Source organism: Citrus clementina, unplaced genomic scaffold, assembly GCF_000493195.1.
Source record: "Citrus clementina cultivar Clemenules unplaced genomic scaffold, Citrus_clementina_v1.0 scaffold_9, whole genome shotgun sequence".
Classification (NCBI taxonomy): domain Eukaryota; kingdom Viridiplantae; phylum Streptophyta; class Magnoliopsida; order Sapindales; family Rutaceae; genus Citrus; species Citrus x clementina.
The window spans coordinates 17,692,144-17,745,123 of record NW_006261964.1 but is presented as its reverse complement, the minus strand read 5'-3'; the positions used below and the strand labels follow the sequence as shown (position 1 = coordinate 17,745,123).

Below are 52,980 nucleotides of genomic sequence, written 5' to 3'. Positions count from 1 at the left end.
GGACGAGGGCATTCCAGGGCGGAAGACACATTTTTTGACAAACTTCAAAAAGATGAAATATTTTTTAAAATTACTCGACGGGGTGACAAATCGTTAAATTTTACCCTTAATATTAACGGACGAAGGGCAAAATTGGAATAAATGATACAAGGAATTAAAAAATAATAAACCATCTCTAAAACTTATGCCATGACATCAGTCTACTACAAACATTATTTTAAAGCTATGACGTTACATTTTCAGCGTTTATGGGAAGCTTGAGAAGAAATGTACCGTGGAGGGAAAACCTACATAACTTCCCGCCATTTGCTAAGCATCCTAACTACCTCTGACAACACCACAACCATTGTTATCTTCTCTTTTTCTTATCTCCAGTAGAGAAACAAGAGATATTTTAGCTCAAGCCCACACAAAAATCTAAAGAAAAATGACAAAATCCAAAGGTTTACAAAGTGTTTCAGGTAAGTGCTTCTTGTTTATCAATTTGAATGGTGATGTTTCCCTTTATGATGATATGCATATGTTGGGATGTCCCTATTTAGTTGTCTATACATGTGGGTTTGAATGTTTGATGTGTTGTGATTATTGAATAAGTGTTAGCCATCTTCTATTTTAGAACTCATACCCTAATATTGTGTTATTTGTTGAACATTTTGTCCATGTGTGATATTCAAAGAAGATATGTTTGCAGGAAGTAAAGCTCTGTTTTTTATTGTTCGTAACTTGTATTCATGGTTTCCTATGTTGTATTAGCTCTTTATTTTAGTTGATTAGGTTCGTTAACTTTACTAGAATCGAATGCATGTCAATTTTTTTGTTGTATTGATTAAACTAGCTAGGAAAAAGATTAAAACAATGTTTTGAATAGATGAAAATGGTTGATAATTCTACACGTATTTATGTTCGATTCATGGGTGCTAAATATAAGATTGGTCTTGTTGATCCTGATACAATGAGTATAATTGCGCTTATTAATGAAGTGACAAGTAGGGCCTGTAATAGGCATATTAAGGGCGATGAAAAATATGAATTGACTATTACTCATTCTTGGAATGGTGAGGTTGTAAACATTTGCAATGACTATGACTTTTTTTCACAATGGGCTATGCCTAATAACCGTGGCTTCCTCAAGCTACATTTCCACCTTGATATAAAAGATACAAAGGGAGATTCAATGAAAATATTATTGTTCCCCAGTTAACCATCCTCATAAAAAAACCTCATTCAAACCCTTATTTTGACATCACATGACATTATGCAAAAACTTGTCCCTTTCTCGAATCTAGTTATAGAATAATCAAGTCCTATGCTCAAGCGATTTTAATTCACATGCCTCAATCTTTAGCATTAGTTTAAATGTATAGAGTTCACAATCAACAGCCCACAACACACTTTGATAAATTTGTCCTTTCCTTTCCAGCTTTGCGATGTGGGTTTAAGATATGATATAGACCATTTATAAGCATATATGAGTGTTATTTGAAGGGTCCATTCAAGTGGGTTTTGTTATCTACTGTTACGCTTGATGGTAATAATAGTATTCATCTACTTGCTATTAGTGTTTATGGAACAGAGAGTAATAGCACATGGACATGGTTTCTTGGTCAGTTGAGAGAAATTTTGTGTGACTCAAGGCAACTACCTTTCATGTGTGACAGACAGAAGGGCATACAAAATGCACTAGCCACTGAATTTCCAACAACTCATGTTAGATTGTATGCTAGGCATATTTTTGCCAATGTGAAAGTTAAGCACACAAAATTTTTTTTTTGAGGCACACTTTTGTGCTGCATCGAGGGCATCTAATACGAGAGATTTTGATGCTGCAATGGAGAGACTTAAGAGTGTTGATTCAGATGCTTTCAATACTATTAGAAAGATTAATCATAAGTTTTGGTCTAGACATGCTTTTAATAAGACTTGCAAATAAGATCATTGCACAAACAACATGATAGGGAGTTTTAATGCCTGACTAGGAGTGCAAAGAAAGTTGTCATTAATAATAATTATGGAATTTATTAGAATGAAAATCATGAAAAGGCTAGTTAGCAGAAGAAGAAAAGCTCAATTATGGCACTGTAACATTACTAAAGTAATTTACAAGAAAATGGATGAGAACTTGCAAAAAGGTAGAAGGCTTTTATTATTGCAAGCAAGTGAGACATTGTTTGAAATATATGATAAGCAAAGGACTTACATTGTTGACCTCCAAAAGAAAGAGTACAGCTGTGGGTTATGGGCAGTGAGTGGATTCCCTTGTGAATATGTCATGCCATGTATCAATTGCAATAAACTTAGGCAAGAAAACTTTGTTTCAGATTATTTCAAGATAGAAAAATATATTCAGTCCTATAGTGGTATGATTCATCCAATTCCATACAAAGACTTTATTGAAATTCTAGTTATGTAACCCAAGAGGGGGGTGAATTGGGATTCTAAAAATTATTCAATTCTAAAGAAAAACTCAATGCAAATCTAAAAACAAATTTAAAGCAATAACAAATAAATTTACCACAATATAAAAAGATAAGGGAAGAGAGATTCAAACACGGAGATTTTTAAGTGGTTCGGCTAACCTCGCCTACGTCCACGCCTCCAAGCTTTCCAGACTTAAGGATTCCACTAAGAAAGCCTTCAAGACTTCAAATGCTTACACTTGACTTCTAAGGTGTCAATAAACCTTTACAACAAGAGATTATCCACAATCTCTTAACCCATATGTATCCCAACACTTACAATCACTCAATTTAATTTTAAAGAATGTTACAAAATAAATCTCTCTCACACAATGTGTTTGATTACAAATGAAGATTCAAAGTGTGAGTAAATGAGATGAATACAAGAATTTAAAGCTCAATGAATGTTGTATGCTCAAGACTGTGCTCAATAATAATTGTTGGAATCATTAAAGTTTGAATTTGATTGAGATTATTTATAGTTGGAGCTGAAAACTAGTCGTTATTGACTTTTTGCTCATTGTCGAATCGTTGTTAACTAGATATCGGATCGCCGTTTGACTGATCAATATGACCGTTGGGCTGAATTCTCAAATTGTCGGATCGTCGTTAGTGTCCAGTGACTAATCTTCAATTCTGTTAGATGTCGGCGAGCCGTTATCAAGATGTCGGATCGCCGTTTTCTACAGTGACTGCTACAGTGAACTATTTTTATAAAATTATAGTTTGGCCCTAAAACTTTATAAAACTATACTATGACCCAAAACTTTATAAAACTTGTCAAATAAGTCCATTTTCAGGATTTTAAGCAATACTTGTTAGAGCATCTCCAAAATACTCTATAAATTTTACTCTTCAAATACCTATTTGCTTACCTATGTGGCAAATAGAAGGGTGAAAAAATACGATATTCTCTAAAAGACTCTTCAAATAAAAATAACTTAATATTATTTTAATCATATAATTAGTTTTTTAAAGGAAAAGTCAATAGCAATTAAAACACTTCTCTCTCTTTCTTCAATAAAAAAAATAAAATATAAATTAAAGAGAGAGAAATTAATTCTCCAAATTTGAAGAGAGAGAATCAATTCTTGTTTGAAAAATCTTAATTGGAGTGTCTTTTGGAGCTTTAAATATTGATGTGCCTCTTTTGGTGATGCTCTTATTATCAAAATTCTCAAAGCTTTTTCAATTGAAACCATTAACATGAGAATAACCAAAAACATTTTCATAGAATATAAAGCCTTTATAAAGTGAGAATGATGATTTAAAAGTATAAGAAAACTATTTTGAGCTTTTAAAAGATTAATCAATCTTAATCAAGTTTGTTATCATCAAAATCAACAATAAAGAAATATTTATGTTAACATTTATGGCCTGAAGTGCAAGGTGATGAGATTCTGCCTCCATTGGTTAAAAGACAACCTAGGTGGCCAAAGCTTACTAAAAGAAGAGAGGTTGATGAAGGAGATACCATCCCAAAAAAGGAGATACAAGTTGTTGTGCAAAGTTTGGACATAACAAGAGGGCTTGTCTAGTAAATCCAACAAATCAGAGCAAGACTACAAGACAATATAAGGTAATGCAATTATTTTTAAAAGTTTGGAAACTTGTTATAGCTTGCAATGAATTAATTATATGTTTTTATTGAATGAAACTTGTGTTTTTAGAAGCATTTGAAGGAACTAGAACCAGCAGCAAGAAATAAGTCCTCTGAACATGATAGTAGAAGTTGTTTATAAGTATTCCAAGTTATAATTAATGTGTTGTGTATTAAATTACATGTGTGCTTTCATTTTCCGCCTCCCATTTGTAGTTCCTTCCACTAGAAGCCACCCAAGTCATAACACAGTCAACAAAAATTGTGTTCACGTTATTGTAAACAATTTTGCACTGAAATATTAACTATGCAACCCAAGAGGGGGTGAATTGGGATTTTAAAAATTAAGTTAAGCAAACCGCACAACAATTTAATCTAATGTCTTAATGGAATCAAAAATAATAAATTCAATAAAGCACAATAATAAGAGAGTAAGGGAAGAGAAAACAAACACAATGATTTTTACGTAGTTCGGCAATCCCCGCCAACGTCCACACCTCCAAGCTCACCCGGCTTGAGGATTTCACTATCCAATCCTCCCAAGGCTTCAAATACTTACAATTGACTTTCAAGGTGTCAATTAACCTTTACACCAAGATATTATCCCCAATCTCTTAACCCAAGTGTATCCTAACACTTACAATCACTCAAAACAAATATTACAAATGTGTTTTTCCCTCACACAAAATATATGATTACAAATTTATACTCAATGTGTGAATAAATTAATCAAGAATGAATTTAAAGCTCAATGAATGTTGTATTCTCGATCACAAGCTCAATGATAATGTTGTGATCCACCCTTATTTGAATTTGATTGAATTTATTTATAGTTGGAGCTGAAAACTAGCCGTTATTGACTTTCTATTCGAAGTCGGGTTGCTGTTAACTCAAAGTCGAATTGCCGTTTTGACTGGACCAAGTTACCGTTGGACATAATTTCAAATTGTCGGGTCGTCGTTTTCAAGGTATCGAATCGTCGTTAGTGTCCAGAGACTACTCTTCAATTCTACTCGATGTCGGATAGCCGTTACCAAGATGTCGGTTAGCTATTTGCTATAGTGAATGCTACAGTGAACTATTTTCTAAAATTATTTTTTTGCCCCAAAACTTTCAATAATAAAATTATGGCCCAAAACTTTATGAAACTTTTCAAACAAGTCCATTTTCGTAATTTCAAGTAATGCTTTCAATTAGACCATAAACTTGAAAAACAACAAATTTTATAAAATTATTTTTATTAAATATAAAACCTTTATAATATGAAGATAATAATTTATTTAAAAAGCATGAAAAATAACTTGAAATTTTAAAAGGTTAATCATTCTTAATTTTGTTTGTTATCATCAAAATCAATATTATGGATACATAAATGTTAACATGCACAACTCCCAAGAACAAGAGCAAAGAATCAAGTAAAGTACCCACAAATCTAATGCATGTGGGTCAAAGTCAAAACGAAGCTGGATTGGGGTGCAAGGAAAAAAGGCTTTGACTAGAATGAGGTTGACAACAAAGGAGAAAGGGAAAGCTCATGTTTTCCTGCTGAGGGGTTTAGTGTACTTAAATCATACTTACATTTATTTAGACTTCAAGTGATGATGAAAATAACTTATATGTTTGAAATTTTAAACTTCATGTGCAGTGATCAACTTCAATGCAATATCTCCATTGGCAGCAAAGTATATACTATATAGTGGAAGTCATTATATGTTAAACTTCTTCCACAATACCACAAAATATAAAAAATGATAGAGATTCACATGCCACCTCTACAACTTTTGAATTGTTTTTTGTTTAATCTGAAATATGTTAACTCATTAATGCTTAGACAATATCATGGATTGTTTACTTGATGTGGATTGTAGACTGATTAGGGAAGATCATGTATTAGTTTGCAAGGCCATGGTATTTGTGCCATCTTGAAAGTGGTTGGATTTAGAATTAGATAGACACGTGACAGATAGACCAACACTAGTTTTTTGTTATTTTTTATTTTTTAGGAGATAGAATAGTTTGTTGCTGTCATAGTGTGATGAAATCTATATAGACAATTACTATGTAACCTCTATTTATGAATGAAATGTATGTTTTAAACCAACAACTTCTAGAACTACTTATTTTGTATTTTTGATTTTACATTTCACTTTGTCATTAATACTTACATTATAGCCTTAACTATTTACATAATAGATAAATATGCATACACAAGCAAAGAAGGTTAACAATTTCATACATGATTGGACACCATGCATATTTGTTTCCATTCTACTCATCCTCTCCAAAATTTCATCACCAATATGTTCATTCATATATGACCTTAGCAGATTAGTTTACATACTTCTTATTCTCTCTAGAATTTCATCATTTATTTGTTTATCAATATAGGACCTTGCCCTTGTACCCTCTCTAATTAGCCTCCTCTTTGCATTGCATGGTGTCCACCATTAAAATCACATTTTTTAGGTTTCTCGCCACATTTGTAATATAGTTGTTTTGGATTAGTTGTTGATTTTGATGATTTTATTGCTGTCTTTATGCAACAAAAGCATATTTTGTTGGGAAATTGTAATATCCCCCCTTCCCATTAACTTCATCATTGTTTGAGGTAGTCTTTAACTTACTTGAATAGTTTGAGGTAGATGTTATGGTATGATAGGGAGTTTGGTTATTGGTGCTAAATTTTGAATATGTGTGTTTATGCTTAAAATGGTTGTGGAGATATGTGTTTGTGCTTGAAATGGCTATGAAGGTGTGTTTGTATTGAGCAAGGCTTGTTGAGGATGATGATATGGGGGATTTGTCATTTATAAAGCATTTCATTTTAGATGCAACAGTCGACATTATAATGGCTCTTTCTATGCCCTTAATGGTCTTTTCATAAGCTAGTAAACTTGTAAATATTTTAGCAATAAAGGACATTTCTAAAAATACAATATTACCTTTTGGACTGAATAGTCTTTTTAATCTAGGGTATCGTTGTAAATAAATTAACATTTAAGGACATTTTCATTATCGTAACCTCAGAACGTAACTTGAGAACAAGCTTCCATAGGCAAAAATGTAATTTCATAACAAACTATCAATTTTCATTAATACTAATGACAAAACTTAACAGTTTGTCACCCTATTGAGTATTTTTAAAAAATGTTTCACCTTTTTTAAGTTTGTTAAAAAATGTGTCACCCACGGGTAATTAATCCATAATAAATAAATTAAAAGATAAAAAAAAATATAGATGCCCACATATTTCCAAAATGCGAATGGGTCATTTACAGCCCTCCAAATTCATTCATTCATTTTTCTTTTAATTATAATCAAATATTCATTATTGTGACAACTTTACAAATGTTGAGAGAAAAAGTGATGTCATCATTGATTGAAGAGAAAAGATCAAGTAATCACCAAAAAATAAATTTTTAGTTATATTTTATTCCAAATGTATGCCATTCAACCATTTATTTCTTTATTTTTATCTTTATCTTTTCTCTTTTCACAAGAGCTTTGTCTTTAAATTTGTCATGTAGTGTATTAGAGTTCGTGTTTCATTAGCTTTTAATTTATCACTTACTTTAATAATTTTAGGGATCTTTAATTAAAAATTAGTCTAAAAATATATGTAGTAATAAAATCTCCTACTTTAATAAAGTTAAGATTAAAGTAAGGAACAATTTAAAAGATAAAAATATACACTCTAAAACAATGTATCAATATTTATGTTTTTTGAGTAAATTTCATCCAACCTCCTATTAGAGCATCACCAAAAGGCTCTTCAAATAAGATTTTATTACTTATTTAAAGAGACACATCAATATTTAAAACTCCAAAAGACACTCCAATTAAGATTCTTCAAATAAGAATTAATTCTCTCTCTTCAAATTTGGAGAGTTAATTTCTCCCTCTTCAATTTATATTTTATTACTTTTCATTAAAAAAAGAGAGAGAAGTGTTTTAATTGTTATTGACTTTTTCTTTAAAAAACTAATTATATGATTAAAATAATATTAACTTATTTCTATTTAAAGAGTCTTTTGGAGAATATCGTATTTTTTTCATCTTTTTATTTGCCACATAGGTAAGCAAATATGTATTTGATGAGTAAAATTTATAGAGGATTTTGGAGATACTTTTAGACTGACATGATTCAATTTACCCCCTAAAGTCTGTTATCTCTTCATTAGTTTTATCCGTCAAAAGGGTAAAATTAGATTTTTACATTTATCTTGAGGTCAACTAAATAATAAAAGTCAATTCTCTATTTTTTACCATTCATTCATACCCGAGTGTTTCGATAAAGTAAAGAATGCACCTAAATACTTTAATAAATTTCACTTTACACCTAAATAACTTATTACTTTAAAATTGATTTTTTTTGTTTTATTTTTACGATATACAAAATCATTTGAATGGTTCACAGCAGCAGTACAGAAAAAGAAGCAAGAAGCAAAAGAATAAAGAAGAAGCATGAAAAGAAGACGAACGATTAAAAAAAAAAAGTAAGATGCTGAAAAAAAAGAGTAGGAGACGAAGAATAAAAGAAAAAAAAAGGAAAAATTAAGAAAAAGAAAAAGAAATTGAACTATTACATTTTTTAAATTTAAAATTTAAAATATTATCAATTTTTATTTTTAATGTTTTAATCAAAAGTAGAAAATTTTTTCTTTAATGCTCGGCTATTTTAACAGCCCAACACAATAAAATTATTCTTTTAATTCTCCCAAATCTAATTTCCATTCAAATCTTTAATGGTGTGTTTACTTGTGGGTTTGGGGAATGAGAATGAAAGAATGTGAGTGAAACTTATGTTTACTTGATAAAATGTAATTTAAAAATGAGAATAAAATATATGCATTCCATACAATTTGGGAATAAGAAATGAAATCTCATTCCTATGGAGATTTGGGAATGAAAATGTGAGAATAGAAATGAAACATATATTTACTTTTCTATTCTTCTAATTTTTTCATATTTCCTAAATTATCCTTGTTCAAATCAAAAATAATTTATTATTTTAAATGTCATTAATAATAATAATTATTATTATTAAATTTTATTGAGTTTATTATTTTAGTTATTATTATTAATTATTATTATTATTATTATTATGATAAAAATAATAATTAATAAAAATAATTAATTTATCATTAATAATATTATTATTATGATTATTAATAAAAATAAAAATAATAATTAATAATAATTAAAATAATAACATTTTATCAACCTCTTTAATTTGTTCTATCAGTGGATTCATAGTTCATAAATCTTTTTGCAAGTCTAATCAGAAATCAAAAACACATTTCAAAAATTAAAGATTCCTTTCAAAGTCTAACAAAAATATAATATGTTGTCACAACATTCTAAAAAACAACTCAAATCAATGAACTTAAACCCTAGTTCTCAAATTAAAACATCAATTAAAAATAACAAATAAAAAAAGAAAGAAACGAAAAACAAAGGAAAGCTTTTTTTGTTTAACTTGGAATTTTTTTTTCAAAAACCCTAGCCACCACGCCGTTACCACTCCCATCGGGTTTTTTTATTTAAATATCCCCAATTTATCTTTAAATATCAAATTTATACCCTATTACATGCATATATCTCATGAAAATAGGAAAAGTCAAAAATAACCTTAAAAAACCAAGAATTCACACCTTTCTTCCTCTCACAGCTTCTCTCTTTCAGGCTTCTCTCACCATTCTCTTCTTCTTCCTCTCACAGCTTCTCTCTTTTGGGCTTCTCTCATCATTCTCTTCTTCTTCCTCTCACGACTTTTCTTTTTCGGGCTTGTGCACACACTATTTCATAGAATGCAGGGATTTAAGACTCCATTTAAGTTATGAGTGATTGAAGAATCAGTGCAGGAGAGAAGTTGAGTACGAAGTCAAGTAAGTCGAGAACTTAGTCGAGTAAGAATTGGAAATAAGTAAGTTGAATATATGGTCCAGTAAGAAGTCGAGTAAGCATATTAAATGAGTCGAGTAAGAAGTGAAGACAATTGAATAAGTCGAGTATCTAGTCGAGTACGGAGTCGGGTATGAAGTCTGGTAAGTTGAGCATTCAGTGGAGTAAGAAGTGAATGCAATTAAATAAGTCGAGTATCTAGTCAAGTATGAAGTCGGATATGGAGTCTGGTAAGTTGAGCATTCAGTCGAGTAAGAAGTCAAGGCAATTGAATAAGTCAAATATTTAGTCGAGTACGAAGTCAGGTATGAAGTCTGGTAAGTTAAACATTCAATTGAGTAAAAAGTGAAGGCAATTGAATAAGTCGAGTACGAAGTCGGGTATGGAGTTTGGTAAGTTGAGCATTCAGTCGAATAAGAAGTGAAGACAATTGAATAAGTCGAGTATTTAGTTGTGTACGAAGTCGGGTATGAAGTTTGATAAGTTGAGCATTCAGTCGAGCAAGAAGTGAAGGTAATTGAATAAGTCGAGTATCTAGTCAAGTATGAAGTCGGGTATGAAGTCTAGTAAGTTGAGCATTCAGTCGAGTAAGAAATGAAGGCAATTGAATAAGTCGAGTACGAAGTCGGGTATGAAGTCTGGTAAGTTGAGCATTCAGCCGAGTAAGAAGTGAATGCAATTGAATAAATTGAGTATGTAGTCGAGTACGAAGTTGGGTATAAAATCTAGTAAGTTGAGCATTCAGTTAAGTAAGAAGTGAAAACAATTGAATAAGTCAAATATTTAGTTGAATAAGAAGTTGAGTAAATAAATTGAATGAGTCGAGTATTAATTTTTTGTTGGTATTTTATTGGGGTTATTTTTGTACTTTTTTTATTTTTTTTGAAGGATGTATTTGTAAAGTTATAAATTTTAATAGATGGAGTTATATTTTGGGTATTTCGAGGAAAATGAGGTACATCCCACGCAATTCCCTCACTCGCATCTCCCACGACGGCAATTCCACAGTCCTTTCCACAGTCCTTTCCACCATCAGACAACTTGCTAGCAATAGTTGGCCAAAATCCAACCTTTTTCTGCCTTGATTCGCCCTACTTCTAGCGCTGGAAATTCTACGCAAGAATTGAAGTTTCATTCCATTTTATTCCAAAGCCGGCCATTTGGCGTTGAGTTTAATCAAGATCAGACTGTAATCTTTGCAATGGCTCCTCTCAAAGTTCTCATGGTAATGATAAACCAATCAATTGACGTTTTCCATCCTTTTTTTCATTTGGTTTTTGCTCTCTTTCCTGCTGTTTTTGAATCGTTTAATTTAACAGGTTGCCGAGAAGCCTAGCATAGCTCTCTCAATCGCTACAGTCCTCTCTGGTGGCAAAGTACTTAATCTGCCCTTTATTATACTTTTACATTTTCGCATACCTAGCTTCTTGTGATATCAGATAATTCATATTTTATTTACAGATCCCTAATTTGTGCTCAAGATGAGTTGAATAAGAATCTTGGACTATATATTCCCCTATAGTTTAACAATTTTCTTGTTATTGTGGCATTTTTAGTTTTACTTACTTTCTAATACTGTTGTTCACATTAACTATTTGCCTAAATGTTACAGCTATATACCAGAAAAGCAAGTACAGAGGTTCATGAGTTTGATGGGATGTTTCTTGGGTCTCATGCTTATATCAAAGTCACATCAGTTGTTGGACATGTTTTCAGGTCATTTCTGGCTTCTTTCGCTTGAATTATTCTTCTGTTTTGCCTGTGCTTAAATGTTTGCCCCTTTATTAAGTCAATGTAATTTGTTTTGTCCCTTATCGAAAATAAATTTCAAGAATCTGTCATTCTTGAACACTAGATTTAACTTAATATCACCAACTAGAAATAATTAATGGATCAGTGACACTTATCTCAGTTCTCCATTGATCTTTGGGTATAAGAGATTGTTTCTCTGAATATTTTACCTTTAAGTCTTTCTAGGAGTCGGAAGGAAATAGTTATGCATATTGTATAATTAAACCTAGCCCTGAAGGAATTTATGTTTGTGTTTTGTTCTGTTGTTAATAGTTCTTTTGTCATATAAGGAAGATATTTTTTTTTTCCATAGCAAGAAAAGTATCAAAATATTCTTGAGTATGAAAAATTGTATGGGAGATGTTTGTGTTTCGTTCTGTTGTTATTCATTCTTTTGTTGTATAAGGAAGATATTTTTTTTCCATAGCTAGAAAAGTATGAAAATATTCTTGAGTGTAAAAAATTGTATGGGAGATGTTGTGGCTATAGGACAACTTCTTGATATATTTTAATTTTCTTGTTGATATTTTCTAAAATTTTTAAGGCTTCTATCTGTTGAAGCTGGTAATCATGATCTTGCTGGAGTTTTGCCAAATTTTTGGGGGATATTATGATACATAAAACTCCATTTTTTTTAATGAACAAGAAACATAGCTATTGATTTGATACCTTTGTTATTAACAGCTTTACCTGCTGATACTGGTCGAGGAACTATTAATCCTAAAAGTTTTAACTATTTAAGCTCTAAGGATACACAAAGTGACAACCATGACAACAAAATACAAACAGAGGTTGAAATGATTTAATTTGTACAATGGGGAGATAGCAGCTCTCGAATAGGCCTTTGTTGGAACTGATGGTGACTTTATTTCTTGCTCTCCCTGCTACATTGCATTTATAAACTTTCATTTATTAGTCATTTCAATCTCTCTTCTGATACTGCATTGAATGTGGCCAAGATCCCTGCAACGTAGTCCTATGTATTTGTCCCAAAAATTTCCCAGTTTTTTGGAGGACTGTATGTCTCTCAGTTAGAGCCACAACTACTTTTCATCACAAAAATGGGAAATATTTTGATTACTAGCTTTATTGATATCCTTTTGAACATAACATTATTCTTGGCACCTGAAACTGCTTCTCCTCCAGCAAGTATAACTATTATTCTTGGTATATGATCCTGATACTTTATAATTGCTTTAAATTGGCCTTGTAATTTTGCTCTTTAAATTAAAAAAATTAAAGGTTAGCTCTTCTGTGCTTGAACTTTGTAATGTTTACAGATTAGATTTTCCGCCAGCATATCAAGATTGGAATGCCAGTAATCCTCTGGATCTTTTTCAAGCTCCAGTTCATAAGGCAGAATCAAACCCAAAGGTATAGCTTTTCTTTTGTTGTTGCCAATCAGCTATATATAGATTCTTTCTTGTCATCCAAAATTGAAGTTCTTATAGTGATGATAGTAGGTCTATTACATTGTTACACGTACTTTATGATAACATTATGTAAAACTATGTGTGTGCATTTATGTAACTTTGGGATTACAGTATCTTGGTGTATTGATCAATAACTTGTTCGAAATTCTTGCTTCAGTGTCTATCTTGTGCCGTTCTTTGGGGCTTTTCTGTTCCCTTTTGGTGGTGGGTAAACATTCTTCCCTATAGAGTTTTTGCAGCTTTTTTGCCTTTGGAGCTTGTTTTCCTTCCTTTTGCTTTGGCTTTTCTCTTGGGAAAGTCTGTATTAGTTACATATGCTTCTTCTGTTTCTGAGCAAAAGAAAAAGATCATTTTCTTAATTTTTGTTCTTTGCAATGAGAAAACAATTGTCAAATCAGCATATGAAAGATATTATGGTCATTGGAGAAAATGCTGGTCTGCATAACTTTAGTTGGAAGTCAATTTATAGGTAAAGTGCTTTTGATTATAGAAACCACGCGTGTATTGTTTGTTATGATGTTTACAATAATTTAGGCTCAGTTTATTTATTTTTCCTTGAACAATCTGATCATTTGTCCTGGTATTAGGTTCATATTTGTAGGCATTTAAACCAAGAAGCTCGTGGTTGTGGTCATTTGGTGTTATGGTTGGATTGTGATCGTGAAGGAGAAAATATATGTTTTGAAGGTATGGTTTTTATTTTTATTTTTCTTTTAATTACTTTATACGTTGGTTTAAGTTGCTATATATGTGCTTACTTTATCCTGCACAGTTACTTTTGCTTTATAAATTGAATCTTTGAGCAAAAAAGAAGACCATCTTTAGGGTTAAGATGTTAAGAGTGCTTTATCTTGTGCATTGTGATTGAGAGGGTTCTGCTTTTATCTTTCATTCTTGTTTTGATATAGGGCAACTAAATCCCAATTTTCATGCTAAATACTTGAATATTTTTACATGAATGTGTTGGAGTAGTTTCCAGATATCTGAAATTTAACTGTTGCAACAGCTTAAACTGAAAGAATCTGAAAACTACTGATGCTACCAGTACAGTTTCTTTTCTGACTCTACTTAAAAATAAATATTTTTTTGGAAAATAATCTAAAGAGGCACAATTCTTATTACTAATTTTAACAAATATGATTCCCATATTGTTGTTCAAGTATCTATGAGCAGGTTTGATATTTGCTTCAAATTTTTAATTTTGAATTCAAATCAATGGCTGCTGAAAATATTGTGATATATTGCAACCTTGTCTTGCCTAGCATTCAATAGTGGCCATAGCATTCTTTATGAGGTCTGATCTTGGAAAAAAGTTTTTCATTGTTTGGTGGCCATCAATTATTCAAAATTGATATTAATCATTTATGCAGTCATTGAGTGCACTGGCTTTCAAGTTAATGATGCTAGAAGAAAGGTTCATCGTGCAAGATTTTCTTCTGTTACTGAGAAAGACATTTTGAAGGCTATGGGTAACCTTGTTGAACCTAACAGAAATGAGGCACTGGCTGTAGATGCTCGGCAGGAGATAGATTTGAAAGTTGGTGTTGCATTTACACGATTTCAAACTACCTATTTCCAGGGAAAATATGGGAATCTTGACTCCAGATTTATCTCGTTGGTTTTCTCCTCTCTCTTTCTAATATGTTTTCATTAGTAACATTTCATTTTAGACTGTTTGTGCTATTTTAATCATCAAATTGAGGTAACATGGGTAACATGTCTCTAATTAAGGTTTTTTTAGGTGGAATGATTGTGCTGATGCAAGTGGTAGCTATGACTAGTAGTTGGATGCAAAATCTAGAATAAAAATTGTATTCTTAGATTCTTTGCTAACCTCCATTGGAGTGGCAGTAAATGATGGAAAAACCAAGATAATTGTGGATTAGTGGTGACGTCATTTGTTTAATCTCCTGCCTCCCAAAAACAAAGGAAAAAGAGGTCAGTTACATGCTCATTGACGATAATATTTTTTTAACCTGGGACAAGTAGAACTGTTTGGATAGTTAGAACCACATGGACTATCTGGACTGTCAACTGATCTAGTACTTTCCAATTGAAATAGCCTCTTTTTAACTTCTCATTTTCCTTAATTTGTGGTTTGAGTATTTTTAAAGTATTAGTTATTTAAACAGGGTGGTCAAACAAGTTAATTGCTTGGATTGGTTAGGGCCTGAAGAAACTGCTTGTGTTTGAGGAACAACCTATATTCCTTTTTTGTGAGTTTTCTCCTTTGACTCATCAACGCTAGCACTCAGGGTCTTTTGCATTCAGCATTTCATCATTCTGTTTTATTTGAGTCAAGTACAGTTAATGAGTTTTAATTGTTTGGCTAATGCAAAAGCATCAATACAAACAGAACCACGATATCATTAGATATGGATTTTGGCTTAGGAAAAATGATATGCAGTTATTGAGGCTCATGTTTTATTTTTGCAGTGCAACCATATATATATATATATATATATATATATATTTTACTTGGAATTATCATTGAAATCAGCTTAACAACATTGTACAACTATTTGGCACTGTTTGAACCACTGGACTACGACTTGGCTCCTTTAACATGTCGGTGAATGACTTTGGTTTCAGAAACCTTTCCCCATCTGAATTAGTTTAAGATATTGTTTTCAGTAACCTTTCCCTCTATCTGATACCAGACAACCAGGCTGTTTTTCAATTTTGCAACTTCAAGTATGTTGAAGCTGCTTTTGGGTTTTGGGATATTTTTATCTTTGCAGTTTCTAAGTGTTTTGTTTATATTGGGACTTCTCGTCCTTATTTTGTGGATTTGTAGTCCTCCTAATCCTTGTACATATTTCTTATAGTTTTATTTAATCTTTTGTTTCTTAGCCAAAAAAAAAAGTATGTTGAAGCTGCTTAACTAAGCTTTAAAGTAGCTTACATTACTCTAGATTGTGTATAACAGCTCTCTAATTTTAAGGAATTCCAATTTTATCATGTTTTGTTTTATAGAAAAAGAGACTTGTAACTGGAACCACTTTATTTCTCTTGCTACACTCTAGACATCAAGTTCCGAGTTTTGTATTTAGGGAACAAGAAAAAAACTACATAATAACTTTCACATACTCATTCCGACTGCCAAGCTTCCAAAACTAGAATGAAACGAAGTCTCCCTCTGAGAGTGCTGGGCTCTTTTAGGCAATTACAGTTGCAGAGGATCAAAATTTATTGCAATATTCTGCTGATTTTGTCCCTGATGAATCTACAAATACGTCAGCCTTTTTGGAACTTTGATAATCTTAACTCATTGTGAGACTTCTCCCTTTTATTCAGTAATGCTCTTTATCTTTTACCCCTGCCCCCTTCTTCTTTTTTTTTTTTTAAGAAATCGGAAATGCCCATATAGTTTGTGCAGTCTTTACCAGATCTCTTATAGGCCTTTTGCTACAGTGTTATTTTCGTGTGGCTAGAAGGAAATCTTTTTGGAGCTCTTCTGCATCTAATTGTATATCCTCAGTGTTTTTGGGGTTCATGGACTGCTTGTTCCCCTTTTGTATATTTCCCTTTCTCTCAATTCATTTCCCCTTTTTTTGTTATGCACCCCAAATTAAACTAATCCTCCTCCAAGTTTGGTGTGAGTGGGATCTGAACCCTTTGACCTCTTGCTTGGCCAACCCAATTGGGCCGTTCCCTAGGGGACCCTTTCTTTAAATACATTTGCTTTTGCATTTTTGTCAAAAAAGTCTGATATGACCCTTATGTTTCAGTTACATCCCTCAAGTTATGATACACCTTATTGTGTTTATATGATTTTACCATTTTACATATGCTAGAGCTTAAGTGTTTGTTTGCTTTGGCTGATGTACGAAGCAAATTCATTTTCTTGATATTAAGATGCTCTTGTCAAGGTTTTTAGGTTGTTTGGTTGCATTTGATAAAGAGTTTATGGAGAATAATTTTTCTTTTCCATCCACTTGTAGAAGATTCAGAGTCTTGAATAAGCATTTCTATACCCCCCCCCTCTTTTGAAATATTGAAGTATCCAAAATAACCTTAATATCTTTTTATGAATTATATAATACCTTGTCGATTTAGAGTCTTTGTAGGCTCTTTTATTGCTTTTCTGAAATATTTAAAGTATCAAGAATAATGTTATACTAATTACAAATTACATCAAGCCTTTCTCATAACAATACTTATATTGCTTTATAAGGCTTATTTTGAAGATAGTTCATATATTTTTTTTTGAAATGAAAAATGATAAAAACAGCTAGTCCTCAAAAGTTTTTTTCTCTCTCCCTCTCTCTTGCTCGATTGTAAACAATAATGATCATGACAAAAGCTGTATATGGACAAGCAGTACCTAGAGCCTAACATTATCTATCTATAAGCATAAGGTTTCGGGTCTAGTATTTACTTGACATGGTATTATAGCTAGTTTAACCAAATGGTCCTGTATTGAATCCTCCCATGTTATTACTTACAATATAGCAAGTTCAGTTTTTAGTGTTGGCATGTTTGTGGCTGTAGTTACATTGATTCTTATGTAAGTGTGCATGCTGGGAGGCATTCTAGGGAATATTACTGTTAAGTTTAAGGTTTTAGGCTATAATTTTTATTTTATTTTATTATTTTTTGTGATAAGAAAGTGAGAATTTTATTAATGATGAAGAACATTACAGGAAGCTGACCAGCTGTCCATTGAGAGGGCAAAGCAATGAAAACTATTCTGTGCTCTAAAAATGTATACGACACTAACTTCCTGTAAATATCATGTTATTTTCTGATTTGATTGGGGTATAACGTATTCTTCCACGCGAAGTGTTTGCTCAGCAGCATCTTTGTCCGCATTGTAAGGGAAAATTTTATGCTTTTTAAACTTTTCTTTGTGATCTAAAGGTTGCTTATTTCTTCAAGCGATCAAATTGAGGCAGCATTTATATTTAGTGATGCAGACGTTTGTTTGTTCTACGGTTTTTTCTTTTATATATAATTTATGCTTGCATGTAATTATTTGTCAGCTTGTCTCTCTAATATATTCTGTGCTTTAAGGTAATTTGTTTATCCATCATTTCCATCTTGGTTTCCCCTTAATAGATGCTTGGAAACTATGGGTTAGTTTCATATCTACTTATGCACATGCATTGTGTTCATTAGATTTTAATTTGATATAATTTCGTTAAAAGACCTTTAGGTTTATGGCATGAGTGCCGTCGTTGTCCATTTTCCTCTAGCAACCATTTTTTTATGCTCACTTCTTTCTTGTTTCAGTTATGGACCTTGTCAAACTCCTACCCTTGGGTTTTGTGTACAGCGCTATTTGCAAATTACTTCTTTTAAGCCAGAAAAGTTTTGGACTCTGCACCCTTACTTAGTACAGAATGGCTATGAACTTAAACTAGAATGGGAACGTCAAAAGTTGTTTGATTTTGATGTGAGGCTTCTTTACTTTATATTTGCAGTTCTATCTCATTTCATGCTTTCCCATACAAGGTACTACATCTTATTCTGTCATGTTACAGGTTGCTACGATGTTTCAGAAGTTGGTTATGCAGGATGGAATCTTAGAAGTAATTGACATATCAGAAAAGCAGGAAAGCAAAGTTCGTCCTTGTGGTCTTAACACAGTGAATCTTCTAAAGGTCAGAATAACCCCGGGGTTGTTATACCGTTCTTGTTTATATAAAATCTGCCAGAGATTGTTCTTTCTTGAACACTTGAACAATCTAAAGTTTTCTCTCCCATGACAATAGCAGGTTATGGGTAGGAAAAATGGTGCTTGGCTTGTCTAATACTTCAATTTTCTTTTCTTTGATAAAGTCTGATACTTACATACATATAAGAGAAACGTCCAGCAAGGGAAAGGAAATTTTTGTGGACTACTAGATGTGATCTAAGAAGCTTTTGTAGTTTGTTGCTGCTAGATGGATAGTTTCTTGTGAATGAAGCATTTATGTTGAAGTTGCAATGTGAGGTATTCATATTTGTGCCTATGGTATATAGTAGAAAAGAAGAAGATAACTAGATTGTTCACTGGCCCTATGTAGGTAGGGATGTCAATTTTATCTCTGGGATCCAATCTGAATGGGTATCTGCAATAAATGGGTTTATATTTTACTGTTTTAATTGATGCGGTAGGGGTACGGGTAGGAATTTATCCTCCATTTAATTAACAGGTTTACGTTTGGTAAAATGTTTCATTATCTGCATAGGTTCCCAATTTGATCACTTTTGAGTATGAAAGCAAATTTTTTTATGTTTATATTTGTACTACATTCAATATAATTTGAACCTAAGAAATTGTTTTCAATTGATCAATTAAACCAATTAAGCTAACATGCTTTTACATATTTTAATGCAGTAAAAATTTATGATATATTATATAATAATTACTATAAGCTAATAAATTTTAAAAAAAAAATTAATTTTAGGAAAGAAACCATAAGAAGTAAAATATTGATTCTTTGGAAAAATAAACACTTATAGTTTGCACAGTTATTTTATGACAGGGTTTTTAAAGAGAATTTTTCTTCATTCTCTCATAATGTGTTATGTGAAAGTTAGAGCCTAACATTATATAGATAGTTTATGAATACAGTTTCTGTTAATTTTTAAATATATTTATGCATGTGATTTAAATAATGTAAAATATTTACATTTATTTGGTTGAGTTGGTGATATATTTTGTGTGCGTTAGACATTATAAATGATGTGTAAATTTATACAACAGATTTTGGAGATACGAGTTGTGAGAATTACCTGCATAATCCGTTAAATACTCGTCACCTAACGGGTATTTAACCGGTTTGGTATTACTAAAATTTAAAGCGTAATTAACGAGTATGGATATCCAAAAAGTTAGCGGATAGGGGTTTGTAAAGACTACTATCTATTTGAATCTGCCCTGTTAACATTTCTACATGTAGGATTTGGAGGTAGTATGAGTTATTGGCTAGAGTTATTTGGATGTCGTTGTATTTGGAGGATGGAATTGGGAGGCAATACATTGGCATTGTCCTATGGAAGTCAAAGTTGTTATGAAACCCAAATACATTCATTGTTACCATCTTTCGGTTGGTAGGTGTGTCAGTGTGATGATATGTTCTCCCTATGATCTTTCATTGTAAATTGGTGTAGAGTGTATACAACGTCTATATAAGATACAAGTGAGATATTAGTATGCATTGTTTGTCTCCTCAAGTTTGATGATTCCTTCATTGTTCAAGTTAAAAAACACAAAAAATTGAAGTTTCTGAGCTTTCTATCGTAACAAATTGTTGATCAGTAACAAAAATGTGAGAAACTTAATGCCTCTAGGCCCAATTAGACAGTGAAGCCTCCCTAGTGCTCATATGGGGAATTGGATCTTTTTGAGATTTTATAAGCCTTTAGAGTATGGCTAACATTCCTTTTTTGTTTGGATATTTTTATTGCTTCTTTTTGGCAAAGTCCATAATACGTGGAGCATTTAGTCATTTGGATTTCGATGTCTATCATGATGACCCTAAAGTATAAGGTATGATAAGGCTCCATCTAAATAGAGCAGGATCTACGGGGTTTGTGTTAAGTTATACAAGGTTATTATGATAGAGTTTAAGTTCATGGATGGAGAAAGAACTTACAACACAACAAGAACTTAGAACACGACAAATGTCAGTTAAATTGTGGGAAAATCCAGATTTGTAGACACTGCTGTCATCCCGGATTCTTGTTGATGGTAGATGAGTATTGTCAGTGCTTTCTTGTTCAAAAATATTGTCGTATATTGTTCCAACTAAGAATAATTTTGTTAGTATCTTCTTACTGGATCTAAAAGGAATGTATCTAAATCCCTTTTTTTAACACTAAAGAGAACTAGTTTATAACAAATTACTAATGAAGTGGATCAGATGTGCACACAGGAAATCAAAAAACCGGGTTATATTTTTGCGGTTTGTACAAAAGCACCAAGATCTTGTACTCTGTTAAACAGGATTTGGACACCTCGTTCACTTTTTGTACATTTTTTCCTTATTATGACAAGTTTCTTTGTTTCCTATCACAACCAAAAAATGAAAAAAGAGAAATTATAAAAGAATTTGGAACGGATAGATTTCATCTCTTTCTAGGTTATAATATGTCCATTTCAATTTATCTTAAAAGAAACAAGCCTACTCCCAAAGTGAAATAATTTTTTTCTTTTGGTCATGTGGATATTCTGAATTTTCACAAAGTACTGTAGTTAACAACAAATATTAGGAGCTTGTTTTTTAAATAGCATCACTAACATATCATAATGAATGTAGATCATTATCTGATTGTTAGAGTTACAAGCTTCTTTACCAGTGATGTGATATCTTCAGTTGACCTTTCTATATTATCTTACTACATTCAGGTTGCTTCAAGTGCATTAGGGTATGGACCTCAAATGGCTATGCAGTTAGCTGAGCGCTTGTATACTCAAGGATTCATCAGGTTTTCCCTATATCTTCTCCCTTTACTATTTTTTTTTTTTATCTGTGGTAAATTGATTAGTATATTTAGTCACCACTGAGTGTAGATTCTGTGTTTATAATCACAAGGTTCAACTTTATTGAATTGAAATTGAAGTGTTGTTAAATCTGGACATTCGGTGACTGAAAGCCTCTCTTACTTGTAAATTCTTATGCTGTTTTTGGGGCTAGTTAAAAAAGAAAGAGATATCTTCGAATTCAGCAATTATAGAAGCCCATAGGGAAGCCAGAACTTCACTTTGTCCTATAGGTGCCAGGATCCTCCCCCAACTTCATTATCAAGATTCTCTGGCTTCTTTCATTCCACAAGACCGAAATAATAGCCAAGATTGCACAATCCCATAGAACCCTTACCTTTCCTCTCCCTTGTAAAGCAAGAAAATCTTGCTAATAAGAGGCAATAACAAGATATCTTGGTATTATTTGGGAAGCCTCTGTATCCTAGGAGGGAATGCATTCTTAGTGAGCTGTGTTGGTCTTGGTTTTTGGGCTAATTTTTATCTACTTAGTTTTTTGAGTGTTTTGTTTATGATGGCCCATCATTGATGGGACTTCTCGTCCTTGTTTTTGTGGATTTGTAGTCCCACCAATTCTTGTACATATCTCATATTCCTGGTACATATCTCAAATAGTTCCGTTTCTTAGCAAAAACGAGGTAAAGTTGTTTACCAAATGTAGGTAATTTTTTTTTTTCAAGCAATGTGATTAAGTAGGTAGATATACGACCATGCTTCTATGCCTTCTCCTTTTTTTTTTCCTGGTCATGTATCCAACACCGTGTCTTAGAAGAACAAGGCTTTTAATAATTTTGCATATGTATTTGTTTGTTATAGTTTGTCTGACCAAAGTCACGCTTGGTCATGGCTATTTTAAACTAGAGGGGTACTATGATGAAAGACTAGTCATATCGTTGCTAGTCCCAGATTAAAATCCACGTAACCGGAATTGCTTTTTATGTATCATTTGCTTCAACAAGAAATCATAAATAATTTGTGGCTAACGATATAATACTTAAATTCATGTTAATGCTTTCTAATTATAATTTTTTTCCCTTAAAAAAAAAGATTATTATTTTTCTAATTTTCGCCAAAGGATAACCTAGTTGGATTAACTCTTGCAATGGAAGCAAGAGGTGATGGTTTAAGTCCATGAGAATACCTTTTTTGGGGTTAGGGAGTAGTGGGATGCTGTAAGTACAAAAATTAAAATAAAATTATAATTTTAGGTTATTATTATTTGACTGCTTTAAGAATTACAAGAAACATCAAATGGCTACAAGAAGTATTAATATCTACCATTTTACGATTATATCTTTACAAAACCTATCAATTTACTACATTGCTGTTAGCACCATTAGTTGACCAGTTAGTTACTAGTAAAATACTGAATTTGCCCTTTAATGAAATTTTTATCACAAGAAGGAATAACATACAAAGCAATACAATGTTATAAATTCAAAATATAAACTAACGGAAAAATAATCCTTAACAGTCTTATGGATTTAATATTTGACACCTAATTTTTGTACTTTTCTTTCAAGGATAAAATTGGTATGGTTAATTACCTACTCAACTAATGGAGGTAACGGAGATTTAGTGAAATGAAAGTTTTAAAAAAATATAGTAGTAAAATAATAGACGTCAATACCTTTTGTAGTCATTTGATGTTTTGCAATTCCCGAAGTAGTCAAACTATAATAACATTATAATTGTTGTAATTATTTTTAATTTGAGCTCTTAAAGCCCTGCCATTCAAGGCATTGGGCCATCAGATGTCAATAATTTATTGGACAAAAGCTGCATAATTTTTGTAATTCCTGAAGTAGTCAAACTATAATAACATTATAATTTTTGTAATTATTTTTAATTTGAGCACTTGAAAGCCTGCAATCCAAGGCATTGGGCCATCAGATGTCAATAATTTGTTATGAAAGACATTAAATGCAGATGAATATGCTGTTTGACCTTGGATTGAGAAGAATTGCCAATCCCTAAGCTGCCTCTGTTTATGTTCTTTCTCTTTGTTTTCTCTCTTTTCAAAATTTCGTTTGAAATTATGGAAAGAATTGAGAAGATGATGAGAGACTTTCTTTGGAAAAGGTTATGAAAATGGCAATGGATCTCATCTTATGAAGTGGGATAAAGTTGCAAAGGCCTAAAACTAGAGGCACTTTAGGAACTGGCAATGCAGAAAAGAAAAATAGAGCTTTCTTAGCAAACTGGCTTTGGAGGTTTCCCTTGGAGAGGACCTCTCTTTCACACTCGGTTATCGCAGCAAGTATGGAATTCATCCAAATGGACAGGATGCAAACATGGTTAGAAATGGGTCCAATAGAATCCCCTCGAAAGCTATATCTAAAGAGTACCCCACTTTTCTTAGTTTTGTTGCCTATGAAGTGGGTAATGGGAAGGCTATTCGTTTTTGGGAGGATAATTGGTGGGATGATGGTTTGTTGTGTGAGAATTCCCCCACTTGTACAGGTTATGCCTTTCTAGAAATATCTCAAATTTCTCTAGCATGGCTTTCTCTCCACCCTTTATGAATTGGAATTGGAAGTTCAATTTTAAAAGAAATTTGAATGATAGAGAGGGTAAAGAACTTGCAACGCTAATGTCAAGTATTGAAAATCTCAATATTGATGAATTGGAGGAAGACAAGAGGAAATGGAAGTCGGAAGCCTCTGGACAATATACTTGCAATCCCTATTTTGAGAAGTTGTGCAACGATGATTCTGCTGGAGAGTTTCTACCCTTCAAAATGATTTGGAAGGCTAGCATCCCACCTAAAATTCAAGTCTTCTTGTGGGCCTTGGCACAAGGAAAATTAAATTCTGGAGAAGTGATGCAAGAAAGCTTCCTAATTTTTGTCTCTCTCCTTGGTGTGTGATGTGTAAGAGAAGTGCAGAAACTTCAAATCATCTTTTTCTTCAAAGAAGCTAATTTTTTGTCAGTCATTCCGGGTTCTTGCGATTCTCTTCTTATAGAGAATCTTTTGCTTTTGGTAGAGGAAAAAAGGCTTAAAACTCTTTGGAAATGTACAGAGGCAGCACTGTTTTGGGTATTATGGGAGAAAAGAAATGTTCACATTTTTAGGGGAAAAGTGTAGATAATGCTGAAAAACTATGGGATAGAGTTCGTTTTCTTGCTTTACTTTGGGCTTCAGTTTCTAAGGGGTTTCAACATTCATCATTTTTCTTCATAAATCTAAACTGGGATGGGGTTTTGAGATAGGGAGTTATAACTAATTCTAATATTTAGAGAGGTGATTTGGTATACTTTTGTATAACACAAATAGTGCTAGTCTTTGTTTTCTGAGTGGACAGCTGGTCCACTATCTGTTTTTACATCTTCTTTATTAATAAATTTTTCAGTTTCTTATAAAAAAGAATATGCTGTTTGACCACCCTTGGTGCTTCTCAAAAAAAAAAAAAAAAAAGTGCTCTTAGTGAAATTTCTGTACTGAATTATTTTCGGTGCTTTATTAACAATTCTGTTTTTGGCACTTTGTTCATTTGATAACTTGCAACTATTAACACTTGATATTATAAACTTAAAAAGATTCTGCAATGCGCAACTTAACATGATATGTAGAATACAATCTACTTTTTAATCTTCTTTAAAGTGTACAACATAACAGTCTGTACATTATCTTAATTTGCTTAATAAAAAATAAAATAAACCTACTGTATCTACTGTAAATACTGCTACAGAATTTAGATATTTTTGCTTAAAATATAAGGACTGGGTTACTGGAGGTTTGATTGTACGCGTCATGCATATGATTTTTTCCCTGAACAAGAATACTATGACAATTGTGGAATCCAATAATTTTATGACAAGTTAATATGAAGTTATCTGATTGAGCTAACCTTATTTTGTCCGTCACTTATCTTGCAACTTCTATAACCTTGTATGTTCCTTATGAATGAATCAGTCTCTTGTTTGATTGATGAAGATTTCAGTTTTAACCATCTCCTTCTTAACAAAGAAAATGGTGGAATTTAATAACTATTGGTATTTTGTGTGCCTCTTTTAGCTATCCACGTACAGAAAGCACGGCATACCCTTCTTCATTTGACTTTAGAGGCACACTCAGTGCACTGGCAAATAACCCAGTCTGGGGTGATTATGTAGAAAGACTGCTTGCTGAAGGTTATGCTAAGCCACGATCGGGAACTGATGCAGGGGACCATCCTCCAATTACTCCTATGCGGTCAGCAACTGAAGATATGCTAGGCAAAGATGCCTGGAGACTATACTCATATGTCTGTCAACATTTTCTAGGCACTGTATCTCCTGACTGCAAGTATATAAGGTAGGTTTTTTTTTTTTTTTTTAATTTTCTTAATGCGAGGTATCTTGTTTTGTTTGACCATAATGAAAATATTTAAAGTCATCCAATATTCTTTCTTTTTGCTTGGAGTTTGTCCCTTCTTTCTTATTAGTTCCACACAAAATTCTCCAAGAATATCATGAGACGAGCCTTTTAGACTAGTGTTTCATTTTCCATTATGTAATGTCTTGTAGATCAATATTTGGCTCAAGGCTTAATATGTTCAAGTCTTAAATAGGTCTTAATGCATTTGTCTTAAATAGGTCTTAATTCATTTTTCTCGTGTGTTACTAAGTGTTAAGTTGCTTATTTGTTATAAACTTGAATTTCTTAACATTTATATTAAATATTTTCTCTTGTAAGCAAATTTTTTTATAATTTTGTTATATATATATATATTTTTTTTTTTTAAATTTAAAAAAAAATTCAATTTATCTCTTGCCATCCAATGGTAATTATTCAAAATAAAAAATAATATTTAATGTTGTCAAGTCATCTACTTTTTCCACTCTTGGATTGCTCAAAATCAATGGAAGAGAATGTGTATCAAAATTTAAAATTAAAATAACACACACACACACACACTCATTTTTGAGTTTCATATGTATATATATATATACATAGAGAGAGAGAGAGAGAGAGAGAGAGTAATGATCTAGGGGCCAATGTTGCCTGCGTCATGGTGAGTGACACTCCCATATGAAGTTGTCTGGCATCAGCACATTCATAGGGAGTTAATAATTGTGCCACATGCTAGTTGTCACCATATGGTGGGCGAAGTTGCTCACTGGATCATTTTCCTATATACATAGAGTGGTCCTTCCATCCATTCTTTTGAATAGAAGATAAAATTTTGTCCTTCATTGCTAACCATTAGATGAATTTACAGTCAAAATTGTCCCTGCTTAATGCATTAAATAGTGTTGGATATGAAGTTGTGGACCATCTATAAAAGAGTTACCTAATAATTTTATCACTTTTGAAAGAGTAATAATACTTTTTTAATAATTTATCAAACTAAACAATAAGTTTCGACAGAACTTTTCACAATCTAACCAAAAAAGTAAAATGAATAATTAATTAGTAAATGTGAACTATATCTTATCAACATTTTAGGAGAGGTAACAATAGCCATTTTTTCATCTTTATTTTTATTTCTTCCTTACCTCCCAATTGGAGCCGAAGACATGGAATTCAACATCAGCTTTGGAAATTAACCATTTTTATCATCTTTCTTTTCAGAAGAATTAAAATCCAAAGTAAATGAAAGTTGGTTTCCTTCAACAACTCAATCATGCGTTTTTCCTTTTAAAACAATAGATCTGAAGAGTCTACCAAGGATGCTTAATAAATTCTACCTTAACCAGATAATATATATCCACACAAGGTTTATCCTAAATTCCATCTTCAGTCAGTAAAATCCAAATTCTCTCAGCAAAATGACATCAAATTCTCTAAACCAAACTTTTGCTGCATCCAAACATCAATCATCTTATCCTTTGTCACAAACAATCTTAAAATGATAACTTTTTCAAGAAGCTGTAACAACAAACCAGAACTAGCATATCATCTGCTATTGTTTCGTAAAGGTTAAAAGAAAAATATGTAATAATTGGTTGCCCAATTCTGCATCACTGTTCTCTACAAGCAAGGTGAAGAAGAGAACGAAAAGGTAAAATTTCAATTTGTTAGATATCCTAATAACTAGTATTATACAAAAATTGAGTAAACACTAAATTTTAGTAATTTTTTGGACCATCATTACTTCTGCAGCAGTGGCAAAATTGTCTGGTTGATTTTTCAGAGATGGTCCTATATCATAATATTGAATAATATGTAATGAATAAAGGTAAAACAATGTTGAGCTTTAGATTCATTTGAGTGTCAAGGATTGCATTTATCTTCTAACTGGGCATCAAGATCTCATAATTATATATATGTAGTAGTTTTCTCATGTGGTTTTTTGCAGTGTTTTCCTTGTCCTTTAACAATTTACACTCTGTATAGGGGTAGGTTAGATATAGGGCACCATATTTTTGTACACAAGCTTCTTACACAATTTCTTGACTGTTGGATCAACCAAGTTTTAATGGCTGAGATTGATTCTGACATGTTTAGTTGATGTAGTGATAATAATGCCCACTTGAGATTTGATCTCTAGTACTAAAAGTTCAGTAATCCAAGGGTGAAAAAATTGTGTAGGAATTTGTGTAAAAAATGTTGTGTCAGAGAATAAACCCCGTTCTTCCCACTCTTCACACGTGCACACACACACATGTATGTATAGACATATACATGTGTGTGTACTCATATATGTATATAGTGTGTAAATGCGGACTGGTAGGTAAAAGAAAAAAGGTTTTTTCAACTTTCTAATGAAAGACAATATATTGAAGTTTATAATTTGTCTTTAATATCAGTTTGATAGCAACTTTTTTTTCTAACAATTGTATTTTTTAAAAAAAGGAGACATCTGAGCTAGATAATTCTTGTGATTTATGTTTCTATTATACATTTATTCAAAATGCTTTTTTTTTTTCATTTTCTAATTATCAGAATATTTAATAAAAAAACTTATTAAATACAATTAAATACATAATATCAAATTTTTATTATTTGAATAAACAAATACAAAAATATGATTATAAGTTATTTGTTGTAAACAATTTAGAAAGACTGAGTTTCCATCTATTGGCACTGGCTTTAGCGTACTGCCAACAGCAGGGTGTGGAGGAAACTGCTGACGCTAGAGAGTTTGGTTGCCACTTACCTTCATTCATGCAAGTTTGAAGGACATATTGGCAACCGACCATTTGGCAGCCATCCATTGCTGCCATTAGATGGCAGCCCAATTATTGGTCACCACTGCTTAGTCATCCTAATTGATTGCCGATCTATTCTCCTGTGCGCTCATAGTTAATGAAGCTATTGTTTGACCATGCACCACTACAATCTTTATCCCTCAGACAACAGTTCCTCTGTGTTCACCTATGTTGAAGGCAATTTCTAATTTGTTGGTTTTCCACGTCTCAGACCATTGTTCAGTAGATTTAGTCACTGACACTAGCATGGTCATTTTTGGAATTAACTATTCCTGTGGATAGTTATGGATTTGAGTACACATTTTATAACTTGTTGCATTTAGACAGAAATCAAAATTTTTAGCCTCTTAAATATAGATTAAAAGGAAACAAGAACCGTAAAGAAATAACCCTGTGATGTTTCCTCTTGTCACATCCCAACTATTCTCCCCATATGATTTTTATAACCATTGGCATCAATTTATGTTTGTAATACATCCTTTTCATTGGAAAATTCACTACTGCTAATTTGAAATGATTAATGATTAATATCCAGTGAATGTGGAGAAACAATAGTTCTCAAAATATTGTTTCCTTAATTGGTTTATTCATTTACAGGTTTTACATTAGGGGATGGAGAATATATTAATTTCCCCATTATGGAAGTAAATAAACCTGAACATGATTATGGGGATGGAAACCCTATGATGTGAATGGAGGGAATTAAGGCTCCATTTGGTACAGCTTATTAAATAGAGCTTATAACAGTAGAGCTTATAGCAGTAGAGTTTATACCAATAGAGCTTTTGGACAAAAAGTCATTGGGTGTTTGGTTGTCAATAAAAAAAGCACTTTTGAACCATTAAACTGTGTGATATTTTTTATATTATCTATTTTTAGAAAAGCTCTATAACCTCTACTCCCAAAAGCTCAAATTTTGGGCTTTTGCTAGTAGAGGTAAATTAGCTTATTTAAGCTAAAAAAACTCTACTAAAAAAATAACCAAACACCATAAAAATTTTAAAAAAGTGCTTATACGATTAAATAAGCACTTATAGCTCTTAAATAAGCCATACCAAACAGGCACTAAATCTCATTCCCATTATATATTGATTTCAGATTAAAAAAAACTGTGTCATACTGTTAATGCTTCTGGTACACTCATATCCTCATTTTTCTGTTTAGTTTTAGGACTCGTTTGGTCACTCTGAAACCTGTTCTCTACTGTTCTAAATTCTAACACGGTAACTTTTTCTTCCTTAGTTGAGCCATATGATTGGAATCAACCAAAAACCATACTATTTATGTATAGGATATGGCATTGTTGGTCATATGGTTTTTTGCAACCAATGAACTGATGTTGTTTATGAAAAATAAACCATAAAGATTGGAGTCCATACTGCTTTCCAGCTTCTGTTCTTGATGACAAGATTTTCTGGTGTGGATGCCTAAAATATGAAAATTTTACAAGGAAAGATGTCTGATTATTTTTTCTTTTTTTTTTTGGGAATACAGGTCTGATTATTATTATTATTATTATTTGGAATACAATGGCAGAATATCATAAAATATTACTTCTCTTCCTTTTTTCAAGTCTTCATGGTGCACTTCCTTTTGTTTGCGGATACTTGTTGGGTCTACTAGAAAGACCCCTTGGAGGTGGAACCAAGAGTTTTGGTTCGCATTTATTTACTGTATTGAAAAATATTTATAAAAAAAGAAAAATTGTATGGTCTAGAATTTCCAATCACATCAGCATTTTCGTTTCATGTGCTTACCAAGGATGTAAATACTACAATTCATTCTCTACTATCCCACAAATGCTTTGCTTTATGTTAATTAAATAATGAAAGAATAGGAGTTTCATGCTTTATATTGAAAAGACAATTTTGCTGATGCTAAGTTTTAGAATTAAAATTTCTTTTTCCATCTTTCATGCAGGAAGAAGTGATTATTTATCTTGATATGAAATGAAATTAATGCTTTTAGAAATTGAGAAAATTTGGCCACCTGTGATAGCTGTATCATAATACAGTGCTAATGCTTGATGTTCACTGCAGGACGAAGGTAAAATTTTCAATGGGTGCTGAATTCTTCCATTGTGTAGGGCAACATGTTACTGTCCAAGGATTTACTTACATTATGCCGTGGTTGGCTATAAATGAAAAAAAGATTCCTCAGTTTACTAAAGAAGAGAAGATTGAAGTTTCAAAGGTGGAGCTGCATGAGGTACTGTTTCAACCTCTAGACTAAAACTTGATCACAAATTTCAAGTTTTTCATTTATTCAGTTAAACTAAGGTTTAAGATTTTCATAATTTTATTTGTTGAAAGGGGAGAAGGTTGGACATGGGGCAATTTTCTAGAAGAAAGGGTAGTTCCTCAATGGGAGATAGATATTCAGGAACTAAAAATCTAATTAACATTATACAGCTTCTTGGTGTTCTTATCTTACTGATGGTTTCTGATTTCCTTAAATCTGCAGGGAAATACTGTACCACCAGAGTATCTTAGCGAGAGTGAGCTAATTACCCTAATGGAGAAGAATGGAATAGGGACAGATGCATCAATACCTGTGCATATTAACAATATATGTGAACGCAATTATGTCCAGGTTTGTACTATTACTTTTGTTGGATATGCTTTCAAAGATTTGGATTTTTACTTAAATTCAATTTTCAGGTTCAAGCTGGAAGAAAGTTGGCTCCAACTACATTAGGTATCACACTTATAAGAGGCTACCAGTGTATTGATCCGGATCTCTGTTTGCCAGACATCCGAAGTTTCATTGAGCAACAGATTACTCTTGTTGCTAAAGGCCAGGCAGATCACTCTGGTGTTGTACAGCATGTGTTACAGCAGTTCAGGCAGAAATATAGTTATTTTGTTAAACAGGTCAGAGAATCTTATCATTTGATATCCAATCTTTATGTACGTATACTCAGTGTTTCATCCTACCTTGGTAGTCTTAAATTTACCATGAATTGCATTTTTCTTCTAGTCTTTCAATAATCTTGTAATAGTTACCATTTTACCAACAACAATAATAAAATGATCAGAGCATAACCAAAAGGCTCTTCTAATGAGATTTCACTTCTCATTTAAAGAGCCACATTAACAATAAAGGTTCCAAGAGACTCTTCAAAATGTCCTTCTCTGTGATTTTGTCCTCTTCAAATAATATATCATCATTATTGAAGAGAGAGATGTACTATAACTACATTATTGAAAAAATAGAAGGTAGGTAAATGTGGTTAGAGAAGAATTTAATTAAAATAATATCAAATTGTTTATATTTGAAAAGTCTTTTGGAAGAGAGCTTGCTTTTTTAATCTTCAATTTGCTACATAGATAAATAAATAAATATATGAAGAGTAAAATTAAATGATCTTTGGCGATACTTTAATAGCAACTGTTATTATAACTCTTTAAAATAACGATGATTGTAATAATTAGTGATATTAAAATAGACTATTTTGGCATAGTAGCCCCAGTGGATTAGCTGACAAATAAGTATATAGTTTAGTGACTTGTTTTTCTTCTTTATTTTGATTAGTTGGGAAGCAACTATGGTGTAATATCATTAGTTAGAATTTCTTATCCTCCATAGGATTTGTAGTTCTTGGGCTTGGAGATTTTTGTCTTTTGTCTTTGTGGACTTCTTGTCCCTCCTCTATGTACATTTCCTACATCTAATATACTTATTATGTTTCTGAGCCAAAAAAAGAAAAAGAAAAAAAAGTAGTTAAGTGTGTAACCAATCTTAGTGCATTAGTAAGACCTTTGTATAATTAGTCAAGTAAAGCTTTATAGGCAAAGTGGATTAGCTGTAAGGTAGGTATAGTAGATTATTCCATTAAATCCCAAGTAGAGGTGACTGCATTTTATCTATAGAGATGGACTAGCCCTGCGCAAATTTAGGCCCCTTCATGTTTAATGCTGGGCCTAATTTTTGAAATGTTGGCTTGGTACTGCCCATTACCATTTGTGCTGTGTTGGCTTATGGGCCTTTTTTTTTTAATTTTTTAATTTAATTTTAGAATTAGTAAAATATCCCTCAATTTAGTTGTTAAATAACTTTTATTAATAGTATTGTTGACTTTTTCTCTTTATTGAATCATTTAAAAAATTATAAATTAATTATTTGAATTTTTTCATGCCTACCCTTTAGGCTTTCCTGCCTAAAATGCGAGCCTAGCACGAACCAATTTGTCTCATGTGCCAACGATAATTTTTCATGTTCAGCTCATGCTGTGCCAGCTCATAAACTATAAATTTTTGTGTTTCTACATTTTTATTTTTATTATTGTTATTATTTGACATTAGTATAGGCTGTACAGACTCAAACTGTAGACCTTCTCGATAAAACAAATCAAGCTAATTCTTATCCAGCTGAGCCCAATTTACACCCGTAGGTGTGTCATGTGTGCGACTAAATTAGACTACATCATATTGGCATAGTACTATGTTGAAATCGATTTAAACTTGAATAATAACTATTAAATATTAAATCACATTTTATCCATTAATAATTTTTTATTTAATGAGTTATTATATTATCGGCTATAAGATTTAAATTATCACCTATTGAAAACATTTTAAATGAGAAATAAAATCATATCATAAATAAAATTTTATTATTGATTGTTTATAAATATATTAGTTATGATAAGATATAATTCTTATTTTAGTTATAATAACAAACTAAATGCATGTTATTACCTATAATACAAGTACTTGAATATTATTTCGAATTATTTGCTGAATAATTTATTTTAAAATATTATGCATATAATTGAATCTTAAAAATATTTGTTATTAGATTTTAGTTCAAAGTGATTTTTGAACAGGTTATGTTATTAATTAATTGATAAACATACAAATTTTATTTAAAATTCAAAATTTTTTATTTTGGTAATAATTATCACGTCCATGAATATGGGATAACTTCAGGGGGCTAAGACAACCTGTCCTGTCCCATGAAAGAGCTCCAAAGACTAGAAATTAGTACCGAAAACTGCTACAGTCCTCCTATGGTCCTGCTTCCCGAAAAGTGCCCATATTGGCCATTAAAAGCTCCGGTCTCACTTGGAACTCCTGTATACTCAGTTTCTCCATCTACCAAGCTGACACAAGTGAACTCTAGCAGCTGAAGAATTGTAGCAGTATTAATGTATGTGGGATGCAGAAACTTGCGTCATGTGTCACATCACTGTACTTCATTGGACTTATATTTCCAAAATTTGTTTTGATTACATTAAAGTTCGCCATTTGTTCGTCCATTTCTCCACCTCAACCTCAAGAAACATGAAATATCTTAGGGCTTTGTTCATTTTCTTCTTATTTCTTTTACATGGATTTTAATCTCTATCAGAAATGATATTCTAATTTCTTGTGGATATTTTGCTTCCTTGATTATATATTTGCATCACCTTGTGCAGACCTTAAATTTCAGTCATCCACAAAAGTGCTAGAGCTTTTATTCATTTCTCAGGTATGTGGTGGTGGTTTTCTCTGCTATTGATAAATTTTCTTTGTATTTTCTGTAGATTGAAAACATGGATGCACTGTTTGAAGCACAATTTTCCCCACTTTCTAACTCTGGACGTGTTCTTAGTAAATGTGGCAAATGCCTGCGGTATATGAAGTATATTTCTATGCAGCCATCACGTCTTTATTGTTCTACATGCGAGGATGTTTATAATCTTCCTCAAAGAGGAACCTTAAAGGTATTTTAGAATTTAAACCAAAATGTACTGTTCTCTTTTTTTTTTTTTAACTTTGGTGGGGGTGGGGCTGGGTTGGGGGGGAATGGAATCTGAAATTTCCTTCCTGAAGTAACAACCTAGGTTCTGCTTTCTTTCATTTTCCTATGTTATCTCATCCTTTTTTTTAATGTTTAATTATTGCTTCTGCTCCCAAAGATCTGTGTTTTAAATTAGGGACTATAGCTGCTGAATCATATAATCTGTGCACTCAAAAAAGCTTCTGGGATAATATCTCAAGAAGATAGTGCCAAAAGTTTGAACCCCTAACCCGCAACCACTCAACCCAAACCATTGGGCTCTCATTTTGTTATATAAATAATAAACCAGCCTTTAAGAAATGCATCAATCCCTGCTAAATCTTGTGGATAAGATGCAATTGCAACAAAATATATTTACTTAATGGAAGGGGCTATTTCAACTTAAGTTTTTGACTTCAAATTTTGACACAAATTTTGAGCTATTGATCCCATGCAATTCAATGGTAGATATTGAAAGTGATAGTGGCATTTAGTGATGCCAATTCATCCACCATTGGATTGTATGAGATCAATAACCTAAATCTTCTATTAAAATTTTAAGTTAAAAATTTAAGTTGAAATAACCTAACCCTTAATACATGTTATGGACAGATTCTAATCTTCCAGAATGCTTCTTGATTTTTTATCCATTAGCTCATAGCATGAATCTACATCTGTGTTCTCTTTTAATTAAGACTTTTTATGGAAAACATAATTGCTAATTGTTCCACAGAGAGATTTATATGTAGAAATCGTATGTGATTAATTCTCCGTTGAGATTATTCCAAGAGCTAATTATCTTCTTTTCTCCTACAGCTGTACAAGGAACTTACATGCCCTTTGGACAACTTCGAGCTTTTGATTTTCTCCATGGCTGGTCCAGAAGGCAAGTCATTCCCCCTCTGCCCATTTTGCTATAATAATCCACCATTTGAAGGTATAGATACACTCTATGGTACTACCACTACTGGTAGTTTTGGCAAACTTGGAAAAGGAGCTGGCATGCCATGCTTCCTCTGCCCACACCCAGCATGCCGGCATTCTATGATGGCCCAAGGTGTCTGCGCCTGCCCGGAATGCAATGGGACACTAGTTTTAGACCCAGTAAGCGCTCCAAAGTGGAGACTTTATTGCAATATGTGCAACTGCCTTGTTTCCCTCCCTCAAGGTGCTCACCGCATTGCAACAACTCAGGAACAATGTCCTGAATGCGGTTCTAAAATTATAGAAATCGACTTCAATAAGAAAACGACACCTTTGGATGATGGAGCTACCTTGCATACTGGTTGTATTCTTTGTGATGAATTGCTTCATTCTCTCATTGAAGTGAAGCATGGCAAGTCATTTTTCAAACGGCTGGGTGGCAGAGGGAGGGGGAGAGGAGCAGGGAGAGGTGCATTTAAAGGAAGGGGACGGGGCACTGGAAAAGGGGTCGATCGGAAAATGAGTTTTCGAGATTTCTGAAAGATAGTAGACGACGGTCGGTAAATGTTCTTTTGCATTTAAATTTCCTAATGTTCAGTTCTCATGAGTAATGCTAAAGAGAGAGAAAGATGAGAGGATTTTGCTTTCTTTCTCTACCCAGTGCACTCTCTCTCTTCTTTTTCAACACACTTTCTCTCATCTTTTTCTCTCTTTAGCATTTTTTTTATCTCATTGTTTTCAGTGTGCAGTGGATGTTTTAGAGAATTTTAGAGGAAAAATAAAATTTTGCATTTCTAATTATCTGCTCCTTTTGGCCTATCATATTATGCCGAAGACTACAGGTATTTTTTTCTTTCCTTGAGGTCTAGGATCAGATTAGATGGACCAATATGAACCATTCAATCCTCCCTTAGAACTCAACCCCAATAATTTTTATTTTATTATTATTATATTTTTATAGGGGGGGCCATTTGAAGCCCACTAAATTACTTACTAAACCCACTGTTGGGAAAAAAAAAAATTAGTTATTGAAATGCCCTAATGAAAATTGTAATTCTGGACACTAAAATGTACAGAATAATAAATCTGAATTTTTTTATTAACTTTTAAGAGTTCAAAAATTGTGTCTGAAAAAGTTAATCAAAAGTTGTTGTCTGGATATAAAATAACAAACAAAATATAAATGTACCGTTTATAATAACTAAATATTTTGATTATTAATTTTTTTTTAAGGGGTTCAAAATTTTTTCTACAAAATTTCTATACAATATTTATGTGTACGCGTAGAAATAATGGCACTAACGTTAAAAAAATGCAACATGAGCCTAAGTAAAATAAAATGGAAATTCATGGCAAATACCACTTAAAGATTTCTCAAGCATTGTTGATGTGATTGAAAGATTTAAGATTAAAGTGGAAAATAGTACTCAAAATTGATTTACGTACTTAAAAACATCAATTGAGAGGAATAAATTGAGAAATCTTAATACAATCACACGCAAACCCTAATATCATTATAATTAAAAAATAAATTACATTGGGCACTAATATTTCATACAGATGTTTTATTTCATACATTCGTTAATTTAATTTCATGTTTTAAATTTTTATTCAAAATAAATAATTGAAGGTATTATTTTTATTACGAGTAAACTATTTGAACAACATTTTAGTTTTCGGTTTAATAAATGTAAACATTATATATTGGGTACTCCGGTGGGTTTGTAGAGTAAAACTTTCAAAATTTAAAGGTGAGTTTATTTAATTAATGAATTTAATTACTAGTTCGGTGGGTTTAAATAATCTCATCCTATTAATTTTAATGGCAAAAATTAAGAGATTACTAGATTTATCCTTTGTGCACAAAAAGAGAGAAGTTGAATATTTTTATTTGACAAAATATGAAAAAAAAAAGATAGAAAGTTATCACTTGTATACTTTTCTAATAATTTTTATCAAACATACTATAATACTTTCAATGTGTATTAGTCGTCCATCCTATGTTGTTAAAACGCATTTGCCATCAACTAAACTGCTAGCTGTTGTATTGAATGTATTGACATCAGAGGAGTCATTTGATCTTTTAATATAGAAAAAGCGTTGATTATTAAATTTTAATCCTTCATTAAAATTACGAGCTCCATAATTTCTTCTCCATTTTGCTCTAAGGTGGTATTTGGTTGGGAGGAGAGAATTGAGAAGAGAAAAGCAATTTAAATAATATTTTTATTTCCATTATTTGGTTGGATAAAATATATAAGAATTTAATTTTCGTTGGAATTTAATATCGATCATAATATAAAATTTGAATTACACACTGAGGGGTGAAAATTTTAAATTCCTCTTATGTTGGAAATCAAAATTTTCAAAATTACCCTTCAAATTTTTAACTTGTTTTATGTCATTAGTAATTATTATTTATAAATTTATTTTATCAATTTAATATTATAAATAATTTTATATTAATTAAATTTAATGAATGATTTAAGAAATTTAATAAAATAAATAAACTTATTTATTTATTTAGTATGAAAATATAGAAATATAAATTAACCGTCATCGGAACTCCACTGGATAGTCGTCGGACCACCGCGGGACTGTCGCTGAAATTCTACTGGACAGTCGCTGAACTGCCGTTCTAATAAATCATAAATTGTTTTAGAACTTTTTTACATTAAAAAATTTGGTATTAATATTAAATTATATTTCATTACTAATATGGGTCCAGCTACGGTGTCCCCTTCTTTTGTCATTATCTAGGCTAGCCGTTAGATTATAATGACTTTAATCCAACGGTTGGGATTTTGAAACTGTACAATGATGTGAAGTGGGCAACTGTCCAAACCCGTTTCGGCTACCAAATTAGTTTTAGGGTTCTACATACCCTTGCTTGTATTTCAACAGACATTGGCGAAATTTTTGAAGCAGGAATATTTTCTTAATTCTATATAACTGTAATTGGAGCAATGATGTCGTGTCGAATTTTTGAAGTGGATTGCAGTGACTGGTAGTTTGTTATGGCAGTATTGAATGAAACAGAAAGGATTGCGTATACCAAATTTAAGGTAAGTGTAATTTTAATATGAGATTTGTGATGTGAATCATTTGTTGTTCATAATATGGTTGGTGGGAAGCTAGATCTCATACGGATAATGGCAAAATTGGGCTGCACAAATTTTTTAAAATAAATTTATGGATATTTTCTCAACAATGTAATAATGTAAAGGATTTTTTTGTCATAATATTCATCTTAGTAATTCCATGTATTAAAATGATATTCGAATCCGTAACAATTAGTTCCAGTTAGCTTGGGTGTTATTAAGTTTTACAATGAACATTTTTAAAATTAGGAACAGGAAAATGATACATGCTTACCCTTCGTTCTAGATCTCCTTTGTTTATTTTTTTCCCCAATTTTTTTGTTTGTTTTGTGCTGGACTAGGAATGTAAACTTTATGTTGCTGTGAACTTTAGTTTCATTATAATAAATAAATGTATCACTGAATTTCATAAATTAAGTTGGTGGGAAGTAATAAGCATAAATCGTGTGAGATTGATGGCGGTGTTGAAGAGGTTGGTGACGATCAAAATATTGAAAGAAGAAGAAAAAGGCAATGCCATAATGGGTTCATAAGATATTTGTAAGCTTAGTTCATTAAAAATTATAGAGATGTATAATTTTGCAGTCATATGATGATATTGCAGCAGTGAAGCCGTGCATGAGGTTAAGGCAAGCGATGGAATGACTTGCATTACAGAAGAGGTATGTAAAGTTGCACTATAAAGATAAAATAAATTTGTATTTTCAATTAGTGGAGATGTAGTTAGTTTATTTGCCATGATTGTGTACTAGATGGAAATTGGATCCACGTTTAAGGATTTACCACCAGAGAGAAAATGTTAATACAAATTGAATGCCAGCAAATAGTGAAGTCAGAAGTGGCAAAGGCAAAGTTCTTGACTAGATTCGCCCCAGATAGATTAGCGGTAGCAATTTCGCAGCTGACAGATGAACAAAGAGTGGCTGCTTGTCAAATGGGTTTTGGTAGTTTGCTACAACTGTGGCGGGCTAAAGAGGAAACTTTGTGGCAGTTTAATTGAGATGATTGATACTGTGAGGTACATTTTAGATACGAATGGTATTAGGTTTCGAACATGATCATCGAAGAAACTCAACCAACCAGGAAATTTAGACATAATCTATGCTCTGTAAATTCAGATATTCTCTAATATGAAATTATTTTTATGTGTTTTGTTATTCCTAGCTTTTACAGACTTGGTAATGTTGTTATGGAAATATGACAACTATTATGTCCGTGCAATTTTTATTGTATATTTTGTTATGTCATGATATTGAAGCTTAGTTTTCTGACTCCAAATACTAAGAACTGCAGTTTTAGCATCTTTTGAATATTACAAATGTGCTTGTAGTATTTCGACAGATTAAAACCTGCTATTTAAGTTCTTCACGCCTCCACCCCCGGGGCTCCTTCTTCTTTCATTTATATTTGCTACACCATTTAGTTCACACTCTGTAAAGCTAGATGAAAGCTTGTTCATTTATGTTCCATTGCAATTCAAAAGCACAGTTTATGTCAACTGTCAAATTGACTACTTGCACGTATTGATTTCAATCGAAGCAAGGTTATTGGTCCATCAAGAAATTGAATCCATTTGGCCATGCCTAGGGATGGCAATTGTACCCGCAAACCCGCCCAAACCCATCCGCTAAAATCCGGCCGTTGCGGGTAATTTTACCCGTTGCGGGCGGGTTTAGTATTATAAATTAAACCCCGCACATGGATGCGGGTGGATTTGATATTAACCTTATATCCGGTGGATACCCGCATGGATATCCACCAAACTTGCAATATTTTTTCCAAATATTTTTAATTTAATTTAAATCTAAAAATGTATAAAGAAAATAATATCATTAATCAAATTACTAAATAGCCAAAGGCTCAAAGTTGTGTATATGTATATGTAGCCCATCTCCTATTCTAAAGTCATAAACTAAAGAAAACTAAAGGTATTTCCCTTCGAATTAGTATTTGAAAATATTAATCTTAATTATTATTATAGGTATTGTGTTGGATGAGTGCTTATGGTGGTGAATGAAATGAATATCTTCTCTTAGAACTTGTTTTAAATGATAATATGAAATGTAATTATTATTTTTAGATACTAGTTTGTGCTTTTTAAATAGATTTGTGTAATTTATACTTAAATTTGAGAATTTGTGTTGAATTGATGTAGAAATTTTAATTTTTCATTTACATTGTTTAAATATAAAATTGAGTATGTTATATGGAATTTGAGGTTATTATTATAAATATATATATATTAAACATTTGTGATTTCAAATACGGAAACCCGCAAAAAATCCACCAGATACCATTGCGGGTTTGGTAATTGTTAAAACCCGCTGCAGGTGGGTTTTTTTGAAAAAATTAAAACCCGCTGCGGGTTGCGGGTGGGTTTAGTAATTTAAATTTTGTGCGGATTTGGGTTTGGTAATGGCAAACCCGCTGCGGGCGGTGCCCATTGCCATCCCTAGCCATGCCATCATTATTCAACCACATAATTTCAAATATATAAATTAATTCAACCCACTTCTATGATCAAGGAGTAAAACAAATCATGAAAGATTTTTCAGCTACCATAAATTCGAACAGATGTAGTTTGTATCCTTTCAGGCTTAGATAGATTTTCCTTCCATTAACCTTACAGTGTTAATAATCTTATTACTTCTTATTTACAGCTACAACAGTATTAGTATATCGAAATTTTTGGCTTTTGCAACATAAACTTGTATGTAATGTACATTTTATTGTTCCTTTCAAATTAATTGCTGCCAAAATAGTTGTTTCAACTAATATGTTTATTGTTATAATGGATAAACATTTTCTTGTTCCTTAAAATAAATTTATTGCAACTCAAACAGTTCCGGTGTCATGACCTACATCCCCTGTTTGTCTCTTGGGCTACGTGCCCACTCAACAGCTGCACTATCTTGTTCTTTTTCATCAAATGACAATCTCTATAAAGACAAAAATAGGGGGTACGGTGCAACTAGGGCACCGTAGACGCAGCCTACTAATATAGATAATTTCATATATTAAGCAAATGATAAATTTGTTAAGGGAAATTATCATTCATATACCTTATATTTGCTCTGTTATCAAAAATACTACAACACTTTGAGGGTGTATCAATCGTCCACCCTTAGTTAACAAAATGTATCAGCCGACCACCAAACCGTTAGTTGTCGTTTGAAAATTAACGGAGTTACAGTGAATTGACAATTTTACCCTTGAAAATTATCACTTGTATACTCTTAAATTCTCTTTTTATCACTTATATATCTTTAAATTATCACTTGTATCATATGAAAAGACCAAATTACCCTTCTGACGTCATCATACGTAAACGGCAACTAACAGTTTGGTGGTCAGCTGATACATTTTGTCAACTTAGGATGGTCGATTGATACACCCTCAAAGTATTATAGTATTTTTGATAATAGAGTAAACTAAGAGTATACAAATGATAATTTTCTATTTGTTAAAAAAAAATTGTAATTCCTAATCAAATTTTATATCAAACCTCCACTCTTTTTTCTTTCTTTTCCTTCACTCCACTGTTTTCCTCCCCGCCCCTTTCCGCCCCTTTCTTCATACCAAAGACGGCGTAAATCTTGATTCTCCCACAATTCAAATATCCAATAATTTGCTTTCGTATTACAATGAAATGTGAAGAAGGCAAAAGCATAAAAGCACTTGTATTACGGAGTCTCAAAAATGGATTCTTGCTTCATATCAAGTGGGTTTCAGCTTATGGGTTGCTGGATATTTTGGGTGTTGCTGGTTATATCTTGGCTTTGAAAAAAGATGCCAAAATTGGAGACTTGGGGGGTTTTTCATGGCTATCTCAGAAAAAGAATCGTTCGGAGAAGTGCTGCTTAGTACCTGGATTGCAAAATCTTCTCAACATGTGTTTTTTTATTGCACAATCTTAGTAATAATAATTGAGGCAGATTGAGGGGATAAAACTTGCAGATTTGAGGATTGTTTGTGCGACAGTTCATAGTGGTGGTTAAGGATGGCAGTTGGTCGGGTTTTGTTGGACAGTGGCTCGGGATCATAACGATAGTGACGATCAACGGTGGTGAAGTCTGTAGGCAGTGGAAATTAGGGTGGTGGCACGCGGGTTTGGGTTGCTCTAACAACGGCAGTGCGGCTGGTTCACGCAGAGGCTAGATGGGTTTTGGTCAGTGGAGGCCGGCGAGTTTAGTGGTGGTGTTGGCTGGCTGAACGGTGGTGGTCGGTGGCTCTAGTGGCTTGTTTCGTTTTTGGGACAAATCTGTCTTTTAACCTTAATTTGAGTTGAAGGCAAAATTATCAATTTGTTACGATTACGTTAACATTCAAACTTTTAATGGACTGCAGGCACATTTTATTAATTCAAGATCTTAGGATGGACAATTAATATAGTGTTATAATATGTTTGCTAAAAGTATATCGTAAGGGTATATGAGAAATAATTTTTTTTAAAAAATAAATTTATGTTTCTTTTAATATTTTGGTAGGTCAATTGTTACATAAAAATTATAATGTTAAAATATTTAATAAATAGTAGTTGTTATAATTCCGAAGCGAAATTAATTTTACCACATATTTGTATGATTAAAAAAATTTATAATATCCTAATTATTTTTGACAAGTCATTACTAGAAAAAAATTGGTAATAAATGATAGAAAATATTGTTATAAAAGAGGATAGATAACAGACAATTTATTTGTCACTATGTCATGATCTCATGACAAAATTTTTTTCCCCAAAAATTAATTTTTTTTAGTCATAAATATGTCACACTATTTTAGTGAATGTATAACATTTGCAATTTTTTTGGGAGAAAATTAATAATATTTCAATTAATGTTATTGAATTAATATTAACATTATTACTATTGTTTTACTATTATAATTATTTGAGTTATATTATTATTTTGTTATTGATTTATTTTATAAATTTTAAAATTCTGCAAATTTATTTTCAAGTATTAAATTTTCAAATCTAAAATTAATATTTCATATTAAATGGGATTTTCTCAGGGCAGTCATGTTCACGATGGGCTTCTCACCACAGTGGGTACAGCTTATTTTCACTTGTTCTCATCCTCTTCCTTTTCTCTCCTGATCAATGGTGAAGCTTCAAGCAATATAATTCCTCAACGAGGCCTACGACAAGGTTGCCCTTCGACAAGGTTGCCCTTTGTCTCCCTATCTTTTCATTTTATGCACAAAGGCCCTCTCATCCATGCTCCAATATGCTGAAGCCATCAACTTAATTCATGGTCTCCAATTTGGTCGATCGAGTTTGTCAATTTCGCATCTATCTTTCGCAGATGACAGCCTAATTTTTTCCCGTGCAGATGCAGCAGAGTGTGCTCATTTAAAGAGCATTCTAGACAAATATTCAGCGGCATCTAGGCAGGTGATTAATTATGACAAATCTTCCATTTTAATTAGTCCAAATGCTTCCCCAGCCAATGTTAGATTGTTACAAAGCACTTTTAATTTGTCTATTGTATCTTGCCATGACATATACCTTGGTCTCCCTTCAATGATTGGCCGAAAAAAGTCTCAACCTTTTTCCATGTTGAAGGAGAGGATAAGAAACAAAATTTTAGGTTGGACATCTAAGTTATTTTCTTGTGGTGGCAAAGAAATTTTGATAAAAGTTGTGGCGCAAGCAATTCCCACATATTCCATGAGTGTTTTTAGGTTGCCTATTGGTTTTTGTTCTGACTTACAGCAAATGGTGGCGGATTATTGGTGGAGTCATTCTTCCTCGTCAAAGGGTGTCCACTGGCTCCAATGGAGGTTACTTTGCCAACCAAAAAGCGAAGGCGGAATGGGCTTTCGTGATCTTATTGCCTTTAATCAAGCTCTTTTGGCCAAGCAGTGCTAGATGATTCTTCTTCAACCGGATTCATTGGTGGCCAAAGTTCTAAAAGCAAGGTATTTTCCTAACTCGGGTTTCCTTGAGAGTAAACTCAAAAATAAATCGTCTTATATTTGGAGGAGCCTGCTTTGGGGTAGAAAGATAATTGAGAATGGTTCGAGATGGAGAGTAGGTGATGGGAAGGATATTCTTGTATACCAGCATAACTGGATACCTAGACCCTATACATTCCGACCCTTCTCGCCTCACACTTTGCCTCCAGACACTACTGTAGCCACACTGTTACGGGAACATGGCGGTTGGAACGAAGAGCGAATTCGAGCACATTTCCTCCCGGCTGATGCTGCTAAAATTCAAAAGATTCTGGTACCTACAGTGCCTCAGTGAGATCAGTTACTCTGGCATTACCACAAAAGTGGAGTTTATTCGGTGAAGAGTGGGTATCAAGTTGCGTTGCGCTTGAGATTCCCAGACTTTCCTTCTTGTTCGGCGAACTTTAGTAGTTGGTGGAAATTTATTTAGCACCTCCCTGTTCTTCCTAAAATGAAAATCTTTTTCTTGAGAGCCTTAAAAGACATTCTCCCAACGGAATCTAATTTGGCCAAAAGGAAAATCTTGAACCATGTATATTGTCAATGTCGTCATGCTGGTGTGGAAGATGTCTATCATAGCCTTGTTGATTGTAAATTTGCACGAAAAGTCTGGAAGCTCAAGCCCTGCTTCTCTTGGTTTGCCAGTTCAGACAATTTGCCTTTCTCTTGTTTTGCACAAAAAGCGGCTGAAATTCTGTTAAAGGAGGAGTATGTTTTGTTTGTGGGGGTGGCATGGTCAATTTGGAAATCACAAAATAAGGCGTTGTATGAGAACTCCAGAGAGGATTGCCATCAAGTTCTCAATCGAGCTATAATTTTGTTGGAATCTATCAAAGCCGGGCTACCTGGGCAAACAATTGCTCCCCAACCTGCTCCTCCTCAGCCTGCTATTTGGCACCCTCCAGACCCTCCTCGGTACAAGCTTAATACTGATGCAGCTCTAGACAAAGAAGGCGGCGTTACTGGTCTGGGGTGCATTATCAGAAATCATCAAGGAGCTGTAATGGCTGCTGTAACATCAAAGAAACCTTACTTCGGAGATGTGGAAATTGCAGAAGCTTTAGCGATTCTAGAAGGCTTAAAGCTGGCAGCGGAGGTTGCTCTTTCTCCTCATCTTATAGAGTCTGATTCTAAGAATGTTGTCAACTTTATTCTCAAGGGTATTTCTAGTAGAGGAGAGGTGGATTGGATACTTTGTGAGATTAGAGTTTTGATGGAACAAAATAATCAATATCGGAAGACTTATACTCCTACGTCTTGTAACTTAGTGGCCCATGCTTTAGCAAAAATGGCCTTATCCAATTCGACGCCTCGGGTGTGGATCGACGAGGTCCCGATAGAGATCAAAATGTTACTGTAATTATTGTGTTTTTTGGGAATTAAAATCATTTACTATAAAAAAATTAATATTTCATATAATATGAATTTAAGAGTGCTATTATTTACCCCGAGTCAAGCCCAGAGTCAACCCTGAAATGGGTTTCTTTGCTATATTTTCTAAACTTCCTAAGAAATTGTAAAAAGTCCAATAAACTTGAGGATTACAACTATTTCAAACTTCTAATATTAATCCCTTAACTACTGGAATTTGGATTTCAGTAATTGGGATTTTTCTATGCATTACTCTTATGTTCATTTTAAAGATAATTTAATATTTTTACTAACTCACATATACTAAGTTGCGAACAATGGAATGTGAATAATTCTAGAGATGGACTGTTTATAATATTTCTAATTATAACTTCTTCTATATTAATCATTCCGGATTGGTGTTCTTTGTACTATTTCCTATATTATATTCTTCATTAAATGCTGCTTCTATTCTTTTATTTGCAATAATCCTTAGTTTAATATGACTTCCTATTATAGCTAATCTTCCTAAATTATCAACTTGTTTATATTTACTCACTAAATATTTCAATAGAACAATTTTACAGAGTAAAGCAAATATAATTATCTAAAAGCATGCAAGCTAGGTCTTGAAAAAAAATTCTTATAAACAATTATTCTTCTCCTCTGGATATTCCCCGATTCTTTTAATAAACTTCTATCAAATTGATTAGGCAATAAAGTGTTTTGTCACAAATACTAATCAAAATCGATATCCTCTTTTTTTTTTCTTTTTTTTTTAAGTTTAGAGTATAAAATCAAACCTTTCAATTAAAATTGAAATTTTTTTTGGAAAAACTTCTTCGTTTTAGGGGCATGGAAATCCTAACACAATGATGCTCTTTTTTTTTTTTCTAAGCGCCTATTCTTTGACTACAACAGTACTTTAGGAGTAAAATTGGGCATGCATAGGTCCTTCTTCAAGGCTTTTAGGTTTTTTTAGGAACCTAAGTTTTGCTCTGGAGTGTAATTTTATTCTTTACAAATAGAAAACATTTATTATGGGCAAATAAAAAGATACTTAATTCATAATGAAAGATTTGTAGCAGAAAATTTGTTCATTTATAAACACATAGAAGTTTACAAAAGATTGGGTTTCTCCATTAGAGAAGAACTTAGTAACTTAGCTACAATACGTTATACCAAATAAATCAACTTACTTGAAATATCTTCTGAAAAAGGAAATTGAACAAGAGCCCAAAAGCTTTTATAGATTGAAATTTGCTATAAGAGATTTTTTTTTTCCTTTTTTTGATCTTCCTAATGAAAGAAATGCTCTTCCTATTTATAGAGTTCCTAAAAGCTTTATATCCTTATATTCTATTACTTTCTATCATCTACTACCCACGTGTGTGGCCAAATTGTAGGGAGTTTGGTATCCACTCAGAAAAAAAGATGTTGTCCTTTGTCTTCATGTGAAAAAGTTGAGTGTTCGCGCTACAACTTTTCTTTTTTAAAGTTGTGCTTTAAAAAGATTGTGATTGAATTGTGAATAATTAGAGAATAGACTACTACTGAATCATGGTTCCAGCATGTTGTCAAGGTTAAGGGCTTCAACATCATCTAGATTGTTGTATAAGTCTCTACCATCATCACTTTCTTCATCTTCACTTGATGATCCCTATGAGAGACCTATATGCCTTGATATATGCTTTATATTGCTCTCAATAGAAATCTACAAGCTGATTAATTATGGTCTTGGAGATAAAAAGAGACTTCAAGTATATTCTAGCGAGAATATATTTTTTTATTAAAGCCCTTAGCAATTAGTTTAGGACGATTAATGAATTCTCTAATATCAAATTCCCTTGCTATTATTCTACTTCTTCAATGTCTAATCTACTTGGCTAAAGAATTAGTAATATAGATCTATTTGGGACAGGAACTCATACAAGCAGTTGCAAATTAAGTGGAAACAAAACTTTTTCTCTCTTTATGTGATTAAAATAGGATGTGTACCACAAATAAATAGGTAGAAAAATAAACCAACAAAATCCAAAGCAATAAATCAACCACAAGAGATATAAATTTTTATGTGGAAAATCCAAAACGGGAAAAACCATGAGACCATAGTCCAATATAATCTTCCACTATATTAATGGGATTACAACATATATTATTCTTTACATAATACTAGAGGCTAATAACATCAAGAATCTTAATATTCTTGGCTTACAATAATAGCCTAATATCTATCTCTCTAATAATGGGTATCTCAAATAACAGCTAACGAAAGGATAAACAAAAGTCAAAACAGTAGAATTGTATAGGGTGATGCCAGGAACTTACCCTCCAAATTTTGAAGTAATCAGAGTTAAATTCTTTTTCCGATCGTTCAATCAAACATTAAAAGTCATATTCCCAAAACCAAAAATAGCCACTCTTTTTCTCCATCTCTCGTCTTTTTATTCTTTTTTCTCAATTAATATCGGTCGCCGCTTCCACTTACTCTTCTTTATATAATGTATTTAGAATCTAAATTTCATGAAAATTTTCATCTAACCCCTTCAAGTTTTCTTTAATTACCTAACTACCCAAACTTATAAAGCTTTGGGCTTGCGCCACCCAACTGAGATGAACCTAACAAATCTCCCCCCTCAGATCATATAGGGGGCACCACCAAGCCTGTTTTCTACGACAACTTTTAAGCTTCTCCTTGGGTAATGATTTGTCATTATATCTAACTCATTCTCCATTGTGTGAATCTTTACAATCTGATACCTAGCATCAAAATGCTTGGATTTCGAATGGTAAGTCGAATTCTTTGTCAAGTGAATAACACTATTACTGTCGCAGTATATAACATAACAATCTTGCTTCACACCCAACTCTTGTAAGAAATTCTTCATCCATGACGTTTCTTTTGAACCTTCAGTGACGTGCAATATACTCTGCTTCAGTGGTAGACAAGGCAACACACTGTTGAAATCTGGATTGCCATGAGACTATTCCCCCTGTAACACTAAACTTCTCCACAAAAACACAATGGTTACACATAGTCTTGCAGTCTTGCTGGAATCATAATTCTCCATGAAAGAATCAAACTTTTTGTACCATCGTCTTGGTGCTTATTTCAGCCTATACAAACTTTTCTTCATCTTACACACAAGTTCTTTGCATTTGACATTGAACCCCTCAGGTTGTTCCATGTATATTTCCTCCTATAAGTTACCATGCAAGAAAGTTGTCTTTGCATCAAGTTGTTCAATCTCTAAATTCAAGCTACCTACTAATCCAAGAACAACTCAAATAGAAAACATCTTCATCACAGGAGAAAATATTTCTTCAAAATCAACACCTTTCTTCTGACCAAAACCCTTTACAACCAATTTAGCCTTGTACCACTATTGTGAGTTATTTTAAGTCTTCAACCTATAAACTCATTTGTTCTTCAATGCCCTATTTCCCTTATACAGCTTGACTAAGTCATAAGTGTGATTCTCATTCAAGGATTTCATCACCTCTTACATGGCTTTAACCCACTCATTTTTATATTGGTAAGACATGGGTTATTCAAAATACTCTAGCTCCCCTCCATCTATAAGCATCACATACTCATATGGAGGATATCTAGTGGAAGGTCACTGTTCTCCAGTGGATCTTCTCAATTATGGCTCAATTGGTGGTGCAGGTGGTTCTGGAGGTGCTTGCTCAACTAGTTCTTCTGGACCATCATTATTATCCTCTCTAATTCCCCCCGTGAACATCATGAAGTACAGGTAGAGAAACTGAATTCGGAATAATAGGAATCTTTGGAGATAACTGAGATTTATCACTCTTCTCTATATCATCAACAATTTGATCTTCAAGAAATACAACATCACTACTTCTGATCAGTTTTCTTGCTATTGGATCCCATAATCTGTACCTAAATTCTTCATACACATAGCCTAAGAAAATCTATTCCTTGGCTTTAACATCAAGCTTTGATATCTCATCTTTAAGGATGTGAACATATGCTCTGCAACCAAACACTCTAAAGTGTTTATAAGAAACATCTTTCTCGGTTAAAACTCTCTCAGGTACATCACCATCTAATGAAGCTGATGGAGAAATATTAATCAAGTCAACTGCAGTACGCATAGCCTCCGCCCAGAGAGATTTAGGAAGCTTAGCATTAGAAAGTATACACATGATCATTTCTCTAATTGCTCTATTCATCCTTTCTGTAACACCATTCTATTGAGGGATTTTTGGCATAGTCTTATCAAGTCTTATTCCATAGGATCTACAATACTACTTAAATGATCCTCTGTACTGACTATCATTATCTACCCTAACACATTTTAATTTTCTTCTTATCATTCTCTCAACATAAGTATAGAAGAACTTAAATGTATTAAGCACGTGGTCTTTAAATTTCAACGCAAAAGCCACAATTTCTAGAGCACTCATCAAGAAAAGTCACAAAATAAAGTGCACCTCTTATTGATCTACTTTGCATCATGTAAGTATCAGTGTGAATCAAATCAATGATTTACGTCTTTGTAGATGGAGAAAAGCTTTAAAATGTTACTCTGTGTGTCTTTCCAATTAAGCAATGAACATAAGTCTTCAGGGACATACCTGTGAATCTGGATAAAAATCCTTTCCTGACAAGTGTTTCTAACCCTTTCTCACTAATGTGACCAATCATTTTGTTCAGGTCTCAATGTCAGAATGTTTTACAGCCACATCTACATCTTCTTTCTTGACATTGGCTTCTATCACATAAATAGTGTTTACTTTTCTCCCTCTAACTAACATTAAGGAGCCTTTGGTTAGCTTCTATTTTCCTTCATCAAATTGGTTAGTATAACCATCATCATCAAGCTTGCCTGTAAAGATCAAATTAAACCGAATATTTAGTACATGTTTGACATCTTTAAGCAACAACTTACAGCCAATGCTAGTTTCCAAGAAAATATCTTTTATGCCTACAATCTTGGATGTCCCCTAATTTCATATCCGAACATGGCCATAATCACCATTAACATATATGTGAAGTAATCACGATGTGCAGTAATATGAAATGAAGCACATATGAAACGAAGCACCCGAATCAATTACCTAATCACTGGTATGGCAAGTGAGATTTATAGAGCTTTCGTTATAGACAATACCCATATCACCATCAACTATGGCTGCAATGTTCTTTTTGTCATTTTTTTTTAGCATCGCCTTTTTTTTTCCTGTTCTCTTTTCTACAACCTATATTCTCTTTTAACGTGAATCGTTTTCTAACAATGAAAGCACTTCATAATTCTTCTCTGAGATTTAGATCTCCCTCTAGAGTTATCATTGTTCTGCTGGCGGGAATTTCTGCTTTGGCTTCTTTTTGCTTTTATGAAACAAGTGCATTTGACTCGGAGGGAACTGCTTTAATATTTTTTATTCTATATTCTTCATTCCGCAGCCTATCTGTAACTATATCCAAGGTTAATTTTTCGTTCGGTGCTGAATTATTCATTGACACCACTAATGTCTCCTAACTGTCAGATAAAAAACTAAGCAACAACAATTCTTGTAATTCATCATCTAAAATAATTTTCATAGTAGTCAACTAATTAACCAATCCCTGAAACTCACTAGTGTGTTCAGTTATACAGCGCCCCTCCTCATATTTCAAGTTAACAAGCCTTTTTATCATATTGGTTTTATCATGTGTTGTCGGCTACTCGTAAATTGTCTTTAATTTCCTCCAAATAACTTTAGCCTTGGATTCTTTCGCTGCATGGTGGTGCACACTCTGATCAATTCATGATCTAATAGTACCCACGATTTTTTGGTTTAATTAAGCCCATTTCTTATCATCTAAATCGGTGAGTTTGGAATTTTTGTCTTCAATTGATTCATGTAAGTCTTTCATGTACAACAAATATTCCACCCTAGACTTCCAAATACCATAATTTCATGACTTTAATTTAATCATACATGCCGAGGACTCCTCTATCTCAACCACACAAGTAATAAAAAACAAAAAACCTAAAGCTTTGATACCACTCTGCTGGGAAACGAATTCATACAAGTAGTTGCAAATTAAGCGGAAACAAAACTTTTTTCCTCTTTGTGTGATTAAAAAAATATGTGTATTACAAACAAATAAGCAGAAAAACAAACCAACAAAATTCAAAGTAATAAATCAACCACAAAAGATAAAAATTCGTGGAGAACCCAAAATAGGAAAAACCATGGGACATAGTTCGATATAGTCTTCCATTATATTAATGGGATTACAACACAAATTATTCTTAGATAATACTAGAGGCTAACAATATCAAGAATTTCAATATTTTTGGCTTGTAGTAATAGCCTAATATCTATCTCTCTAACAAGTAAGTATCTCAAATAACAGTCATCGAGAGGATAAAAAAAAATCAAAATCAGTAGAATTGTAGAAGGCGACACCAGAAACTTACCCTCCAAATTTGAAAGAAATCAGAGCTAAATTCGCCTTCTAATGGTCAAATCAAAGATTGAAAGTCTTATTCCTAAAACCAAAAATAGTCACCGTCTCTTTTTCTCCTTCGCTTGCCTTTTTATTTTTTCTTCTAAATCAATATCCGCCGCTTCCATTACTCTTCTTTATATAATGTTTTGCTAAATTTCATGCAAAATTTCATCTCGCCCCTTCAAGTTTTCTTAATTGCTTAACTACTTAAACTTATAAAACTTTGGGCTTGGGCCACCCAAATGAGATGGACCCAACAAGATCCAAGGTATAGTTAAACCTTTTAAGTTATCAAGTTCTCTAATGGTGTTAGATCCTTTGAGAAAAATAGAATGTTGGGCTTAAAACTCATAATATACTTATTCCTTGAATCTTCATTTTGGTGCTTTTGATTGAATGTAGCCACCACGAACTGTTTCCCCATTTCCATTAACTTAAGCATAGTTGATGCTAACTTTCTTTCAAAAGCATTTGTTTGGTCTGGGTCTTAAACAATAACCTGATTAAGAAAACCAAAATCTAATAATAGCTGTGGAGTTAATACTAGTAGTTTATCTATGAATCGTAGATTAATACTGACTCTTGCAATAATGTATGTGAGGTGGCACTTATAGTATGCAT

The 52,980-nt window shown here is 32.6% G+C and overlaps 2 protein-coding genes across 4 annotated transcripts; both read left to right on the top strand.

Moving 5' to 3' along the window:
* The first annotated feature begins 10,914 nt into the window (after window positions 1–10,914).
* LOC18033017 (DNA topoisomerase 3-beta) lies at window positions 10,915–36,266 on the top strand. Its single transcript, XM_024181165.1, has 15 exons — window positions 10,915–11,185; window positions 11,280–11,336; window positions 11,573–11,676; window positions 13,032–13,125; window positions 13,772–13,871; window positions 14,555–14,798; window positions 18,420–18,582; window positions 18,671–18,790; window positions 21,523–21,602; window positions 25,676–25,954; window positions 30,834–31,002; window positions 31,258–31,386; window positions 31,455–31,667; window positions 34,322–34,501; window positions 35,374–36,266. Exons 1-15 carry the CDS (start codon window positions 11,162–11,164, stop codon window positions 36,019–36,021), a joined length of 2,604 nt encoding a protein of 867 aa, XP_024036933.1. The 5' UTR covers window positions 10,915–11,161; the 3' UTR covers window positions 36,022–36,266.
* Window positions 36,267–43,590: 7,324 nt separating this feature from the next.
* LOC112097050 lies at window positions 43,591–45,908 on the top strand. Of its 3 annotated transcripts, XM_024181407.1 has the most exons (3): window positions 43,591–43,747; window positions 43,916–43,977; window positions 44,299–45,908. In XM_024181407.1, the coding sequence occupies exon 3, from the start codon at window positions 44,992–44,994 to the stop codon at window positions 45,898–45,900; it is 909 nt and encodes a 302-aa protein (XP_024037175.1). In that variant the 5' UTR covers window positions 43,591–43,747; window positions 43,916–43,977; window positions 44,299–44,991; the 3' UTR covers window positions 45,901–45,908. The 3 variants fall into 3 exon arrangements, with proteins under 3 accessions (XP_024037175.1, XP_024037144.1, XP_024037110.1); XM_024181376.1 differs by having other exon boundaries at window positions 43,916–45,908; XM_024181342.1 differs by having other exon boundaries at window positions 43,591–43,977.
* The last annotated feature ends 7,072 nt before the right edge of the window (window positions 45,909–52,980 follow it).

Coding starts and splice junctions, on each gene's coding strand:
- LOC18033017 (XM_024181165.1), top strand. CDS start 11,162: ATGGCTCCTCTCAAAGTTCTCATG. Junction 11,186..11,279: donor CTCCTCTCAAAGTTCTCATG/GTAATGATAAAC, acceptor TTAATTTAACAG/GTTGCCGAGAAGCCTAGCAT. Junction 31,003..31,257: donor CAAAGGTGGAGCTGCATGAG/GTACTGTTTCAA, acceptor TTAAATCTGCAG/GGAAATACTGTACCACCAGA.
- LOC112097050 (XM_024181407.1), top strand. CDS start 44,992: ATGAAAATCTTTTTCTTGAGAGCCTTAAAAGACATTCTCCCAACGGAA.